General features: G+C 42.1%; 1 protein-coding gene across 1 annotated transcript; it reads right to left on the bottom strand.

Annotated features, from left to right (window-relative positions):
- Positions 1–44,545: 44,545 nt before the first annotated feature.
- Positions 44,546–67,950, bottom strand: LOC116887030 (histone deacetylase 2). The gene is made up of 14 exons (XM_032888522.1): positions 67,674–67,950; positions 60,109–60,221; positions 58,978–59,095; positions 57,047–57,121; positions 55,904–56,042; positions 53,348–53,489; positions 52,106–52,198; positions 51,923–52,031; positions 48,965–49,105; positions 48,602–48,710; positions 47,791–47,921; positions 47,393–47,548; positions 45,468–45,525; positions 44,546–44,911 (listed from the first exon to the last, which is right to left on the bottom strand). The coding sequence occupies exons 1-14, from the start codon at positions 67,723–67,725 to the stop codon at positions 44,881–44,883; spliced, it is 1,467 nt and encodes a 488-aa protein (XP_032744413.1). The 5' UTR covers positions 67,726–67,950; the 3' UTR covers positions 44,546–44,880.
- Positions 67,951–72,089: the final 4,139 nt, after the last annotated feature.

Below are 72,089 nucleotides of genomic sequence, written 5' to 3'. Positions count from 1 at the left end.
GACTTTAATTTTTTCAACCTTTTAATTTTTTAATTAAAGATTGTTTCATGAGGAAACAAAGTATTTTATGCAGACCTAGGGATTCGAACTCAGGTCCTCCTGCTTTCACAGTAAGCACTTTACCCTCTGAACCATAACAAAGTATTTTGTAAGAGACAAGAACAAACAGACCTCTGAAAATGATATAACATTGATAGTTTTTTCTAGAACATTATTAATATCTTCGGTTCTTTCAATAAAAAACATTTTTTATAGGTAAGGAAACTAAGGATTCAGGATTTCTTTAATAAACAGATGCATGACACCTTTGTAATTTCTTTGTATTACCATTGAACTTCACCATGGATTCTCCTACTTCTGAATAATACTCAAGGAATATAACTTGTTGCTTTCATTAAATATTTTTTAGATTATTTTATTTATATTTCAAGTGTTGTCTCCCTTCCTGGACATTCTCTGAAAACCCCTACCCTATCCCCTCTCCACTTTACCTCTAAGAGGGTGCATCCAAAGCCCCCACTCCCACCTCTCCCGTCTAACATCCCGCTTCACTGGGGAAACAATCCTCCACAGGAACAAATGCTTCCCCTCCTGTTGATGCCAGATAAGGCAGTCCTCATATGTAGTGGGAGACATGGTCCCCACCCCCATGTGTACTCTTTGGTTGGTGGTTTAATCCATGGGAGTTGGGGGGGGGTGATCTGGTTGGTTGATATTGTTGTTCTTCCTATGAGGTTGCAAACCCCTTCAGTTCCTTCAATCCTTTCCCTAACACTTCCATGGGGATCCCCATGCCTAATCTGAGGGTTGGCTGTGAGCATCTGGAAAGACTTTAAGATTTGAACCTCTGAAATTGCTGGAGAAAAACATAGGCAGATCACTTCCTGATATAGGAATAGGTAAGAATGTTCTGAAAAGGGTTATAATAGAAAGGAAAATGATCCTAAGGATGAACGAATGAGAATGCACAAAATTGAAACGCTTTGGACAAACAAACAAAAAACCCAGGAACAACCACCAGAGTGACAGCCTACAGAAGGAAAGAAAAATCTTGCTAACTATGTATTTAAAGATTAAACCTAAACACAGAAGTGTCATGTGACACCTGGCCATACACTGAGTAATACCACAGAGCTCCTCACTACGATTTCCTTATTTATGCAGCATTAACCACAAAACTCAAAATGTAAAACCTGTCTATCACATGATTGGACCAAGAAAGTGTGGAGACCCTGGCTTCTGTGGAGCCACAGAGTGCTTTTAAAGTGGGTCTCCATCCCAGCGGCTTCAGGCTGCATCTCATACACTCAGGGTGCCCTGACAGACTGGAGATTTGGGTCTAGTAGTATCTGGGGTCAAAATGGGTGTGAGGTGCTAAAACTCACTGAAGGACCCAGAGACTATTTTGCATACCAGATGTTCACATAGCCTGTGACTCTAACCACAGCCTTTCTTGATAGTAGACTGGCTTCATTGGGTCTGAAGTTTTGTGTCCTGCCTTGGTTAGAGAATCCAAGGCTGACCAAGATTTCAACTCCATCTGGTCAACACATCAGTGCAGTGTACATCCCTACTTGATCTTTGATGGATTGGTGCTGAGAAGAAAGAAATTAAGAAATATGGATATATTTCTAAAGTCAGGGTAGAAAAATAGAAAAATGAAAAAAATAATTTAAAAGACAAAAATGACAACCTCATGGACAAAGGCAAAACATCAGAACTTTTCATGAGTAAACTATGAAGGCAGGGAGAACATGGATGAATTATTTCAAGCTCTAAAAGTGAACACCTGTGAAGCACCAATGCTATAACCTGCAAAGCTATCTTCCAGCATTGATGGTAACACAAAGGTCTTTCAGGACAAACACAGATTGAGGCTTTGATGACAATCAAACCAGCAGTGCAGAAAGTTCTTAGCAGAATCCTTTAGAGGTAGTAAGATGATTGGCAACCTAACTACAGAAAAAATACTGTACTTGGTTTGCAGCTCGGTAATACTGATCATTACCTCTCTCTTTTGGTTACATGCAGAGCACCTTTAATATCATGAAATTTCTATGACATGGGGAATTCTGCTTTCTTTGGAGACTCGGTTGTGTCACGTGATATTTTACTGAAAACTGTCTTATGAGAGGATGTTTTTGGTGAAGCAAACACATGAGAGAATGCTTTGCTGAGAACAGAGCCATGGTGCTTTTCTGGAAGCTGCCTGGAAAAGGGACGTAGTTGTTTTGCCAGAGCAGACACTGAGAGGATATGTGATGTTTGAAAGGGTACAAGTGTAAACCTTAAATAGGCAGTGGACAATGCTGTGGCACTGCTTGCCTTTTGGTGAATTTTTGATGGCCTTCGTGGGCTTTGCTGACACCGTCGTTTTCTTCCATAATACTCAGCTGTGGCCTTTGGTGATTTATGAATGCTACCTGTTCCTGCAAGTAACCGATAGATGTGTCCAAACCTCACATCCAGCATGGCCCCAGGCTATGGTGAAAAGTGAGAAGAAGGGCTGGGGAGTGTGCTGCCTGGATGACATTGACAAAGGGACATGTGTGTGCGTTTATTCAGGAAGGTTACTGAGCAGAGCCACTCCCGAGAAAACTAATATTGGTGAAAATGAAAGTGAGCAACAGCACATTGTGAAGAATTCATTCTCTAAAAAGAGGAAAATAGAAGTTGTATGTTCAGATCGTCAAACACACTGTGAAAGCCTAAAACTGAGGGATGGCCTCCTAAGTTTAGCAGTGATCTCCAAGAGCCCGTCGTGGAAATGAACAATAGAAATATTTCAAGAACTCAGCATCATTCAGTCATTAGAAGACCTAAATCCAAGACAGATGTTTTTCATTACAATGAGAAAGACGTGGAATTTGTTTACTCAGATTCTGCCGCCCCAGAAGAGATGAATGGGTTTAAACCAGCTCAAAACCACCTGGACTCTAAAGCTAGGCGAGCTCACGAGGACTTCAGTTCAAGCCAAGTTGGATATTCTGAGGACAAGCAGCTGACTGAATCAGATGTGATAGATACAACTACACGTAGAGAAGACGCTTCCCCAGCATACGGGTGTAAGCACGCAGCCATATTGAATAGTGAGAACACTAAAAAAGTGCTTGAAGTCCCCGTAAAAATGTCCCAAGAGGAAGCGCCTGCAGGTCTTGTGTGGTGAGGAGCTGCCAAGTGAAAGGACAAAGATTCCATCTGCTTCCCTGGTGCAGCTCAATAAGGAGAGTCTGTTTCTATTGGATGCTTCAGAAGAAGGAAATGTGGGCCGTTTCCTTAGTCATAGTTGCTACCCAAATCTCTGGGTGCAGAATGTGTTTGTAGAAAACCCATGACAGGAATTTTCCCTTGGTGGCCTTCTGCACCAACAGGTATGTGAAAGCAAGAACAGAACTAACATGGGATTATGGTTATGGAGCTGGGACCATGCCTGAAAAGGAAATCCTCTGCCAATGTGGGTTTACTAAGTGTCGGAAAAAAATAATATAACTCTCATATCTGATAGTCATTCATGAAGTGAGCTGATCAGTGTGGAGCTACAGCAGTTGTCAATGAGATAATGGCTAATGCTTCTATTTCCCTTGTTCGGGGTATTGATGTTTGTGTCTACTTTAGTGTCTTAGGTGAGAAACAAAATGAGGACACTCGTATGCACCAAGTATCACATGTTATTACATTTATTTGACTTTACCCGAGTAGAATGTAAATAATATATTTTATGTACCTACCACTGTATAATTTATAACTTTTGTATTTTATATACTAATATAAAATTACAATAGAATTTGTACTTTTCTAAAAAAAAAAAATACTGTGGTCTTGGTTCACCTTGCCTTCTTTGTTGACTTCATAGAGAAAAACACACCAAAGATTTTCTCCTCACATTCCAGTGGCTTCTTCATGCTTCCACAAGGACTTGGGCTGATGGGCAGAGCCCCATGGTTTCTTCTGGAGCAAACTGCCCTTGCTGGTTGGTGAATGGTATTTGCGAGTGGATCGAGGCTGATTTGTGTGAACGGAACTGCTGATATCCTGAGAGCGAAGATTGGAGTCATCCCAAAGCACTATTTATAAACAGGTCCACATCTCCCTTTGCCTCATCACCTTTCTTTCCACTACCTCTGGTGGGTGATGGGAAAGGAGGTTAAAGCATTTAAGAACACCTATTCCAGTAGTAAAAACAACTCAAGCTTATCCCTGACTAGCTTATAAATAAGTGAGACTCAGATTATGGTTATTTTGTTTGGGTGTGACAATTACTGGGGTGACCCCAATCTACTCTTCTAACTGCAAGCCTGACTAACCCCCAGTGGTGTACCCCAGATACTTACAGTTTCTCCTGGCCATGTATTCACGGTTCCTCTTCCCTCTTGGCTGCTTCTTCCTCTTCCTCCTTTCCTCCCTGTCTCTCCTCCTCCAACTCCTAACCCACCTACCTCTAATCCCTCTAGTAATTGGCTGTCACCAATAGATTAAAATCAAGGAACAAGGTTTGCACAATAAAAGCTTGTAAACAGGAGGAGTTCCTTGTAGGCCTTGATCTTTGGGTATATAATTTAGCGTTGCGATACATAGCAATGACCAAACCTCAACAGAAGACTCTAGGTTTAATGAATATATTATACGCATATGTTATATAAGCATGAAAGGAGAAGAGGGGCTACTTCAAGGGAGGAAGAATATTGGCCAGAAGAGAGGGCCCAGGAAGGTACTACAGGTGAGTATGAACCACTTACACTGAGATATGTGAATGAAAATGCCAATGGTTTGGGGAAATATTTGAGTCACACATCTCTTAATACTGAATATTCAAAATGTACAAAGAATTAAATAGAAAAACAAACAGCTCAATTTTAAAATAAGCAGTGTATAGGAGACACATTTCTTCAAAGAAGGCATTAAAATTGGCCAATGGGGACAGTGAGTGGTTTGAATATTTGCTCAACATCGTTAATAAATAAGAAGAGGAAAATCAAAAACACCAGGCAAGGATGACCTTACATCTGCTGGGATAACTGTCCTCAAAAGGTCAAGACATAACAAGGCAGACATGGCGGTCTCACCACTGGAAAGGCTGAAAACACAGGATCATGGGTTGAGGTCAGCTCAGACTGCATTGTGAGTCTCGAATCAGAAGTATCCACGGCAGAAAGTACAACTGTTGGCCAGGATACATAGGAAGGATAAATGTTGGTAAAAATTTAGATCGGTGCAACCATGTTTAAGGAAATGAAACATACAATTACAATTCAATATTCTCTCTTCTGAGTATATAACCGAAGACAGGAAATGTCTGCTTCATAAAGATATCTGCACATTCATTTCGTTGTATCCTTGCTCACAAGAGTCGTGACCCAGAGTCACCTAAGAGTCCACATCAGTGGAGTTTTGAATGAAAACTGAGAGGAGGTAAAGATCTCGAAGAGGTAGTGGGAAGAGATGGAGAAGGAGGAGAGGGAGGGGGAGGGGAAATCGGGAGGGGGAGGGACTAGTGTGTAAGGATGTTATTTAGTCCTAAAAAAGAGACCTTGTAATTTGTTACAACAAAGACAAATTTAAAAGCCATTATGCTGGCTTTTAAATGGTCCAGCAGTCAAGAGTGCAAAGTGGGAGTTGATTTCGGCCCTTAGCAACCAAATCATGCAGCCTCCGTCTGTCTCTAACTCCAGCTCATCAGAAGGATCTGATGCCTCTAGGTCTTGTAAAAAAAAACACCTGCACTCCCCATTCACATAGCGACACACATGTGCATAATTAAAATTTAAAAAGACATTATGCAAGGAAGAAAGCCACATGAAGAAGGAAAAACCGTTGCAGGATTTCACTGTACAACCCTGACTCGTCTGCAGCTTACTGTGTAGTCCAAACCTGGCCTCCAACAGATGTCTTCTTGCTTCAAAGTCATGCATATGGGAATTACAGGGACGAGGACACTGCTCCGGGATATGACAGCTCTATGTGTCGTTGGCTGCTGCCTTGCTTTACTGAAAGAAAGATAGCCTTGCATTTTCTAGATGTCCTCTGCAACCAGTGGGCACTCCAGGCATGAGTAATGAGATGATGGTAAAGAAAGGGAGACTTAAGCCTAGAAGGAAAGTGTGAATGGAGGTATTTACGTAAAGGAATAAACAGCGATATTGGCTGTATCTTCCTCGGTTGCTTTTTCCTTCCTCATTTTTTCCCTTCTTCCTTTTCTTCCTTCTCTTTCTCCTCTCCTACCCCTTCCTCCCCTTTCTTCTTCATCGGATTCTTTTCTTACCTGCGGCAGGCACATCCCACAGAACATAAGGCCTGTGTTGTGTAATGTCTTCTCTATACTCGGGATATATTTGGTTCATGGGAGTTTGTGCAAAATGTTCCAAGCGATTAAAAAAAAAATAGGTCTCGCCATGAGATTAGGAGGCTGTAAGTCAGGAAATGTGGCAGTAGCTGTAATGAGTAATGTGTACACACACACACACACACACACACACACACACACACACACACACACACACACACACACACACACACACACACACACATACACACACACACATACACACACACACACACACACACACACACACACACACACACACACATACACACACACATACACACACATACACACACACACACACACACACACACACACACACACACACACACACACACACACACACACACACACACACACACACACACACACACACCAGGCAGACCTCAGTCTTGGCTCCCTATTACAATGCAACAATGATCTTCAAATAAAAAAGCATGTGACAGGGACAGCAAAGAAGGTCCAGTGACTGCACAAGCAAAAGAACCTGGATTCGGGTGTCAGCATCCAAATGAGAAGCTGACCATAGCTGGCTAGCTGTGTTTGTAAACCGAGTGCTATAGAATCATAGACAAGAGGACCCATGGGCTCCAGTCAGCACAGCTCCAACCTCAGGGCAAGACCTTACCTTAAAAATAAGGTGGAAGAGAGACATAGGAATGCACCCAAATTTCATTTCGGCAGGCAGATTTCTGTGTTCTGGGAAAGCGGGGCTACACAAAGAAACACTGTCTCAAACCCCAGCCCCAAGGAAGAACAGCTTGAAAGAGAAAGGACCATGAAGGGGTTGGAGATTTAGCAAGCGCAAGGCCCTGGGTTCGGTCCCCAGCTCTGAAAAAAAGAAAGAAAGAAAGAACCATGAAAGGCAAATGCCTGCTCACTAGTGTAGAGCAGAAATGAGTAGCCCAGGCTGGGACGAAAGTCTGAGATCTTTCAGTAATGTAGGCCATTTCCAAGCTTTCTGCCTCGAGTTCCTCACTTCGATAGATGAAATAATAGTGATTCGAGAATTGACATCATCTGTTTTGATTGTAGTGCAGAGGAAACAGACCATGAAGAATACGTATTTAGCTCAACGCCAGGCACAGCTTCCAATCGCCCTACTCATTATTGCGACGACTACAGTTGTTGCTATTATTCTTATCATAGTCCAGCCTCTTCTTCTACTTCCTTTATTTAGTGGGTTAAGGGGGAAAAAAATCCTTCAATATAAAAGCTGGTTCCCTATCCTGGGCCCAGATCTTTCCCATCTTGATTGAAAAATCTACGCATCTTGGTTCACAGCCTCTTTCTCCTACGTCTCAGACTTTGAATGTGTGTTGGAAGGTAAACACTCATCGTTCACATGATCCTGCGGCAAGTCTGCTCCTAGAAACCGAATTTTGGAAATGCGCTGCATTTGCTAACGGCTTGACACAGAAACGAGGACTCCACGGGGCTGCACGAGGCGGGGCTTTCTAAATCTGCTGACAGAAATGAAGAAAGTGGGTTGGAATGGAGATTGCATAATTTCTGGATCACACTGACTTGAATATATTGTGCGCTTGGATAAAACTGGTGTTTCCTCCCCGGAGGTTTTCAGTTTGGCAGGGAAAAAACATACCTCTGTTTGGTGTGTTAGTCGACACAGGAGCGGCCTTGCATTCTGGGGGAGAAATTATACAGAAATGTCACCACAGTTTCCAAAGGGAAAGAATCTCTGGTCCAAAGCCATACCTAAGCGGTTTTCCTCAACTGTAGGATCGTTAACAGGAGCTGTGAAGGCAGCCTCCGTGCCATTGGATGGTTAAAGCGGTGATACTTAGCGGCCGATTCAGTCTTGTGGAGTATAATGTTAACGGAAGAGTACCCTACCTGCTCGGCCTACACTCCCCAGGAACCACATCTTCGCTCCGTTCCTGTAGCAGAACAGCATCCTGTTTGTAGCAGGCGCCACAAGGCCTCAGCTCTGCTGTTAGCATCGTGCTTGTTTTAATTTGTTGAGCATCGCACCAAGGCCAAACACATCACCCTCTTCATGCTTGTTCAAGCCGTCTGTATGAGGCTGGCACGTGCATTGGACTAAAATAATAGTCTCCACAAGTGTTACTGTCCTCATTTTAGGTAAAAATATGATTTCAAACTTTTTCAATAGTAAAAAAAACAATTCATGAGAAATTAGAATTAGAACGTAGTCTATATCTACTCATTTAAATTTATTTACCCAAAACCTTATGTATACAGATCTAATACAGAACATTATCTTGAGAAATAATTATAGTAAAAGTTAAGGCAGTTTAAAACACATAGAATGCCTTCTTGTAAAAATGTGAGCATGTGTGTACAAATTTGTAAAGGTTTGTGTTTACAAATAAGAAAATAATTTAAATGTATTTAATACTACTGATTGTGGATCAGGTAGGGGTAGATTGTCTATCTTGATAATTGTAGAAAATATTATTTTATACTCAGGGAAAATCAGCTTGAATAATATTATGTGTGTACAGGTTTTTTTTTTTTTTTGAGACTGGGTCTCTGGTAGCCAAAGCTAGCATAACTAGTTGTGTAGGTAAGGATGACTTTAAACTTCTAGTTCTCCTGTTTCAACTTCCCAAATGCTTGAATTGCGCTGCAGGTACCTTCTAGTACCACCATAACCAGCTATAGCAATAACCTTTAAAAAAAATTAAAAGCACTACATGTCTCACTAACTAAACTATTCTCGCTCACATAACTAAAGAAGTTATCGAAACATCTTTAAAAATTTTCACTCGATATATTTTGATCATATTCTTTACTCTCCCCACTCCTCCCAGATACTTCCTCTCCCACATACTTAACCAATTTTATGTTTTTTATCTTTTTCTTAAAAAGGTACACAGAAAAGTGTGAAGGAATGCAGGGTGTACACATCTGTCTGCCAGTACCCGTGAAGACTCAAAAGAGACATTGGATCCCAGCAGCTGAGTTAGAGGTAGCTTTCAGTTCCTCGGTGTGGAAGCTGAGAACGGAACTCAGGTCCCTGTGAGACGTGTAAGCACTCAATCACTGAGTCCTCTCCCCAGTCCTCAGACACACGAGTCTGTGGAATACATAATGGTTGTCTGATCTGCACCAAGCTTGACTGATTTGTGCTAAATCGTGACACCTACCCCCAACCTTGAAATGTGACTATATTTGGAAATGAGATCTTCAAGTTAAATGAAGTTATCGTGGTGGTCCTAATACAGCAACAGTCCTGGTAAGAAACATTGAGCCACAGACTTGCATAAGGGGAGACTCCTGTGTGAGCAGAAAGAGCTATCCACAGCCAAGAGAACAGGTCTCAGAAGAATCCAAGTCTGCTTATAGTTTGATCGGAGACTTCTGGCCTCCAGAAACTCAGAGAAGGAATTCCTGTTGATTAACTCACCCTGTGTGCACTTAGTTGTGGCATCCTCATAAATCAGTACAGCTAGGCCCGGCTAGGCTCAAGCTAGTCACTGGATGGGATTTATTTAAGTGCTTTATCTCAAGGGGGAGAAAAAACTCCAATACCAGATTCCTCCTTCTAGTACCTGTGTCCTATCCCTGGTAGGTCCTTCTAATGGCTTATGGAGACGCCAGAAGGAAAGTGGAAATGTGCTACCTCTTCAAGCCAGAGCATAGGCACTTCTGTCTTATTCTATTGATCATAACAAATCACATTACTGAGCCCAAGGTAGGAAATAATGACCTAAGTACTGTTGGAGAACATTCCAAAGCAGTGTATGTCTACGGAGATTAAATAGTGGGGTAGGGGAATTGGGAACAACAATGTCCTCTACCTTAATACTTTAGATGGTTTTATACACACACATATCACACACACATATCACACACACACACACACATATCACACACACACACACATATCACACACACACACACACACACACACACACACACACACTTGCATTGTATCCCTGCCTCAAGCTATATACTCTATCTGTACATTCCCAGTGTAACACATAATGTTCTTTACATTTTAAACTAGGATTCATACATTTTTTATTGGTTGTATAACTTACAGATTATATTAATTGCCCTTATGAAGTAGGACTACAGAGGTATGCTCTCGATTATATTGAATAGTCTTGGTTTCTCGTCTACTGTGGTAAATCACCCTGACAAAAGCAACTTATGAAAGAAAAGGTTATTGGCTCATGGTTCCGGGTTTAACCCAGTATACTGAGGAGGTTATGGGGACAGGAGACTGAGAAGCTGCTAACATCGCATCTGTAAACAAGAAGAAGGCGAATGCTTACGCTCAGTCCCCTTTCTCCATTTTGTTCACAACAGGATCAAAGCCCAGAGAGTGGCGCCACCTACAGTGGGCAGGTCTTTCCACCTTCACCTAATGAAGATAACCTTCCAGGCATGCCCAGAGACCCATCTCCCACATGACTCTAGATCTCATCCAGTTGACAACTGGACCTCCCTATCGTAGATAGTGAGGAACAGAATAAAGAACATCGTATTGAAAATGTGATTCCAAATGTCAGTAAAATTAACATAAAAATTAGCCAATACAAAAGTTTAACTCAAGTGAAAACTTCATGGTGTTTTCTACATTGCAATTACTCAGTACACATTTGTTGGCTAAAATCTGTGAGAATTTGTTTTGAGTGTGAGAACTGTTGCTAAAGCAACATATTCAAGATGTGGGAAATCCCACTTGCTGAAACAGAATACAACAGCGACAATAAAAACAATACATACAAAATACTGCCGACAGTATTAGCTGTAAAATGTCACAGTTCAGGACCCACCGCCAGTGCTCTGGTTAAAAACATGTGGAAGCGTTTTTTGGAACTGATGAAAGTTCTTGATATGCATGGATAGAGTATTGGCTAAAATGTGGCCAATCTGATGCCTTATTTTTTCTAAACTATATAGCTCCAAGTTTTTCTTCAATCCATAATTATTGTGAAAAATTATCAGAGGACTTTTACTCTTCATTTCCCTAAGAGGAGTAAAGCATGAAAATCTCTAGGGAGGGTCTCTTTAAAGACGAAGGAAACATTGGCTCCAATGTCATTTTCCAAATCAGGAAACAGAATATTTTTCAGGAAAGCATTGAGGTAGTGAAGTAGATTTTTTTCACCCATTGGTTAATTAGTTGAAAAAACTCTGTACTAAAAACATTACCAGCCATCTATATGTAAGTTTCCTGTTTATGTGTCTTATGCGATCAGTAATTCAGTCACTTATAAAGCATGTGGAAACTTTGGGACTAAATACCAGCCATACTTCTTGTATTTGGTGCATGTGCATGCTCTAGGGGGAACCAAATGTGTGCACAATACCCCTTTGTCTGTTCTGAAAAAAACCTCCCCAATGCTCTGGTACGAATTATATTGTTTAAATGTGTCCTCACTCAGTTTCAGGAGAGTTATTCCCAAGCCAGTTTTGAACTGAACACATGTCACATCTGTTTTGTGTTTGTGAATTCTGAATGCTTGGCACTTTAATTGGGATAGTTTTCTTTGGGATGAAATCATTTCAAATATTCGCTGAATCAAAACATTAGGCCCCTTTTCCAGTTTCCATCATAGATTGTTGGTAGGCTTCCCAGACCTGCTTTCTTGTGCTTCAGGGAGGGGGTCCCTCCCTCTGGTGTGTAGAAGGAAACAGATGGTGAGGCAGGCAATGTCTATTTGCTTAGTCTTTCCCCATAACCTACTTTTTTAGAGATGTCACCTGACCTACAAGGTGATTTTATTTTATTTTATTTTATTCCATTTTATTTTATTTTTGTGCTTGCCAATTTTAAACCTTTCAGTTTCATCCTTTTTGACCATTCGAAACATCCTTTAACAAAAATAGTCTTTGCTTTGTTGAGATAGGATCTCCTGTAGTATAGACTGGCTTCAAACTCATTGTCCTGGTCTCATATCACTTGTCATAATAAAACAGAGCAGCTAATTTGGGACAGAAAAAAATCATAATAACTTTAGCTTACAGTTGCAGGTTCAGTTCATTCTTTCAGAGGGGTTGAGGCGGCAAGAACTTGAAGCCTCTGGTCACACCACACCCACAGCATGGAGCAAGAATGTGTGCATTCTTGGACGTTAACACACTTTCTCTACTTTTAAAGAACCCAAGGCCCCAACTCAGGCTATGATAGTGCCCCAGGTAGGTTAGGTCTTCTCCGCCCAATGAACCCTTAAGGAAAACATCACAGGCATGTGCTGGGGCCAGCCTAATCTGGGCGATCTATCATTAAGAGTCCCCCAGACGATTCTATGCCCATCACACTTGTTACAGAACCAAGAGGGACCTTGGACTCTGTATGCTGCCTTCACTTGTGGTGGGCCAGAATTGTAGGAGAGCGCTGCACACATGGTTCTATATAGTGCTGTGGATTATTGTTCTACGGGCTTCCGTGCATGCTGTGCAAGAACTCTCTTGACTGAGCATCAACCCCAACCATTTTTAAAAACCTGACTGAGAACAGAAAACACCTTCCCCAGCAGTGAAGGTCTATGAAGCCATTGGGAATCTACACCACCCTTCTCTGTCTGGTACAATTAAAAACGCTTGAAGGCCTAGATATTTGGGAGACAGGGCTAAGAGAAACTTAGAGACAGCAAAGAAACATCAAGCATGCTTCCTGGTGACAATCTGAGATTTTTGGTTAAAAAAATACAAATAAAAAAGAGGAGGATTCCCGACTTTGCTTCCCAGTGGGACCTTCAGTTTTTGCCTATTGAGAAGCTAGAAAATGTTAGTAATATTACTGTCAATGATATTTCTGTGAACATTAAATTAATCACATTTTTCAGTCCCTGTGTTGTTTCGACATTTTAAACTAAGTACTTAGGAGACTGAGGCAAGATTATCTAGGCAAACATGGACCACACAGAAAGACTCTGACTCAAGAACAACGACAAAAATAAAAGCTACTTATTAAGACGTGTATGCGCATCTGGAGAGATGCTTCGGCAGTTAGGAGCACTCATCGCTCTTCCAGAGCACCCAGATTTAGTTTTTGAATTAATAACCTGGTACATTCTGGCCTGCAAGGGTCCCAGGCATGAACTTAGTACACACATATACGTGTAGACAGACATAAAACATAAACATAAAAAGTCTAAAGAATATTTTGAAATATATTCTATTATGCATAGGTAGAAAATAAAAGTGCATATAAGAAATAGATCATATTGATGCCCTCTTACATAAGTGTCCTGTTTATCCCTATCCAAGTTGTATGTCTATTTATTTATTCCTCCGTATTTTCTCATGTGCGTTCTTAGAGTGTGACCAAAACTGTAATTGTCAGGTCTCCAGGAAACTCTCTTCCACCAAATTCTAAAAGGCAGAAGGGAAACTGGATATCTGTGGTGCCTATTGATATACTAAAGTCCATGCTGGTCTCCAGGCCCTCAGTATCACAAGGACCTGATACACATTTTATCAGAGTCCATGCCTACCTCTGACTCACAGGCTTTCTTCCCTGCTGCTACTCATTCTCTTTATAACCCTGCTATTTCTTAATCTCCCTCCCTCCTTCCCTCCCTCCCTCCCTCCTTCCCTCCCTCCTTTCTTCTCTTTTTTCCTCTTCCTCCTCCTCTCTCTCTCCCTCCCTTTCTCTCCCCCCCCTCTCTTTTCTCCTTTGCTCTGTCTTCCTCTCTCTGCCCCACCCCATGACCCCCGCATGGCCAGGTCGAGTCTGCTGACCATATTCAGTCTATTCCTTTCTTTCCACGTTTTATATTCTTTCAGATATCTCTGGCTGTATTCTCTTTTATATCTACAATAAAAGTCACCACTTTCCAAGGGTTCCAGTCTCTCCTACCTAAGTCAACCAAGCTACTGATTTGACTCTCCTAATGTATGGATCATTTGTTTCTTCTGGCTTCTGACACCCACCATACTCAACTCCAAGTCTAGAGTCTTCCCTCCACCTGCCATACTTCTCCATTGTGAATCGGGACATCTCTTAGTCTCTCTGGCCTCTCAGCACCCATAACATGGAAAGGCTCTGTCTATTGGTGTTCAGATACATGTCATCTTGGAGTTGCCTGCTTTGTCATTGTCAGCTGCTGTAACCTACTACTGCCTCATGGCTCAATTCCCTCTTGGAGCCTACTGTTGCTACAAAAGTCATACCAGCAACCAGATAACTTTTCTCACTCTACAGGGCACCTATACATAGAAAGAGATGCCTCTCTTTTGTGGTTTGGAACATTTGTCTCTGGCAAATAGTCCACTTGAAGATGCTCTAGATTGCATCACCAGGGCACTGACCCTTTTTGTCCTTGCTCTCTCACTCACATGTTCTTCCAATCAAAATACTCACCTGTGTTTTCTGATCTCTTCCTCCCTGGATTCAGAGATTCCATTATGTCCTGTGGCAAATGGTTTAGTCTCAGTACAGCACAATCACTGGCCAAAGATTGCACAGTAAAAGTTCAAATTCTTGAAGATTATAACAACTTCTATCTCCACATAGGCAAATGATCTCAAAAGTCTTTTATTTCTAAGCCTTTTTATTTTACTTTACATTCTTGAAAATCTATCTCTATGCTTTCTTTCCTCTTTGCTCTCAAAAGATCTTCTAAAACCATTGTTTAGACTCTCTTTATATCAGGATTTATAAATTTACCGGGTATGGTTAAAAAAAAAATCTATAAAATCTATAAGAAAAAGTTAGCTTAAAGCTGGAGCCAAAGGTTTTTAGCTTTAAAAAATCTATATATTGGTAATCTTAATTTGGTATAACATATTTGTATGTAACTTGAATTCAACTCTTGTTTAAGAAATAGATTTGCTGTAGCATATTGTATATGTAACTCTTGTTTAGAGAAATAGATGTCAAAAAGAAAAAGGGGAAAAAAAGAGAGTGTGGGCCTGATAGGCTCCTTGGAATAAAAAGTAACCATGTGGTTTGCTGGCATTTTGACTGATGACTAATCAGGATGGAAACCACCATGTGACTGGCAGCCATATTTATTAAGGGTAAAGAGAGTAATTACCATGTAACTTCACCACCATCTTTTTTTTTTTTTTTTAAAGATTTATTTATTATATGTAAGTACACTGTAGCTGTCTTCAGACACACCAGAAGAGGGCATCAGATCCCATTACAGATGGCTGTGAGCCACCATGTGGTTGCTGGGATTTGAACTCAGGACCTCTGGAAGAGCAGACAGCGCTCTTAACCACTGAGCCATCTCTCCAGCCCAGTTCACCACCATCTTGATTAGATGACCATGTGGAATAAACCAAGGAAGGTCATAAAATGTTTTATTCCTCTTGGGCCATCTGATTTTCATCATATCTCCATTTAGAGCAAGAAGTCAACAGCATTTTGCCAAGATATTTTGGATTAAGATGGATTTTTGTATGATGACTTTTGTCCTGATATTAAAATTTTTACACGAGGAACAATGTATGTTTGATTAATAAAGTTTACAAATTCCTAAGGTCTAGCAGAAACTGACTTGAAAAGATGTGTGTTTAGCCTTTTTGTCTTTGCTACCCTTGTTAAACTTTAACTATTTGGATAAACTGAGCCATACAAGAAACTATAATATTGGGGTTGGGGATTTAGCTCAGCAGTAGAGCGCTTGCCTAGGGAGCGCAAGGCCCTGGGTTCGGTCCCCAGCTCCGGGGGAAAAAAAAAAAGAAACTATAATATTCTGTAATGATATGAAAGAACTAGGAAAATAAGGGTCCCAGTCTATCTGTGGACTGTACTTATGGTTTAAAGTTTTATTTTTGAGACTATAGGATCTTCAATTAAATTGTAAACTGAAATTTTAAGACGCAAACTTAAGAGGGATAAACCTGTAAAGTCCTAATCTTATAAAGGCTACTAATGTGTTATAAACTGTTAAAAATAATTGAGATATGCACCTTGTAAATGATTAAATTCTTTAATGTGCTCAGAAATATGCATGTAGTCATGCTAAGTACAAATGTAATTAATTTACATGGACAAGCTTGGTTTAGCGCTCTGCAGATGCTGTCACGTCTTGAAGCTTGAAGCAATATCTAAAAACAAGTAAAAATTTGTTTTAAGTCAGGTATATTTAATAGATTAGATGTTAGCCTTCAAGCCCCTCAGAAAGTTGTGCTGAATATGGGATTTAAGGTGGTTAATAAAAAATCTTCCCATGATAGACAGAAATGCCAGAGTCCCTAAGAGTTCTTCCAAAGAAGATGATGGGGCACAAGCAGACTTTACAAGGAGTACCCTGACCCCCAGCCAGGACACTGCCCAAACTATGGACAAGCAGGACACTGGCCAAGGTAGATCATCATCCACAGGTAAGTGTCTCAGATCTTCTGGGCCTGGGAGTCTGTCTTAGTTAGGATTTTATTGCTATGAAAAGACACCGTGCCTGAAGCAACTCTTATAAAGGAAGACATTTACTGGAGCTGGCTTACAGTTTCAGAGGTTTAGTCCATTTTCATCATGGCAGGAGGCATGACAGTGTCCAGACAGACATGGTGCTGGAGAAGGAGGTGAGAGTTCTACATATCAATCGACAGGCAGCAAAAGGGGACCATGTGTCACCCTGGGCATAACTAGAACATATGATACCCACCCCAACAGTGACACACTTTCTCCAACAAGGCCACACCTTCTAATAATACCACTGCCTATGGGCCAAGCATCCAAACACATGGGGCCATACCTGTTTAAACCACCCCAGAGACAAAGACTGCTGTTTCTCTGAATCCTCTGTTTCCAGTGAAACAACTGAGATTGCTATGAAGGAGCCTAATGTAACCATCAATGTAGTGGGTAAGTCTCTGCCATTTTCACTGACACAGAGGCCATTTAGAGTGTACTCTCTGCTCAGATTTATCCTTCTTGTACCTCGGATAGTATTGCTAACACAATGGTATTCACTTTAGTAGTAGAAAGCAAACAACTGCTTCCGACAAGGCTACATTTGACATTTCATATGGATAGTCAGGCCTTGGGTTTTCTAGAGCTGCTAGGTCTCCTTCTGAGAAAGCTGACAGCCTTGACACTGAAGCCTGATAAACTCACAAAACGGGGTTCAATATGAAAAGCAAACCCAAGCTCTGCTGTTGCTATTGCTACTTTTTATTACTGCTTTATTTCAAAGAACTTGCTTTACAATGATTTCTCAGTAATCAGCCACCTATGTCTCATTGTAAACAATTTTATAGAAGTTTATTCAAATGGTGAGGGTGTAAGAAAGATGTAAGGTTTGTAAAACATGAGAAATGTTTCAGATTTCTTTCCCTCTTGCTATGCTATTATTATATTACACTTGTTAACTGCCTTTACTACAATGTGAATGTCATTGCAGATTGCGGGTAGTGGTCATGCCAACATCTGAACGTTTTAATGTGTTTTCATAAACTTCATGCAGCCTTCGGGGAGTTGTGACCTGTCAAGGTCAAATGGACTCCAGACACATACTGCTGTCATCCATAGCTTAAGCTTTCCTTGTCTACTGCCTGAGGCTCTTTCCTTGCTCTACCTCCCCAACACCAGGATTGGAAGCTTCAAGTGTTCACCCAAGATAAAGGTTTTTCCCTAAGCTCCTTAACTTTGCCTTATGTCCACAATCTATACCTGTCCCAGCAGATTTTGAGTCAGTTGACAGACACTATCCAGAAATCAACTGTGACAACTGAACCAAGACATCCATGCCAACCCCAGGTAGTCTTGTGGAATCAGGGAGCCCTGGACTTGACAATATCTGATGTAAACCAATTTAGCCAGTGTGATTGCTCCCTGTCTCTTTATGCTTGGTCAGAAAACCGGGTGTTCCCTAACATTACGTAGATCCTCTCCCCTCTCAGCCTTTGACCAGCATTGCACTCATTCTGAGCTCTGACAAGGATGCTCTAATTTCAGCTGAGAAGCAGATCCAGAACTGATTATATCACCCTTACCATCCACAAAAGGCTGGACTGTCAAGTCAAAGGAAAATCCATTTCCCAAATTCCAAAAGGCTGAAGGGACAACTGGCTGTCTGTGGTACCTATTAACATACCGTGCATGCTGTCCTCCGGGCTCTTTCAGTATCCCAAGTATCTGTTACTCATTTCATACATCATGCTAGGGTGTCCTGGCGTCCTCCCCTAAATGTCCTCCCTACAACTCATAGGCTCCCCCAATCCTTGCCTCACCTACTCAATCTTCTTATAACTCTGCTATTTGGCTGTTTCTTCTTTTGTTTCTTCCTTACTCCTCCCTCTCTGTCTCTGTCTCTCTCTCTCTCACTCTCTGTCTCTCTGTCTCTCTTTCTCTCTCTATCTGTCTCTCTCTGTCTGTCTGTCTGTCTCTGTCTTTCTATCCCTCTGCTCTTGCTTCTCTCATAGCCAGGTCTACTCTGCTGTCCCTATTCAATCTACTATTTTCAAAAGAGGTTTTGGACTGCTATAGATGCCTCTGGCTATTTTCTCTCTTTCTACAATAAAATCCATTCCCTTAACTATACCATGGAGTGGTCATGTTTATACATCTTAATGTAGTTTCTTCTGGACCAGACAATATATGTTATTTGTTATATAACCATGGTTTCTCTCTATATATTCTTGTGTCAAGAATAGAGACCTACATCATAATTATTTAGTATTTCATTGAATTAATAAAGTACATTTTCTTTAATTCTTATTGAGAGTGTATGTCTAGATTGTTATTGTTAAGTGGTCATCTTAAAGCTTATATTGTATGGATGATAATGTTTCAAAATCATGCATTAAAAGACATAAAACTGCCAATCCCATGAATCCAACTGTCCCTTTCTTTCCTTTCAAAGGGCACATAGCAATGGGAGTCATTGACCGGTTTCATACTTCTGACTGATGAGAGGAAAGAGAAGGTTTTCCTCAGCTGTGTGTTTTCTAGATGGGTCTTTAGCATTTAGCGGAATCACACACAGTAGTAGACTGTCACCATCACAATCTAGATATTTGAAGTCATTCAAATTCTCATCTGCCAACTTTTTTCCTTCCAGAAAAAGGTCTACTTGGGCCTTTTGGAGCCACAAGTATTTGAAGACAATATTGCTTTGACTATATTGAACCATTGGTTCAAGACTCAAAACTTAGACTAAACTAAAAATCATAAACTAACAGTAAATATCAGACTTTGCTCTCATTAACTGATAAACAGCAAGTTTTCAATATTGTCCTCAACTATCAGGAGCAGAAGTTCTCTAAAGTTATGACTGATTCTGGAACAGAAAAAAATTAAATTCTCTTGGAATATACACTGTGTAAGAAAGTGATTGAGGCTCCCACATTCATGAAAGAAATTTTACTAAAACCCAAGAACACATTACATTGCACCACACACAATAATAGTGGGAGACTTCAAACCACCAATCTCATCAATGGACAGATCATGGAAACAGAAACTAAAAGAGACACAGTGAAACTAACAAAAGTTATGAACCAAATGAGTTTAACAGATATCTATAGAACATTTCATCCTAAAACAAAAAATTATACCTTCTTCTCAAGATCTCATGGTACCTTCTCCAAAACTGACCATATAATTGGTCACAAAACAGGTGACAACAGATACAAGAACACTGAAATAACCCCATGCATCCTATCAGATCACCACAGGACTAAAGCTAGTCTTCAATAACATCAAAAACAGCAGAAAGCTCACATATACATGGAAGTTCAACTCAATGATAAATTGGTAAAGGAAGATATAAAAAAGTAAATTAAGGACTTTTTATAATTTAATGAAAATGAAGGTACAACATACCCAAATTTACGGGATACAATGAAAACAGTGCTAAGAGGAAAACTCATAGCTCTGAGTCCCTCCAAAATGAAACTGGTGAGAGCATAGAGTAACAGCTTGACAGCACACCTGAAAGCTCTAGAACAAAAAGAAGCAAATTCACCCAAGAGGTGTAGAGGGCAGGAAATAACCAAACTCAGTACTGAAATCAACCCAGTAGAAACAGAATTATACAAAGAATCAACAAAACCAGGACCTGGTTCTTTGAGAAAATCAAAAAGATAGACAAACCCTTAGCCCGACTAACCAGAGGGCACAGAAAGAGTATCCAAATTGACAAAATCAGAAATGAAAAGGGAGACACAACAAAAACTGAGGAAATTAAAAAATTACCAGATTCTACTAAAAAAGCCTATACTCAACAAAACTGTAAAATCTGGATGAAATGGGTAATTTTCTAGACAGATACGAGGTGCAAACGTTAAATTAGAATCAGATAAACCTTCTTAACAGTCCCATAATCCCTAAAGAAATAGAGGCAGTCATTAAAAGTTTCCCAACCAAAAGAAAGCCCAGGACTGGCTGGGTTTAGTGCAGAATTCTATCAGATATTCAAAGAACTAATACCAATACTCTTAAATATATTCCACAAAATAGTAACAAAAGGAACATTACCCAATTCATTCTATGAAGCCACAATTATGTTCATATCTAAACCACACCAAGACCCAACAAAGAAAGAGAACTTCAGACCATTTCCCTTAGGAATATCAATGCAAAAATACTCAATAGAATTCTCACAAACTGAATCCAAGAACACATCAAAAACTATCATCCATCATTATCAAGTAGGCTTTATCCCAGGGATGCAGGGATGGTTCAATATATGGAAATCCATCAACATAATCCATTATATAAACCAACTCAAAGGGAAAAAAAACCACATGATCATCTCATTAGATGCTGAGAAAGCATTTGACAAAATTCAACAACCATTCATATTAAATGTACTGGAAAGACCAGGAATTCAAGGCCCATACCTAAACATAGTAAATGCAATATACAGCAAGACATCAACAATATACAGCCAACATCAAGCTAAATGGAAAGAAACTTGAAGCAATCCCACTAAAATCAGGGACTAGACAAGGCTGCCCACCCTCTCCCTACCTATTCAATATATATAGTACTGGAAATCCTAGTCCAAGAAACTAGCAACAAAAAGAGGTCAAAATGATACGAATTGCAAAGGAAGAAGTCAAAATATCACTATTTATAGATGATATGATACTATAGTTAAGTGACCTCAAAAATTCTACCAGAGAACTCCTAAACCTGATAAACAACTTTAGCAAAGTGGCTGAATTTAAAATTCATTCAAATAAATCAGTAGCCTTCCTCTACTCAAAGGATAAACAAGCTGAGAAAGAAATTAGGAAAATGACATCCTTCACAATAATCACAAATAACATGAAATACCTTGGAGTGACTCTAACCAAGCAAGTGAAAGATCTGTATGACAAGAACTTCAAGTGTCTGAAAAATGAAATTGAAGATCTCAGAAAATGGAAAGATTTCCCATGTTCATGGATTCACAGGATTAATATAGTAAAAATGGCCATCTTGCCGAAAGCAATCTACAGATTCAGTGCAATCCTCTTCAAAATTCCAACTCAATTCTTCATAGTGTTAGAAAGAGCAATTTGCAAATTCATTTGGAATAACCAAAAGCCCAGGATGGCAAAAACTATACTCAACAATAAAAGGACTTCTGGGGGAATTACCATCCTTGACTTCAAGCTGTATTACAGAGCAACAGTGATACAAACTGTATGGTATTGATACAGAGACAGGCAGGTAGATCAATGGAATAGAATTGAAGACCAAGAAATGAACCACACACCTATGGTCACTTGATCTTTGACAAAGGAGCTAAAACCATCCAGTGGAAAAGACATTTTTGACAAATGGTGCTGGTTCAACTGGAGGTCAGCATGTAGAAGAATGAAAATTGATCCTTTCTTATCTCCTTGTACAAAGCTCAAGTCCAAGTGGATAAAGCACCTACACATAGAACCAGTTACACTGTAACTAATAGAAAAGAAAGTGGGGAAGAGCCTTGAACACATAGTCACAGGGGAAATTTTCCTGAACACCAATGGCTTGTGCTCTAAGAACAAGAATCTACAAATGGGGGACCTCATAACATTACAAAGCTTCTGTAAGTCAAAGGACACTGCCAATAGGGCAAACAGCAACAGATAGGGAAAAGATCTTTACCAATCCTACATCTGATAGAGGGCTAATATCCAATATATACAAAGAACTCAAGAAGTTAGACTCCAGAGAATCAAATAACCCTATTAAAATGGGGTATGGACCTAAACAAAGAATTCTCAACTGAGGAATATTGAATAACCAAGAAGCACCTAAAGAAATGTTCAATATCCTTACTCATCAGGGAAGTTCAAATCAAACAAACCTGAGATTTCACCTCACACCTGAGAGAATGGCTAAGAACAAAAACTCCGGTGACAGCAGATGCTGGGTAGGATGTGGAGAAAGAGGAACACTCCTCTATTGTTGGTGGGATTGCAAGTTGTTACAACCACTCTAGAAATCAGTCTGGTGGTTTCTCAGAAAACTGGACATATTGCTACCTGAGGACCCAGCTACACCACTCCTGATCATACACCCAAATGATGCTCCAACATATTGACACATGTTCCACTATGTCCATAGCAACCTTATTTATTGAAGGCAGAAGCTGGAAAAAACCCAGAAGTCCTTAAACAGAGGAATGGATACAGAAATTTTGGTACATTTACACAATGGAGTACTACTCAGTTATTGAAAACAATGACTACATAAAATTCTTAGGCAAATGGATGGAACTAGAAAGTATCATCCTGAGTAAGGTACCCCTGTCACAAAATAACACACATGGTATGCACTCAGTGATAAGTGGATATTAGCCCAAAAGCTTGGAATACCCAAGATTGAATTCACAGACCATATGAAGGACAAGAAGAAGGAAGATCAAAATGTGGATGCTTTGGTCCTTCTTAGAAGAGGGAACAAAATACTCATGGGAGGAAATACAGGGACAAAAAGTGGAGCAGAGACTGAAGAAAAGGCCATCCAGAGACTGCCCCACCTGGGGATCCATCCCATAGGCCACCACCAAACCCAATCTCTATTGCTGATATCAAGAAGTGCTTGTTGACAGGAGCCTGATATGGACGTCTCCTGAGAGGCTCTGCCAGATCCTTACTGATACAGATGAGGATGTTTGCAACTAACCATCAGACTGAGCATGAGGACCTCAAATGGAGGAGTTAGAGAAAGGACTGAAGGAGCTGAAGGGGTTTGCAACCCCATAGGGAGAACACCAATATCAACCAACCAGACCACCCAGAGCTCCCATGGACTAAACAACCAACCAGTGAGTAAACATAAAGGGACCCATAGCTTCAGCTGCATATGTAGCAGAGGATGGCTTTGTCTGGCATCAATAGGAGGAGATGCCCTTGGTCCTGTGAAGGCTCCATGTCCCAGTGTGGGGGAAATGCCAGAGTATTCAGGTGGCAGTGTGTGGGTGCGAGGGAGAAGCAGGGGGGATGGGGAATGGGAGAGGGGGTGACTGGGAAATGGGGCTAACATTCGAAATGCAAATATATAAAATATCCAATAAAAACCAACAACGTCCCTCTAGAAAAGAAAGTGCTCGAAGCATGATCAGTTATAACAAAGCATTACAGAAATTAATGAGTTCCCATCGACCAAATGTGGTATAGTTTAAACATTAGCATAATGGCAGTAGTAGATAAAATGGAAACTTATGAGTCCACACTAATGCAGAGTACAAAGGTTGATGAGGAACTGGGTATCTATGTAGTTTCAAAGTCATTCTCCTCAAAACAATGGAAGGGTATGAATGATGTATGAATAGGATGCATATTCTTCCTAACACATAGGAAGATGTGTTCTTCTGGTTGTGTCTTTAACTATGAAGAGACTTCAGATGCGTTCACACAGAATGATGCTCTGTGAGCGCAGAGTATCAGATAACCTCTGCCTTAGTCGCAGAAGTAACATAGAATCCGTTTGTTCAGATTTGCACATGGGGCTTGTTGTGCTCCAGAGGTAGTAACCGAGGGCACTCAGCTCTTCTAGATTCTGGAGTTTCGTCTTCAGTAAAGAGTGCGACAAAACCTTGTCCTTCTGGAACTCCCTCCAGGGTAACTACTCTGATATTCCTCCAGTAGAAAGAGAAGGTGATGTTTAAAGCTAAGCAATGTCATGAAGAAAATAAAGGCAGCACAAGAGTAGCCTTAGAAATCTGTTTTTCAGGGGTTGGGGATTTAGGTCAGTGGTAGAGTGCTTGCCTAGTGCACGGAGCCATATTGGATTTGGGCCTAGCCGCTTTTTGACTGCATGGTTCAAAGTGACTCTGGGCTGTTTGGCCACAGAGACTCACCCCTAAGATGACTGCCATAAGTCTTAAGATTGTTGGATAAAGCCTCTCCCATGAATTTACGGCACAGGAAGATAACATTCAAGGGATGCCTCAGCTCGAGCAGATACCAGTTATCTCCTCAGTCTACACCCAGTGTCTCCACCACCTGACCTCATCGCCTGACCTCTTTGCCTCCAGCTATTACTGCCTATACCCTCATCTCCCCCTCCTTCATATTTCACAAAGGTCACTCCCCCTACCTGAAAGCCTTAAAAGCTGTAACGTTCATCCCAATAAACGAGACCTTGACAACAGAATCTTGCTTGGTCTCCTTCTTCTCTTCACCCCCATTTTGGCCCACAGGTAGAAAGCCTCTTCAGGACAGCCTAGCAAGCGCAAGGCCCTGGGTTCGGTCCCCAGTTCCGGAAAAAAAAAAAAAAAACCAGCAATCTGTTTTCCATTACCCACACTCTACAGTGTCTTTAGAATACAGGCTCAGAATTCTGCCGCTCATTACTGTAAGAAATGGAATCTGCATGTCCACCCTTAAATTCTGGCAGATTTTTGTGACTCATTCTTCTGTCAGCACACAGGGGAATAAAAGTTGTGAGGCTTGAGATTGTATTGGCAAAGACTACAACCCAGCTTCCTCCTGGGTCTCTCTGCTGGGACAATTCCTCTTTGTACCCAGCCAGGCAATGATGTCAGGCAATGGGGAGAGCTCATGCACAGATGTTCTAGTCAGGAGCCTGATGCTGACTGGAGACCAGTTCCGATGCCCTGTTTCGGGGGAAGTTTCCAGTAGAACTCCAAACTCCAGCACTTAAGGGACCCAGAATCAGACCCAGTCAACATCCAGAGCTGTGAGAGACAATGATAAAATGATTGTGTTGCCTCCTATAGGCATAAAGTTTTGATATGATTTACTACAAGACAACATCATAATCTCCATTAATAGAATGCTCATTAAGAATGCAGATAACTGAAAAATGAGTGGAATAGAAACAGAAATACGTAAGATGATGGGGAATGAGACCTAGTGACCAGCCATAGTCCATAAACCACTGCACCTTTCAGGAGAGGGCCATCAGTACATGACTGAGAAATAAATATGTGGTACGTATACAAAATGGAATACGATTCTGCCCTGAAGTAAAAGTGCAGAAAACGGATGAACTTGGAAAGCATGATACTAAGCAAGGTGATCTGAAATCAGGAAAACAAAAGCCACACATTTTCCCTCCTGTGCAGAACGTAGCCTTCACTGCACACATGGATGCATGGGAACAGATGTAAATATGGACATTCTATTGCAATGTTTAGAAAGGAGACCCAGGGAAGGCGAGGCGAGGAGATGGGCAGGAGTGGAATTCAGTCACAAGGACAACCGAAGAGGATAGACAGCTCCATCATTCTGTCACTGTAGCTTCAACTCTGACCATGTTTTTATTTGTGTGTGTGGTGGACAAGTTTACTGAAATGTTGTTGCTAATGAAAGTCTAAAATCCCAAGTGAAGCTCCTGGCGTCAGCATGGCCATCTGACAGTGGAGATGAGAAGCCAGAGTGTGTGACTGGGCGAGCGTTTTTTATTTTGTTTTTGAGTGGCTACCTTAGTCTAGCTGTGTGACCTTTTTAATTAATTAGTTCATTAAAGTAAAGTGATTTTGTTTAATTATGTTTTTTAAAAACTGGGGGGCTGGAGAGATGGCCAATTATTATGGGCATCTGTTGAATGGCACAGGACCCACATTTGACTTCCAGAACCTACACATAATGGCTTACAACTTCCTGAACTCCAGTTTCAGGAGATCTGATGCCCTGACCTTCATGGCCACCAAACACACATGTGGTGCACATATATGCAGATAGGCAAAACACTCAGACCCAAAGTAATAAAGTGAATAATCTAAAAGAACCTTGCTATATCACACAGGTTGGTTATAGATTTTAGATTATAGATTATATAATTTCTAATTTCATCAGCCTCGCTCCCAAGTGCTAACATTATAGGTTACCATGCCTGTGTCTTGAAAGCATGAGCTTACAAGGTTGTTAATGAGCACAGGATGTAGGAAACCTATTTATCAGTGTTTAACCACTCAACTAAAATAATTTCAGTTTCTGACTCTCTCTCTCTCTCTCTCTCTCTCTCTCTCTCTCTCTCTCTCTCGCTCTCTCTCTCTCTCTCTCTCTCTCTCTCTCTTGCTCTCTTGCTCTCTCGCTCTCTCACTCTTGCTCTCGCAAGTCTGAATGTCTTTCCTGCTCTTAGGAGAACAGGATCTGTATATTCCAAGAATCTTAGATGATATAATAACATTGCAACTGCCAGGCATAAATCTCTCTATTGAACACCGTCTAACTGTTAGTTCTAAAACTGAATATTTGGAAAAGGATTTATTATGTCTAAATAGATTTTTATTTCTTAACTCTGAGCTTAATTGTTTTTAAAGTTCCTTTCTTGGTTAGCATCATAAATGCTAATAAACCATGTACAGGGTTTTTTTTTTTCTGAATGTTGCATTGAAATAAAATCAAAGCCAAATCAGGAAAAAAAAAAAAAGATGATTTGCCCTACATCCTAGACATTCTGTCTCAGGACTAATAAACAGGAAGGCTTGTCCGTGCCTTTTCACCAGCATCCTTTCGGCAGGAACTTGAAAAGCAAGTGTTAGGGGAAAAATTATCTGTTTTTCTATATATATAATGCATGTTCATTACTGAAGCTTAGAACAACACTTCTACCACATGAGACCTGGAGACCAAACAGATTTAAAGGTTTGTTGCCTTTACCCAATAAGCCATCTTGCCAGCCCAAATATGACATTTTTAAAGAGTGGATTTCAGGAATGCTAAATGCACTCCTACTGTGTAAGCATTGATTTGAGGCTGGCTACAAACACAGGAAATGGTGGGGTCATGGGAAGTTAAGGCAGCCTCTCACCCAGAGTCTGACTGAGCCTCCCACCGGCTGAGATTCAACAATGCTCACACGGTGAACAATGTTTGCTGTGAAAATTGCTATCATAAAATATTATCCGCCTGGGCTGGAGAGATGGCTCAGAGGTTAAGAAGACTCGTTGTTCTATCAGGTTTAATTCCCAGCACTCACACAGCAGCTCAACTGTCTGTAACTCCAGTTCCAGAGGATCTGACACCCTCACACAACCATACGTACAAGCGAAACATCAATGCATATAAAAATAAAAAAAAAGACAGTCACTGTGCTAAGAAAAAAAAAATCCAAGAAGGTTGAAAAATATTTTTAAAGACTTATTTATTTTATGTATGTGAGTACACTGTAGCTGTCTTCAGACACACCAGAAGAGGGCATCAGATCCCATTACAGATGGTTGTGAGCCACCATGTGGTTGCTGGGAATTGAACTCAGGACCTCTGGTCTTGCAGTCAGTGCTCTTAAACACTGAGCCATCTCTCAGGTCCCTGAAAAATATTGTTAATCATCAAAGCTGGATCTGCGTAGAGACGTACAACTTCAGTGCCCATATTAAAAGATATTATCCACTTGTATTACCCACTTATATTTCTAGGTGGGGATGGTGGCACACACTTTTAATTTCAGCATTGGGGGTGGGGGGCAGGCCCATCTCTGAGTTCCAGATCAGCTTGGGTTGCATAGTGAAATACTGTCTCAAAACCATAATTTGGAAAAACATAAGCAAAGATACATGACAAAATCTAAAATAGTCATAATCTCATTCAGTTGGACAGTTAAGTATGTGTTCCTCAGCCCTGGTAGTGTCTATATTGTGCATTATTCTCCCAACCGTAGGTCACGTATGACACTTATCACATCCTGGTTTTAACTTGCATTTCCCTAAATGATGTAGAACATCCCTCCATGCAGTTGATGGCTATCAGGACCCTGGAAGATCCTTGTGTTCTTTGGTGTGACACACCAAATGGATGCTAGGCCGTCATAAGACACACAGTCTACAACTTTCTCCCATTTTGTATGCCATCTTCTCATTTTTTGCTGATATCTTTTGATACATGAATTTTTAAACTGTGAATTTCACTTTATGTATCTTGTTTTCTGCTTGTACTTTTAGTTTCAACTGCAGAACCCACTGTCCAATCCAAACTCGTGATTTATCACTTTATTTTCAGAGGTTTATTATTTTTGCTCCTATGTTTTGGTAGCTGGTTAATATTTTTAAGTTAAAACTTATTCTATTTTATGGGTATGGGTGTTTTGCCTTTGTGAATGTCTGTATACCACTGTGTGTGTACCTGGTGACCCTGGAGGCCAGCAATGGGTGTCAAATTCCCTAGACATGGAATAGTAGATGGTTATAAGCACCACGTGACCACTGGTAATTGAACCTGAGTCCTCTGGAAAACCAGCCAGGGATCTTAGCTGCTGCCGCATCTTTCCAGCCCTGGTAGCTGATTCATTTTAAGCCAATGTGTATATATGAGATAAGAAAGGATACTTCATATTCATCAAAAGAAAAATCCACCAAGATGAATTCTCAATCCTGAATATCTATGCTCCAAATGCAAAGGTACCTACATTCATAAAAGAAACCTTACAAAAGCTCAAAGCACACATTACACCTCACACAATAATACTGGGAGACTTCAACACACCAGTCTCATCAATGGACAGATCATAGAAACAGAAACTAAACAGAGACACAGTGAAACTAACAGAAGTTATGAACTAAAAGGATTTAAAAGATATCTACAGAATTTCATCCTAAAACCAAAGAATAGACCTTCTTCTCAGCACCTCATGGTTCCTTCTCCAAAACTGACAATGTAATCGGTCACAAAACAGGCCTCATCACATAAAAGAAGATTGAAATAATCCCATGCATCCTATCAGATCACCGTGTACCAGTAGCTGGTTCTTTGAGAAATTCAACAAGATAGATAAACTCTTAGCCAAACTAACCAGAAGGCACAGAGAGATTATTCAAATTAACAAAATCAGAAATGAAAAGGGAGACATAGCAACAGAAACTGAGGAAATTTAAAAAAAAAAAAATCAGATCCGACTAGAAAAGCCTATGCTCAACAAAACTGTAAAATCTGGATGAAAATGATAATTTTCTAGACAGATACCAGTTACCAAAGTTAAATCTGGATCAGATAAACCATCTAAATGGTTCCATAACTCCTAAAGAAATAGAAGCAGTCATTAAAAGACTCCCAACTAAAAAGCGCCCAGGACCAGATGGGTTTAGTGCAGAATTCTATCAGACCTTAATAGAAGACCTCATACTAATACTATCCAAACTATTCTACAAAATAGAAATAGAAGGAACACTACCCAATTCATTCTATGAAGCCACAATTGCACTCATATCTAAACCACACAGAGAACCAACAAAGAAAGAGAACTTCAGATCAATTTCCCGTATGAATATTGATGCCAAAATACTCAATAAAATTCTCACAAACTGAATCCAAGAGCACATCAAAAAGATGGATTATCCATCATGATCAAGTAGGCTTCATAGGAAGGATGCAAGAATAGTTCAATATATGCAAATCCATCAGTTCAATATACAGAAATCCATCTATGCAATACATTATGTAAACAAACTCAAAGGAAAAAAAACCACATGAACATCACATTAGATGCTGAGAATTCATTTGACAAAATTCAACACTATTCATGTTAAAAGTCTTGGAAATATCAGGATTTCAAGGCCCATACCTAAATATAGTAAAAGCAATATACAGCAAACCAGTAGCCAACATCAAACTAAATGAGAGAAACTTGAAGCAATACCACTAAAATCAGGGATTAGACAAGGCTGCCCACTCTCTCCCTACTTGTTCAATATAGTACTCGAAGTCCTAGCCAGAGCAATCAGACAGTGAAAGGAGATCAAAGGGATACAAATCGGAAGGGAAGAAATCATAATATCACTATTTGCAGAGGATATGAATGTATACTTAAGCGACCCCAACAGTTCCACCAGAGAACTACTTAACCTGATAAACAACTTCAGCAAAATGTCGGGGTATAAAATTAACTCAAAGAAATCAGTAGCCTTCCTCTACTCAAAGAATAAATAGGCTGAGAAAGAAATTAAGGAAATGACACCCTTCACAATAGTCCCAAATAACATAAAGTACCTTAGTGTGACTTTAACCAGGCAAGTGAAAGATCTGTGTGACAAGAACTTCAAGTCTCTGAAGAAAGAAATTGAAGAAGATCTCAGAAGCTGGAAAGATCTCCCATGCTCATGGATTCACAGGATTAATATAGTAAAAATGGCCATCTTGCCAAAAGCAATCTGCAGATTCAATGCAATCTCCATCAAAATTCCAACTCAGTTTTTCATAGAGTCAGAAAAAGCAGTTTGCAAATTCATTTGGAATAACAAAAAACCAAGGATAGAAAAAAACTATCCTCAACAATAAAATAATTTCTGGGGGAATCATCATATCTGACCTCAAGCTGTATTACAGAGCAATAGTGATAAAAACTGTATGGTATTGATACAGAGACAGGCAGGTAGATCAATGGAATAGAATTGAAGACCCAAAAATGAATCCACACACCTATGGTCACTTGATCTTTGACAAAGGAGCAAAATCCATCCAGTGGAAAAAAGATAGCATTTTCAGCAAATGGTGCTGGTTCAACTGGAAGTCAGCATGTAGAAGAATGCAGATTGATCCATTCTTATCACCCTGTACAAAGCTCAAGTCCAAGGGGATCAAGGACCTCCACATCAAACCAGATACACTCAAACTAATAGAAGAAAAAGTGGAGAAGAGCCTTGAACACATGGGCACTGGGGAAATTTTCCTGAACAGAACACCAATGGTTTAATGCTCTAAGATCAAGAATAGACAAATGAGACTTAATACAATTGCAAAGCTTCTATAAGGCAAAGAACACTGTCATTAGGACAAAATGGCAACCAACAGATTGGGAAAAGATCTTTACTAATCCTACACCCAATAAAGGGCTAATAGACTCAAGAAGTTAGACTCCAGAGAATCAAATAATCCTATTAAAAATGGGGTTCAGAGCTAAACAAAGAATTCTCAACTGAGGAATATTGAATGCCCAGGAAACACCTAAAGAAATGTTCAATATCCTTACTCATCAGGGAAATGAAAATCAAAACAACCCTGAGATTCCACCTCACTCCAGTCAGAATGGCTAAGATAAAAACTCAGCTGACAGCCTATGCTGGGGAGGATGTGGAAAAAGAGGAACATTCCTCCATTTTTGGTGGAATTGGAAATTGGTACAACCACTCTGGAAATCAGTCTGGAGGTTCCTCAGAAAATTGGACATAGTACCACTTGAGGACACAGCTATACCACTCCTAGGCATATGCCCCAATATGCTCCAACATATAAAAATGACACATGCTCCACTATGTTCATAGCAGCCTTATTTATAATAACCAGAAGCTGGAAAGAACCCAGATGTCCTTCATCAGAGGAGTGGATATAGAAAATGTGGTACATCTACACAATAGTGTACTACTCAGCTATCAAAATCATTGACTTCATGAAGTTCATAGGCAAATGGATGGAACTGGAAAATATTATCCTCAGTTTGGTAACCCAATCACAAAGAACACACGTGGTATGCACTTACTGATAAGTGGATATTATCCCCAAAGCTTGGATAAAATCAGCAAACCACATGAAGCTCAAGAAGAAGGATGACCAAAGTGGAAATGCTTTAGTCCTTCTTAGAAGGGGAAACAAAAATATTCGTAGTTGGAAATACAGAGACAATGTTTGTAGCAGAAATTGAAGGAAAGGGCTGGAGAGATGGCTCAGTGGTTAAGAGCCCCGACTGCTCTTCCAGAGGTCCTGAGTTCAATTCCCAGCAACCACATAGTGGCTCACAACCATCTGTAAAGAGATCTGATGCCCTTTTCTGGTGTATCTGAAGATAGCTACAGTGTACTTATATATAATAAATGAATAAATATTTAAAAAAAAAAGAAATTGAAGGAAAGGCCATCCAGACACTGCCCCACCTGGAGATCCAGCCCATATCATACAGCTACCAAACCCAGACAATATTGCTGATGCCAAGAAGTGCATGCTGACAGGAGCCTGATATAGCTGTCTCCTGAAAGGCTTTGCCAGAGTGTGACAAATACAGAGGTGGACGGTTGCAGCAAACATTGAACTGAGAATAGAGTCCCCATTGGAGGAATTAGAGAAAGGATTACAGGAGCTGACGGTGTTTGCAACCCTATAAGAACAACAATACCAACCAACCAGAGCTCCCAGGGACGAAACCACCATACAAAGAGTACACATGGACAGACCCATGTCTCCAGCTGCATGTGTAGCAGAGGATGGCCTTGTTGCGCATCAATGGGAGGAGAAGCCCTTGGTCCTAGCAGCGTCTTTCATGTATTTTTTCTTTCAGAACTTTATGCATGTTTACAATGTATTTTGACCATATCCACTCTCTCTCTCAGCTCCTACTCCTCCTAGACTCCTCCCCTCACATCTCTGTCCCAACTTTGTGCTATCCCCCTTTTTATTTATTATTCTCTACTGAGTTCAGTTTATACTCTGTATCTACTTGAGATAGACGTTACATTATCAGGAGCCATATCGCTGAAGAAAACTATCTCCCAGCATCGGCTACCAGTGATTCCTCAGTTAAGGGCGGGGCTTTGTGGAGCTCTCCCCTTTCCAGTTGGGAAGTTGACTGACTTGATCTTGCATTGATCTCCTGTCAGCAACTACAGCTGATGTGAGCTCATCGTCCATCAGCCCGGTCATAACCAGAAGACACTATTTGCAGCAGCCTTCCCATCTTCTGGATCTTACAATCATTCTGTCCTCCCATCTGGGATGTTCCATGGGTCTTGAGGATAGGGTATGTGGTACAGAAGTCCCTGTTTAGGGCTGAGAACTCTACTTTCTTCTCATTTTGACCAGTTATGCCTCTGTATTATTCTATCTACTACACAAAAGATGTAGCTGATGGGGGAGAGTTTCACTAATCCATGGCTATTAGGATAAGTGTTTAGAAGACAGCTTGATACTACGTTCATTTAGTAGAACTACTACTGTGGGTTCTTCCCTGGAGCCTATGAATTCCTAACCATGGATTCTTGATCAGATTTATAGTAACAGACATGCATTTCCTCTTGTGGGATAGGTCTTAAATACCTATCCACGTGATTAGTAACTACCATGACATTCATGCCATTATTGAACCTAATGGGTAGATCTTTCTGAGCCAATGATTATTACAGCTAGCAGGGTTCATATCTGGGTAAGATCACTGTCTAGGAACCTGCATGGCAACTTCTAGGACTATGGGAGTTAGCAAACAAAGAAAGAGCTTCCAGATCAGTACTCGTTTGGTTTTTCTCTGTCCTGTGACCAAGGTATGCTATGTCCCAAGCAATAGGTCTTACTATCAAGTTCTGATGAGCAACCAAGACCTGTATTGGAGGGCTTTGAAACTTCCTAGTCGGATTCTTTGAACTTTTCCCTATAGGATCACTTCACGGGCCAACTATTTCACTTACCTCTTCCCAGTTTGATTGCCCTCTGTTTTCTTGCCTAATTGCATTGCTGGGACTTCCAATACAACTGTAAACGATGATACCAGAAGCAGATAATTCTGCATTTCCCTAGCTAGGAGGAAGGTGTTCTGTCCCATGCTAAGTCACTCTGGAGGCCCAGGGACAGATTCCCCCAAGCTTCTCCCTTACAGGTGGTTTCTGTTACCACTCATTAACTTCCCAGAATGCTCTCTTCCCCCTTTATTGTGAAGTTTATTTATTTACCTTTGAATCCTTCAAACAAAAATGATGGGATTTTTTTTTGGACTAGTGGAGTTTTGGGATGACCTGGAGATAAGTGCATCTCTTGTTTAATCTTGGTCTGTATGAAGTTGGTATTGTTTCTACTTTTGGACAAGTAAACTAGGCTTAAGAAATATGGCGAACGTCATCACAGAAACAGGAGATAATTGAGGCCAGGTTTAGTGGTCCACAGGCTGCTAAAAGTGTTCTGAAACAAGTCTTTTATTCTATCACATTTTGTTTGTCTTTTTTTTTAATGCATATAGGGGGCACATGTCATAGCGCATATGTGGATGTCAGAGCACAATCTGTTGGAATCAGTTCTCTCCTTCCACCAGGAGGGTCCTGGGAACCGAACCCAGGTCATCAGGATAGGCAGCAGGTACCTTTGGGCACTGAGTCCTCTGCCCAGCCCTGACACAAGCCTGATTTTAGGGTTCCCTCAGTTATATGGTAAAAGTCAGCAAGCTCATCTTCCTAGTAATTATACCTCAGGAGCACACGACTTCACGTTTTTAATGAACTGCAATCCTCCAAAAGTCAAGCTTTGAAAACCTCATTCCCAGTGTGCTAGGGGCTACAGGGAGGGCGTGGCTTAGACCATAAGAACTCTACCCTGTACACTGTAACTACATTGTACAAAGAACCTTTTGGAAGACAAAACATTCCAATGTCTAATTACTGCTTTCTACTGGAAATACCTTCATGGCCCCTGCTGCAACGTTAAGACTTGACCCCTTTAAATGTTCCCACTTTTCCAGTTGTCACAATGTAAAGCTTCATCAATAGAAGATCAAACTGAAGAATGGAGAGCTTTTCTCTTGGGGGCTTTGTTGTGTATTCTCAAGAGATCTCTGCAGCATCCGGGGCCCTCCAGCCAGAGCTCAGCATCACCAACTGTCAAGTGCCAGGGCCCTGCGGTGTGCAGAGGTCAGCAGCATGGTGGCTAAAGGCTTCTTCCTCTTCCGCTCTGAGCAGCTCAGCCAGCCTCTGTTAGTTTCTCCCAGGGGATGTCTTTTCTGAGTAACTTTCCTTGGAACTCCAGAGGACAGTACATTTCCAGCAAGTTCCTCTGTAGTGATCTAATGAGTCCTCTGCATTCTGCAGAGGTGCAGTGTGCCCTCCAGAGTCTAGATCTCCGTCCTGGTGGAGGAGGTGGGCTGTCCCATGGTACTGTCGCACCTGGGGATGCGAACTTCTTCCTAAATAGATGGTTCCTTCAGGGTTTTGTTTGGTTTTGTTTGAGCTCTCTCTCTCTCTCTCTCTCTCTCTCTCTCTCTCTCTCTCTCTCTCTCTCTCTCTCTCTCTCTCTCTCTCTCAGCTCTACTTCATTCTCATCCAAAAGGCCATCTGCAGCCAAGTGAAATGAACTGGGTCAGTTGGCCCTTCTCTTCTCTCGAACCTTCTCCCTGTTCCTCTCTTCCTAGCCAGCATTCTGTTACATCTGCAGTTGGCCTCAGCACTCTGAAGCCTGAGCCCAATCCTCTGTGATTTTAGCCTCGTAGGAAATAGGCTTGGTTTACCCACAGCCATGGTTTCAGCTCAGAAAGCTGCTTCCTTGGGCAGACAGAATCCTCACTCATCTGTGCTATGTCCCTTTGAGGAGTTGAAAGTTTCCATATTTCTTGCAAAAAGTGCAAGACATTTTAAGAATTCGTTCCCCATGTTAATTTGTAGGAGCTCTGCCAGTACAAGAAGCAAATTCTCTCTCTCTCTCTCTCTCTCTCTCTCTCTCTCTCTCTCTCTCTCTCTCTCTCTCTCCCCCCTCCCTCCCTTCCTCCCTCTCTTCCCCTCCCTTTCACCCTTTCAATCCACAATTACCTCAGTCCTCTTACAAACTTCCTTCTTTTGCCTGGACCCTGAATGCAGGTACATTTTGCTTTCTTATCTTTATATTTTCTCAATAGCAACACTCAGTATAGTACATCAATCACAACTTTTAAAAAGATAAATTTCTATTGAGTAATAGAAATGAGTTTAGATATGAGGTAAAGTATGCAATACCTAACATCCAATAAACAACGGACATAGTGGTGCATTCCTGAAATCACAAAATTCAGGAGGTTGAGGCAGGGGATCACACATTCAAGGGTAATGTGGCAAGACCTTCCCTGTTAGTGGGGGCTGGGGTACGGCTGGGGAGTAGGAGGAAAAGATTTAAAGGCATACTATTAATTTAGGCCATAACGATCTTACAGCATAGGAAAGGCAAATACATTTCATCTTTAAATCCAACTCTGACAAACCAGATTGGCTCTCTGGATTGATGAGGACTTAAAAGTCCAGAAAGGAATCTAGTTTGTCAGGCCCGGTATAAGGCAGGGAGTTTGGGAACACATTGGTAGTTATCAGCCAAAGGTCATGACTTGGAAACTTCATCCCCAGTGCAACTACGGTAGGCAGTGGGAGCTAGAATAGGAGGAGAGGAAGACAGATGTAAGAACTTTGTCCCCTTAAGTGGGTTTAGAGATTGATTTTTGATTATAGATACCATTGTGGGTCTTGAGTGGGTGTGTGCACATGTGAGCCCGGGGCATCCAGAGTCCAAGAGAGCATCGAATCCCAGAGCTGGAGTTACAGGTGGTTATAAGCCACCTGAAATCCAGCATATGTTAATTATATTATATTATGGGGTTGGGGATTTAGCTCAGTGGTAGAGCGCTTGCCTAGGAAGCGCAAGGCCCTGGGTTCGGTCCCCAGCTCCGAAAAAAAAAAGAATTTTTAAAAAAAATAAAAAAAAATAAAAAATAAAAATTATATTATATTATATTATACATATTATGTTATATTTGTTTATTTTGAGATAGGGTCTCTATACATCTCTGTCTGAACTGGAACTAGTTCTGTAAAGCTGACTGGCTTTGAACTCGTAGAGATCCCCCAGTGTGTGAGGCACCACATGCAGCTTGGTTTTGGTGACATTCACGGCCTCTCTGCGCCTGCCTGTACAGTGAACAGCCAGGGTTTGAGCTCGGCGTTTTGAGTGCCACGTGGCTGGTAAGTGACCTGTAAAATAACTGATTTCTGAAGAGAGAAAAAGATGATGCGATAGATAATACACAACTGAGGCTAGAAGCCTCTCAATAAACTCAAACATGTTTATCACAACTTTCAAAATATAGCCTTAGGTTTCAGTCCTAGTTTTGTTCGTCTCATTCCTAAACACCAAGCACTGGACACGAGGCAGAACTAGCCAAGGCATTCTACTAATTCATAACTTCGTTTTTTGTTCTTGTTTTTTTTTTTTTTTAAGAAAATGTAACATCATATACCCATTTTCAATATTTAGAATAAAATACTCTTAAATCATTACGAACAAATAGAATATCACCCGGGAGTGCACTCTCATTTATTCAGTCAAGACTTTTTGGAGCTGGGGAGCGGACACCAGTTCTTGTGCTTGGCTGGCGGGTAAGCACCTCTCACTCATTACTCTATTCAAAGACTCCGTAACAGCATCGTGGGACAGCGTTCCGATTCCACTGAGTCTCAGTTTCACCGGAAGTCCCGGGAAGAGCTCCCCATTCTCCATTATGTAGATTAGATGTTCTACGTCCTGCCAAAATAAAAGTATCTTCGCTCTGATATTCGGTTCTATTCTACTTCCAGCTAGAAAATTCACAAATAACCGTTTGCTATCGGATACAGAGCCTTATGGATATAAACTTGGAAATTTCACGTAATAATTGTTTGATTTATGGAAAACTCTCAATCAGTAACCCCAAATTAAACTGTACATTCAAAAGAACCGTAGGCTGGGGATTCAGTTGAGTGGTAGGGCATTTGCCTGGCAAGCTGGGGGTTGCGTCCTCAGATCCAGAAAAGAAAGCTGTGGGTTGCTAAGGTGCCTCTGTTTAGACAGAACTGACTGACTACTGGGAAACAAAATGTAACTTTTTTTTAATGGGGAGACACTGCCATCTGGTGGTAGCATAGCAGAACAGCAATGGAGCACCCTGGAAAGCTGTGGACTTCTTTAGTGAATTTCCTACTCCAACATTTACATTACCACAGCCACGAACAGTAATAATAGTCATATTTTCCTTGACTCACTTGACCATCATTTTCATGAGATTATAACTATCCAGTTACTAGGAGATTAATATTTCCATACAGTTGCTAAAATTGAGTCATTTCCTCCTGGAAACGAAGCCTTAGAAGATGGCTTCTATATGCACTATTATCTGTTGATTTGAAATCAGAGGGCATCAAATTGCAACAAAAGCTCGAAACCAGCCCATCTGGTATTGACAAAAACACCCGAAAGCAAACAACTTCTTTCTCACACTACTCCATTTTGTGGTTTGCCCTGACGTTGTCTGTATTTTGATGCTAATTCCACTGCCCCAAGGACAGCTGCCTAGTCACTACTCAGAACTCAGGTGACTTCACCAGAACCTTTTCCCCATTGAATTTGTAAAATACAGGTGAGGGGCAGGTACAGGATAGAAGGAGGCCTGCCATTGGAGGAAAAGGAAGGATGGGTGGGAGAGAAGTTTGAAGGATGAGGAGGAGACTGGAACGAAAAGGGAGACAGGAGGGAGAGAGAGAAGCAGTTGCAGGACAATGGAGGCTGACGTAAAGATCTCGCTCTGTGTATTTACAGGTTGTTATCAATGTTCTTAAGGGATGGATGGTACCGGGCTTTGTATGTTTAAGTGGGCAATTATATCCACAACCTTGTTACTGTGTTTGCAGCATTGCCTAGACATTTAGTTGAATCTCAGAGTGAACCCAACAGGAAACATTATCTTGTTCTCATTTTAAATAACAACCAGGACGACGTTTTCTAGTTCCATTCACTTGCCTGCAAATTTCACGATGTCTTTGTTTTTAATAGCTGAGTAGTATTCCATTCTGTGAACGCACCACATTTTCTGTATCCATCCTTTGATTGAGGGACACGTAAGTTGTTTCCAGTTTCTGGTTATTCCGAACAAAGCTGCTATGAGTGTAGTTGAGCAAAGGTCCTTGCGGTAGGGTGGAGTGTCTTTCCAGTTTAGGGACACAGAAGATAATTTGCATGAGGTGACAGTGAAGGGATCCAGGGCTAATGAGATGATGGCTCAGTGGGTAACCAGGATCAGAGCTTAGATCCTCAACAGCCATGTATGAGACAGATACGGTCGTTTACCTGTAGTTCCACCGCTTGGGAAGAAGAGACGTGGGATACCTAGGAAACCTAGCTACAACCAAGTGTGTGAGCTCTGGGTTAGAGTAAGAGTGAGCCTTCTTATCTAAGGTGGAGAGCGATCAAGGGAGATAAGAAACTCAGTCAACTTCTGGCCTCCATGTGCACCTGCATGCATGTGGATGTACACCTGTGCAGGTGTGTACCCACACATGCAAATGAATATTTGAATAGATTAGCCGCTGGCAGACTTCTGGTACCTTTCTAGAAGGCTGGGTTATCTTATAAAGCATCAATGCTGGTTTATGGCAGTATGCCCTGGAGAAAGGAGAAACTCTAGAGGCAAAGCAGCAATGTCTGCATAAATGATTGGATTTCTAAGATGAAGTCTTTGTCTTTACGAGTCATTTTTAAGGAAGCAAGAAGGATGTAGCTGATTGTAACTTTGTCTTTCCACACGACCCTTCCAGATGACCCTTGCCCTCCACAGTGGGGCTCTTACTCATATAAAAGGAAGAAAACTTGTCCACTACTATTTTAGCACTCCTGGACTATAGGAGTGGGCAGGTTCTAAAGAACAGGGGCATAGAGCGTTATTATCTTGGAGTTATCTGTTTGTAGTTATCAGAAACTTTTACCCACAATGCTCAGTGTTCATATCCTCTTGAAGAGAGCTATTGGTCTGATGTACTGAGTTTCATGAACCTCTTCCTGAGAATGGAAGTTTAATAACTGAACATTGTTCTTATAGAAAAGCATAAGTCACATGATTCACATCTTCCTTTTGTTGCTGATTTTGAGACAGGGTCTCTCTATGTAGTTCTGGCTGTCCTGGAGGTTGCTATGTGGGTCAGGCTGGCCTGAGACCCACAGAAATCTGTGTCTGCCTCCTATGTGCTAGGATTAAAGGTATGGGATACAACTTCTTTATTTTCAGTTTCTGACATAAACTTGACAATATTCCACGACCTTCTGTGTTAAGGCCTCATTCACAGCATTCATTTACAAGTGTCATTTAAATTGTTTTAACATTACATGATAAAATCTTCTGAATCATATGTATATAAAATTTCCCATTTTCCTCCAATGAAGTGCTGAATCTTATTAGTAATCTTAATGGTGTAAAATTAGACACAAGAGATTATTTCTTATCTATCTGTGGTGGTGTGTGTAGGTTATGGCCCCATAGACACATGTGCTTGAATGCCTGGCACATGGGGACTGAGTGGTGCTATTAGATCTGGCCTTGATGGAGTAGGTGTAGCCTTATTGAAGGAAGTGTGTCACTGTGAGGCAGGCTTTGGGGTCTTCTAAACTCAAGCTCTGCCCAGTATGAAACACAGTCTCATTCTTCTGCCTGTGGACCAAGATGTAGAGCTCTCAGCTCCTCCAGCACCATGTCTGCCTTCCCACATGGTGATAATGGACTGAGCTCACTCTGACACTGTAAGCCAGCCCCAATGAAATGTTTTCCTTTGTAAGAGTTGCTTTGGTCATGGTGTCTCTTCACAGCAATGATACCTTAACTAAGACAGAAGTTGGTACCAGGGACTAGGGTATTGCCGTGATAGGACTGACCATGCTTTGTTTGGGGGAATGTGGATTTTGGGACTTTGTGTTAGGAAAGCAGGAGAATGTTTTAAGCATTGCTTAATGGGCCATACTAATAAGAGCCTGGTGCTGAGGATGCTTGGAACTATGGGAGCCTGGCTCAAGATTGCGGTTTCAGAGAATTTTAGTACGTTGCCTAGAGATTGTACTTGTGATATTTTGGTGACGAGTGTGGGTGCCTTTTGCCCTCTGTCCAAAGAGTCGGCCTGAGGCTGAGATGGAAAGATTTAGATTACATTCCCTGCATTGGCAAAGGAATATCAGAAAAGCCTGATGTCAATTTAGCCTCGTGGTTCACTCTTATGAGGAGAGCTTTCAACAAGCATAGCAAGCTTAGAAAGGAAAAAAATACAAAATGCATGGTTCAAGGATTAAAGGGGCACCAGGAAGTGGAACGGAGCTAAATCCTGTGTTCATGGAGATAAGCAGATTAATAATATTAAGTGGAATTAAGGGAGTGGTGGTATTGGAGCAAGATCCCTGCTGTGTGGCTTTTGCTTCTTTGCCTAAGGGGTCACACTATCAGTATGGCGAGCTCTCCCATCGTCTCTCCTGCACCTCCCACTTGCCTGTAGAGACCTGGGAGTCCTGCTTATTCCTTCCACCCAGCAATTAGCTCATGGCCTTTAACTGATAGATCAAGAACCAATTGGGGAACAGGACCTTAGCATGAGCACCACCTCTACAAATCCTACCCAGCTAAGTTTCCGTCTTGTGAAAAGGAATTAAAGGTCCAAGCATGTGGTACACACCTTTAATCCCGGCACTCAGGAGACAGAGGTATGTGATCTCTAAGTTCAAGGCCAGCCTGATCTATAGAGCAAATTCCATGTCAGCCAACCATAGTGACAAACAGAAAGCTGATGAACATGTAATTGAATACGGGGGACATATTCCAGCCCAAGCGAGCAGCAGAACTTGGCAGGTTTGATCATTTGGTTCTGGCATTAGAATCAAGGATTGAAGAAAGGGATTATGGGCTTTTTCTCTACAATTAAGGAAAGTGGCTGAGTCTGAGTACGTCAGGGGTGTCTCTGCATGGAGGCCCAGAGAGGCCATTGAAGGTAAAGCCTGGAATGCCTTGAAGACACCAAGAAGTTAGAGATGTCTGAGCCATGGGGTACTTGTCGAGAAAAGCTAACAGGGAATGAAACCAGCCCAGGAGAAAGTGTCTTGCAGTTAATTAAGCTGAAAGGAGTTGGAGATCAGAAGAGCACTTTGAGATCAGACATGGAGGGTTTGGAGTTTGTCTTGCTGTTTTTCAGTCTTTCTTTGGCCCAGTATTTCTGCACCGTGTTCCCTTCCCTGTTCTATAATGGGAATGTACTTCCTGTGCCATCATATGTTTGGAGTATGTGATTTGGTTTTGATTTTACTGGAAATTACAGTTAAGAGATTGCATGAATCTCAGAACTTAAGACTTTTAAGCATCTCTGAGACTGACAGACCATGTGGACTTTTGAAGTGAGACGAAATGCATTTTGCATTATGCTATGGGTACAAGACTATGGGTGCCAAGGTTTGAATAGGTATGAGCCCCCCCCCCCAGACACATGTCCCATAGGTAGTGGTACTATTAGGTGCGGTCTTGTAGTAGGTGTGACTTTGTTGGGAGGAAGTATGCCACTTTGGGTGCAGGCTTTGAGGTCTCAAAGCTCTGCTTAGTGTGGGAACAATCTCCTGCTGCCTGCTGATTAAGACCATGTCCGTCTGCAAGCTATGCTTCCCACCATGATAATGGACTGAATCTATGGAACGGGAAGCTGCCTCAAGGCAATGTTTTCCTTTATAAGAGTTACCTTGGTCATGGTGTCTTTTCATAACAAGACATGGGTTTCATCAAACTAAATTTTTAAGGATACCACGTGTGTACCTGGTAATCAAAGAAAGGCGTGTCAGGTCTTCCGATGGCTGTGAGCAGCTATGTGGGTGCTCGGAATCAAACCTGGATCCTCTGTAAGAGCAGCAAATACTCCTAACCACTGAATTTTCTCTCTACCCCCTTGTCCCAAACAAACAAAAACTCTTCATCTTTTAAATAAAGCTGCTTGAAGTGGAACAAATCAGTTATGGTTCCTACACCTTATTTTATCTGCTGTTGCTGGTCTAGAGAACTTCTGTTAAGTATGTAACTTATGTGGCCTTTGGTGTCAAGCTTTGGCATAAAGGGTATGGATTCCTGGCAAATATACGGCAAAATCATAAACATGAAGCCTTCGAACCTCAGGACAGTGTAAGAACATTCTCCATGGTACTGCCTTCTACTGCAAATCTATTCTCCTACTCTCAAACTCTGCAACCTGGTTCTAGCAAGTAGGATCTCACCATCGTTGACAAATTCGTAAAAACGTTTTTCTCTTCTACACAATGGGAGTAGAAATGCTCCATTTGTGAGTTTTCTACCTTAACAACGTAAATTTAGGTGAAAGCACTTAAAATTCTATTCAGCTGCAGTGATTATCAAAATCTTCAAAGTGAGTACACACTCAATGAACAGCTGCTGAATGCCAAAGCATGGTGTGCTACTTCTGGAGTAGAAACCCTGGTTGTGATCTAATTACAGGATAAGAACAAGCTTTTGCTAGCTGGTTCATTTTACACTGACATGTTTCTATAGCAGTATTTCGTGTACAAGTGAATGGTGAGTGTGTGTGTGTGTGTGTGTGTGTGTGTGTGTGTGTGTGTGTGTGTGTGTGTGTCGGGTGTATGGGGAGAGACATAGACAGTTGCCCTGCCCAATCACAGGCTTCTCTTTAACTCACTTTATACCCCACTCACTCACTGCTCCCTTCTGGTTCCCTCTTCCCCTCTCCTCTCTGAGCCTGTGGGTCCCCGCTGTGTACCCCCACTCACATCAAGTCTTTGCTAGGCACATCCTTTTGCACTGAGGCCAGACAAGGCAGCCCAGCTGGGCTATATCCACAGACAGGCAACTGCTTTTGGGTTAACCCACTCTACAACATGAAGACCGAGCTGCACATCTGCTACACAGATGTGGGGAGGCCTAGGTCCAGCCCATGTATGCTCTTTAGTTGGTGGCTCTGTCTCTGACAGCCACAAGGGTCCAGGGTAGTTGACTGTTAGTCCTCCTGTGGGGTTTCTACCCCCTTTGGAGCCGGAAGCCTTCTTCCTATTCCATGAGTCCCCAGGCTCCATCCACTGTTTGCCCGTGGGTGTCTGCACATATAACAGAGTATCATGAAGAGTGCCAGGGTTAGTGCTTGCCCATGAGCTGGGTCTCAAGCTGGGCCAGTTATCGGCTGAATAGGCTTCTCTTTCAGTTTCCAATTCCTGCGTATCTCAACTGCAGTTTAGGAATTTTGGAATTAATTGATGAAATCTCAGTCTTCCTGACACTGGCTGAACTACACAAGGTGGCATGGTGTTATTTTTATTGAAATAGGAAATACCTGTTACAGCCAGTAAGCACGCACAGACTCAGTGAGAGGGTCTCTGCCACGGAAATCACCATGGGTATGCTCCAGTCTCACAGCCGGGCTTGGAAACAAGCCTTCAGAATAAACAGACAGAAGACCATCCAAGTACAATTTTTTAATAAAGATAATTACAAAAGATGGAAAAATCAGCTCAGAAAGGCCAATTGTTTCTTTAATAGATCCGTTTTTTTTTTTGACATAATAACACATCAATTTAAATACAATCACATAAAGCATGGTGGAAAAAAATTTGCTTCATAATTAGAAAAACTCACAATAAAACTTGCCAAGGAAAACCAAAAACAAGCCATTTTGAAAATAAATACAGTCCATGCCAAAACAGTATAAAATGAAGCCAAACTTCCTCAAACAGCGAAGGTTTCTTATCCCAGAATCGTCTCACTTTTCGAGGTTCCTAAGGTTGGGGAGTCAAATTCAAGGGTTGTTGAGTTGCTCTGATTTGGCTCTGTTAAGGAGGATCATGAAATATTAAAAATAACAGTCTTGGTTAAAGAGCACAGCTACTCATCCATTCTTATAGATTCATACCAAGTAACTCAGTGTTTTCTCTGAGCAGGAAACAGCTTAATTTTTCCTATTGTTTTCCAACTGAGCATTCCAAGTTAACTGTAAAAATTAGCACACGTGCTTCCTTCTAACACGGAATCTCACTCGAGCCCAGAGTGAAGACTTAACATTCACTACACAGCTTAGTGTAGATTTAAATTCACAGCAATCCTCTGGCCTCATCCTCCTCAGTGTACTGAGATTAGACCGCAGCCTCTAGTCACTCATGCACTCTGACAATAAAACCCTCAAACAGGCTTTCTCTTAACCCAATGTTTCTTCCGAGCACAGGACGTGAGCATCCTGAAAAGCACCATCTACCATTACGGGAAGTAGCCTTGGGCACACTACCCACACTCAGTTCTCAGGCTGAGCCAGCATTTCCAAAGTATGCACGCCCTTCCCCCAATCCCCGAGACACGCATGACCTGTACAGAGGCAGAAGCATCACTCACCCTTTGGTGTCTGTTTTCTCACCACTATTGTCCTTGGATTTGTCTTCTTCCTTAACATCTAAAGACAAGAAAAAGATTAATACTATTTGAAAATGTAAGACATATATATCTTACATATATTGTATATATCTACGCTATACAATCTCACTCTTCATGAACTGTGTCCGGTTCTGAGGTGAGTGGTGCAGGACTCACCCTTTCTAGCTTTGGTTCAGAAGGATCACAGCACCACAGGTACTGTGAAGAACTTCAGAACACAGAGGAATGACACAGGTCAGGAGAGCTGTGGGCAGGGAAGAACACTGGAATGCGGGTCCTAAAGAAGGAACAAACTCTGAGGGAAGAGCTATCTTCCAGAGAAATGTGAAAGGACTGAGGCATGGACAGTGGCAAGAAGACAGAACAAGCTGAAGAGAACTGCATCTATGCTGTAAGAAGGATGTGATCCTAACGTCAAGAGGTTAAATTACGTTGTTTTTATTTTTACTTATTTATTTATTGTGTGCGCGCACGTGCACGTGTTTGGGCATGCATGTCATGACATCCACAGGGATGTAAGAAGGCAGCGTGGAGGAGTTGGCCGTCTTCCTCTAACAGGCAGAGGCCGGCGTGCCAGGCTTGGCAGCACCTTCGGCTGCAGAGACACCTTGCTGGCCCACAGTAGATAAGTCCCATTATCACTAAATTGAACTTCCTAAGCTAAATATAGTAATAGAAGTAGCTGCCGCAGATATCCCGTGTTTTCTCTGTGTAAATTGTTGTGAAGCAATGGCCTTATGTCAGGTGCAGTGACAGCAGCAGCTTGGGTAATGCACTTGCTAGTGCCTTCCACACAAACCTACGTGCACACAAACCTACGTGCACACAAACCTGAGTGCACACAAACCTGAGTGCACACAAACCTGAGTGCCGACAACCGAGGCTTTACATTTTAGTGTCTTGGCTAACTAAACTTTTACTCATAGTGCCAAAGGGGGGATGGTGGTGGTTCTTATTTTAGGTTTTGACCCATAGATCTTTTTTTTTAATCTGAAAGAGCACTAATTTTGTCTAAAATAGTAAGAGTCAATTTTACCCCATCACTTTCCTGTTTGGGAAAAAAAGAAAGAAAATGTAGAAGATTCTTTAAAATGAAAAGAAACCGAGCTGGATGTGGTGGCACATTTCTCAAGTCCCAGCACCCAGGTTCGAGAAGATGGACAATGGCCTGAGTCCAAGGTCAAGTAAGTGGCCAGAGCAGCCCGGTCTACAGTGAGGCCTAGTGAAGCCAGGTAAGCCCATGAGTAGTTCAGTTCACAGCAACAAAACATGGAAGATCTCTAATGAGGGGCTGAAATGTCACGCGAAATACAACGCTCTGAAACATAGTAAGATGTCAGAAGCTCTCCTCCACAGCCCAGCTCCTTAGCCCCTTCCTTCCTATCTTTCCTCAGCTGCATTCTCTTCAGTTCCTGAAGAATATTCATGTTTAAAGCAATTTTTCAAAGGACTATGGAGCTTAACTTTTGTTTCACGAACCGACTTGAACCAGTTATAAATTATTTTAGAATTGGCCAGGTCTACTGGCATGCCTCCAATCCACGTGTATTAAGAGGCGAGGCAGAGCCCACCTAGGCTACGGTAGACGTCCTGAGGCCGATCATCTGCAGCCACTGTCCTCCCCTAGCCATTCTATGGCATGCAGCGCCTACTATTTCTGTCTGTTATTAGGACGAGAGATCTCTACACCTCAAAGAAAATGTGAGCATTCGCAGAGCTTTAAGTCAGTTCTGAAGCAGTAAACAATAAGGGTAAGAGGTAAACATCACTTCCAGGAGGACAAGTTAGTTACCTGCTGAACGCACCCATCTGACCCTTGTGGGTCTCTAAAGATACAGTGCAACCCGTAAGTAGTGAAAAGGAGCGGTCACCAAACACAGACGGACCTGTCTTCTTGTCCTCTGTCTCCTTCTTGTCTTCTTCAATCCTGGCTTTTTTGGCTCCCTTCTTATGATCAGCAACATTCCTACGACCTCCTTCACCTTCATCCTCAGAATCTGAGAACTCTTCATCACAAGCTATCCGCTTGTCTGATGCTCGGACTGAGACACAAACATTTTTATTAATTTGGTAATAGCCAGAGGTTCTACAATCATTACATAAGGTAGATAGATATTGATAGATATCAAGTGCCTACTTTCTGGACGCAGCCATGTTTGTGTAGTCACAAAAAACGAAGGGTGATTGATATTAATTCAGGCTTTGAGACATCAGGAAGCTAAATCTCACGTTATTAAATGGAGAAAAGGAGAATCACAACATGTGCTGTGAAGGGTTTTCTTACTAGAAATTCTCTTGTCAGGGTCTTCTCCATCCTCATCACCACTGTCTTCATGAACAGCATCTTCTGGAATAGCTTGCATTTGAACACCAGGCGCATGTGGTAACATTCGTAGATTTTCAAATAAACGCTGTCTAAACGACACAATTTATTAGACAAAATCCACTCTATGCAAAGTTCCTGTTAGACACAGGAGGAACTAAACAAAAACAAGTTTCCATTCAGCTAACCACGGAATGGGACACTAGTGGAGCATCGATCACGGCACACACACAGCTGACCCCACAGCACACAGCTATGCTTCACTTCACCCCATCTGACGGATGAGGCAACAAGTGCACTTGTCCATGTCCTACAACTGTCTACGGGCGAGAGGACACAGCCCATTCCGCTCACCATTTCTACATTCTGTAGACAGAAAGCACTTGATCTAATAAAAATGTTTCTATTGGGCTGGAGAGATGGCTCAGTGGTTAAGAGCACTGACTGCTCTTCCAGAGGTTATGAGTTCAATTCCCAGCAACCATGTGGTGGCTCACAACCATCTGTAAAGAGATCTGATGTCCTCTTCTGGTGTGTCTGAAGACAGCTACAGTGTACTTATATATAATAAATAAATAAATCTTAAAAAAAAAAGTTTCTATTTACAAAGGTTACATATTTGTGTTATTATTTTAGATTAAAACCACGAATATCCTTAAGGTTTCAAATCTTATTAAAACAAAGAGAGTATCTCATGTATCTAAAAGTTTCCTTTATTTGACCTTCTATAGCCTCCTGAAATTTCATTAAGGCGAAATGATTTCTTACTTACTTTATCTTTTCCATATATTCTGGAGTGTTCTGATTTGTCATGTTTGAAGGACTAATATGCAGTTTGAAGTCTGGTCCAAAATACTCGAAGTAATCATTATATGGCAACTCTATTAAAAACAATGAAAAGCAAGTTACACATTGAAAGCTTAGTTTCCATATAAACTCAGAATCATAATCCAGAAAAAAGAACTATTCCCAAAGGAAGCTTGCGAGTGAGCATGGAATGTTCTCACAGACTCGCGATCTAACCGTTCATCCATCAGAGGAGATCACACATTCCAGGGGTGTGGCTGCAGACCCTCCCATTCACCCATTTCCACACACTGCATGTTCTTCTAGATACTGCAACCTGAACACCTACCATTGGGAATTTCACAATCAAGGGCAACTGCAGTCTCATACGTCCAACATCGAGCAACATTCCGGATTGTGTAGCCACCTCCGCCAAGCATCAGCAACGGCAAGTTAAAAGTTTTCACTACTTCTACACATTTAGCGTGACCTACGACGAAGAAGATTTGGGTAACATTGAAATATATTCTTTAGCAATTTAAAATAGGACCTTAAAAAGGATAATTACAAACAATTTTACTCAACCAAATAAAGGTCTGTAGACAGCCAGGCAGAGTGGCCCATCCCAACAGTCCCAGCTCTTGGGAAGCTAAGGTAAGTGGCTCAGAATCTGGAGGCCAGGCTAGACCATACAGCATGACTACAGGGCAGGCCACCTCACCCCAATGTGGGGGATGGGGGAGACAATGACAGGGGTGATGACAGGGACTGTATCCAACAAATAACTCGTGTTAAGTATTAAAATACACACACATGTATTTTACTAACACAGGATGCTCATGAGAGATCACATAAGGGAGAGAAAACACTACACAGATGCTAAATTTTGTTTCTCCCATATGACATGTGTAGCTTAACTATGGAAGGCAATACCAAAAAGTTTGACCACTGACTATCTTTAGGTGCTGGTATTATGGATAATTTTAATTTACTTAATTACAAACCTTACATAGGAACAAGTTACGAGTTACCAGTAACTTCTGGTGGCATTATCATTCAGGCACACAATTCCATCATTACAGTCCCTCAGGGGCTGGAGAGATGGCTCAGTGGTTAAGAGCACCGACTGCTCTTCCAGAGGTCCTGAGTTCAATTCCCAGCAACCGCATGGTGGCTCACAACCATCTGTAATGGGATCTGATGCCCTCTTCTGGTGTGTCTCAAGACAGCTACAGTGTACTCATATATATAAAATAAATAATTCTTAAAAAAAAGAAAGTAAAAACAAAGTCCCTCAATGCTGACAGCAGAAATTCATCCATTTTTCCCCCCACATTCTCTTCATGGATTTTAGCCTTAATTAAAATAAAAAAGTCCCTTTGCAGCAGGCTTTCACTCGGTATTGAGATGCTGGCTGCCACAAGCATAGAAGCCATTGAATCTTTGGGTCCAGTTAATTTCAGTGTGAGGTTCTGTTGTTTGTTTTGTTTTTCTAACATTTTTATAACAAAGCTTAAAATATTTGGAAAAAATTAAAATTGCACAAGAGAAAAAAAAAAACCCATTACCTAATGAGAGTTTATAGTGTCTAATTATCTGTTTTCTTCATGTTATCAACCAGACATCATCTACTAAAACAGTGTTACTGGACAAAGCCATCTGGATATTTTTAAGGACAGAAGTTAACTTACAGACTACAAGGAAAGAGAGCAGACAAGACCAGCGTTCAACCACCCAACAGCAGGCAAAAAAGGGGGGATTTATGAAATGAAGGCTAGAGGGCCTGTAAGAGGAAGCATGGAAATAAAGAAATAATAACAGCATAAGAAGAAATAATTGAGGAGGCGAGGTGGACAGCAGCTGACCGCCTCGCTTCACGAGGCCTGAGAGAATGCGGCTGAAGTCAGTCACAGAGGTACATTCTAAGTCTGAAAATGGAACTGTAAATCCACACGAATGGGACACAATGCGGATGTACTGTAAGGAGTCAAATGATGAAAGCTACTACTTTAAATGCAACATTAGAAACTGTCGGTTATGACCTGACAGTACACACTGGGCACAGCTCACTGGCAGAGCACGGTCTTCGGCTGTGAAGGGAGGAACTGGCGGCTGATGACTTCCGGAGTCTTATCTGCTCTGAAACACTAGACGGCTGAACACTTTACGTCAGTGTGAAAGCACTCGTAAGTGAATGCTGACTCACAGCCAAGTGGGCAACTAATTTTGTGGCCCAATTCGATGCGAAGGAGAGCAGCACAGCGCTGCAGAGCCGTGAGCAGTTCTTAAGATCTGCATTTAGCTATTTTAAAAGTTCTGCAAGGGCAGAGCGAGACGTCAACTTACTACCTCAAAAGTCCGCACAGAATAAGACAGTCTATAGTAAGACATGCTAAGTCATTTCTAACCCAAAAGTTAACTTTACTAAAATGATGTATTTTATTTATCTTTTTCTTTATGAAACAAGGTTTTATTATAAAGCCGTAGCTGGCCTGGTGCTCGCTATGCAGACCTGGCCGGACTCCATCAATCTGCCTCTTCTGTCCCAAGGCTAGGTCTAAAAGCTGCCATGCCCAACTCTGCTTCACTGCTACACCCTAACACCCCCACATTTAAGACTTATTCAGCACACGGACTTCAGCCCGTTTTAAGGACTTAACAGTTACGACTGAGAAAGACAGAGTGCACACTGACTGGAAGGCGTAATAACACAGAAGCAGAGAGGACACTAAGTCCAAACAGGAGGAGATCAGGTCAGTGACAGCACCTGAGAGAGCGGAGAAGAGTATATTAGAAACTCACACAGTTTAGTAATAAGCAAAGAAAAAACCAAGCAAACAAGTAATTCAGAAAAAAAGAAGTGAGTCTTGGCAGCAGAGAGGACGGCTAAGCTGAAGCACCGCTGAGCCCTGAGTACGGCAGCCACGCTCTGACGGCCTGCGCATGGGAAGGGAGTAACCACGTCAGAACGGAGTGCGACAAGCTAAATCTTCACTCTCTGGACTGTACAAGTAGAGTCTGGCATCAAGTTGGCAAGCAAAAGAACAATGAGAAATTAAAAATATTTTATACATATATGATGTGCACCACACGCATGCAAATCCTTGTGCGAATCACAAGAGGGTGCTGGATGGCCTGGAACTGGAGTTACAGACGGTTGGGAGCCACCAAGGGGGAATGGCTCAAACCCAGGTCTTCTGCAAAAGGAGCATGTGTTCTTCACCAGCTCTCCAGCCCTCAACAGTGACAGCTTCTATGGCAAGTTCTCAGGGAGGAGGAGAACACGGCAGGGGCACGAGCTGCTCACCTTTGACAGTCAGGTTGAAGCAGCCCAGCCTGTCCCCAGAGAGGGAGTCTGCACCACACTGCAGCACCACCGCGCTCGGCTGGTACATCTCCATCACTTTTGAGATTATCTGCCACAGAGTAAGAATAAGACACATGAGGACTCAGCCAGCTTACAACTCACTCTACTGAGAGCGGTACTTACAGGCTTAAAGATCTGTCCATATGACTCGTCATCTATACCGTCCCTCATGGGAAAATTGACAGCGTAGTACTTTCCTTTTCCAGCACCAATATCCTAAAACACAACACCAGATCTTAAGAGAATATTTCACAACAAAAAGCCCGATACATTTTAAAATGATTAAAAGACTAAGTAACGCACAACAATTTTGAAAAAATAAATAAAAAATACGCAATTGCTTGTTCCATTATTCGTAGTTACGAAGTATGTTTTAAGAAACTTAACAGAGACACACCGCTAACACAAATAACACATGAGTATTACATACAGTTGGGCTGGTGAGATGCCTGGGCAGATAAAGCCCAGCAGGTTAAACCCCCAGGTTTGACCCCCCAGGATCCACCCACATGGCAGGACTGCACTGACTCCTGTATGTTTATGTTATCCTTTAACGTGGCACAGGTACGCCCTGGCCCAGGATCCACCCGCATGGCAAGAAGACCCCTGCATATTTAACATGGCATACTTACGCAGCTCCTCCCTTCACAAGATAAACTAAAAAGTTCTTACAAACCTCAGTTTGATTAGACAGGAAACAATTTTACAAGCTGTAAAAGCAGAGCCCACTTATCCCATCATTGTCAAATGGAGGGGAGTCCTATCACCCAGGCCCACAGGTAGTGATCCTCAGAGCTTCTACTCCATTGCACCACTCAGGAACAACTCGAAGTCCTGTGACCACAACCTCAGGTAGAGACCCCAAAGTCAGTCTTCCACCCACCTACCAAGACACCCTGGACGGATCATAGATAAAGTCCCTTGACCTCTCCCTGCACACAGGACAGTGTGATGATACCCTGCAGCCCATACCTATACAGAGAACACTGCCCACTCCCACTGTACTAGCAGCCCTGCTGCCCAAGGACGATCTGTATAACCTAGGGAGGCCACCAAACTGTCTGATCGGCACCTATGCCCAGCTGAGTAGATCAAAAATGAACAAGCAGCATTCAGCTGGTCCACAGCCTGACAAATCTTAACAGTGAACAATGATCCAAGAACTGCTCAACTAAGGTGACACCACGTCTCCACAAAAGCAAGCAAACAACAAACAAAAACCAACAAAACAAAACAAAAAACCAATACCAGATGCCTAGGTCCCACCACAAACACAAACAAAATGAACAGGACGACATGGCTCCTCCAGAAACTAGCAACCTTCTATGCTCATCTTATATTTATTCTGACAGAATTTGGTCTTACCCTCAAGTCTCCTGTTCCAGGAAAGTATTCTCCGTATTTATGGAATGAGACGGTCATCACGCGATCTGTTGTATAAAAAGCTTCCTCAACACCATCACCATGGTGGATGTCTATGTCAATATATAAGACTCTCTGATGATATCTGAAAGGAAAGCACAAGCAAGCCGGAGTTTGGAAACGGGTTCTTCATCGTACAATGCTCAGCCTTCCTACCCAACACCAGTCTAAGAGCATCCAGACCCGAGAACATCACGCCTCCTTTGGCTAACCAAGACCTTTTCTTTACACTTTAAAAACAGTCATCTATATATTCACAACTAAAGATTACGCCAATTGCTACGTTAGAGAATTTCAGAATCGCTGAGCTGGGTTGGTGGTGCACCTCTAAGCCCTGCCATTGGGAGGGAGGCAGGGTGATCTGAGGTCAGCCTTCTACAGAGCAAACTCTAGGAGACCCAGGGGCTACACAGAGAAACCCTGTCTCAAACAAAAGAAAACAAAACAAAAGAAAACAAAACATTAAACATGACAAAACCAAAAAGGGAGGAAGGGAAGGCCTGGAGATGGGTCAGTAGTTAGGAGTATTGGCTGTCCTTCCAGAGGCCCCAGGTTCAGTTCCCAGCACCCACATAGCAGGCTCACAACTATCTGTAACTCCAGTTCTAAGGTATCCAACACCTTACACAGATATACATGTAAGCAAAATACCAATGCACATAAAATGAAAAGTATTAAAAAAATTTCAGCATTATAAAACAATACACGGGTAACTGTGACCTACGCAGTGGAGTTTTTATTCTTTGAAGTGAGCAGATCATTTCCTATTCCTGTGGTGGTTCTGATAGTTGTGCTCTCACCCAGGCTCATCTCAAACCTACCTGCCTCTGGAACACAGGAGTGTGCCACCCCGCTCCCCAGGGGTGTTGTCACCCCCACTCCAAGGTGTATGCTACCCCCACTGCCCAAGTGTGTTCCACCCCTACTCCCCAATTTCCGATGATTCAAGAATAAAATCAAACTAAGACTATTTTATAATATGACAGGTCTGTGACAGTCAAATTTCCATATCCATAAACACCTTTTACAGCTGGATGAGCACATTTGCCTATTTGCACATCATCTATAGTATCCTTTGCCCTATACTTAAGACCTTATGACTGTGACAGATCACAAGTGGCCTCATCATTCCCTAATGATCTGTACACCACCAATCACAGCAACAACCCACATCACGCCACCATAGGATGACATGACATTAGTCCCCTACCTATGTCAAAGTGCCAACAGAAAAAAGCTATGCATTAAAAACCAGAGCCACTGGTGTTAGAAAGCTGGCCTTAAGTTAAGAGCACTGATTCTCCTAGAGAATCCAGGTTAAATTCCCAGCACCCACATGGTGACTCACAACCGTCCCATCGCACCAGCGCCTGGGGATCTCTCGGTCTCCTCTGGCCTGCATGGGCACAGCACACATGTGGTGCATTGACACACATGCTGGGAAAACAGCAACACATATAAAATTTGAATTTACTGTTTAAGGTGTCACTGCAGCTGACTTAAAACGTTTTATTTATTATCAAAAGATGCCGTGGCTGTGCTCATACAGTGTAAGCTGGTATTATCAACCCAGGCATTTATGCTCTCAAGGCACAGAAAAGCAACACCAAGAAAACTAAAAAACTGCAAAAAGTGGGCTTTATCATAGCAGAATCTCTTCATAAAGTTAAAAATCAAATATGATCAAAGTGGCCAATGTGTTTGGATGAGCAAAGAAAGCTATTTAACAAACCAATTTAATTATGTTCAATTTTACCAGGTAAAGAAACATACAGAATTAAGCTTGCTCAGGACTAAGCTTTAAAAAAAAAAAAAAAAAAGGCAGTGAATTGCTCAGAGTTAAGCCAGTGGAATAAGCTTCAAGTGAATGATGGTGACTTCAGGGATCTGTTGGTTGTTGGTTTGGGTGTTTGTTTAAGGTCACTAAGGTCACTGCTGGAATGCACGTGTGGAGCAAGAGCGTCATTGTCAAAGCCTACAGAACACAAAACGCAGCCAAAGCTATAAACTACAACTCAGTCCTACGACAGCGACCAGGGAAGTAATCTCGCTCTGAGTGTCCACACTCCGAAGGACCTTCCCTTTTCTGACTCAGCAGTGAAGTAACTTCCAACACCCCTTCAGCAATGGGCATCACTGTGTCCATGTATTCACGTGTATCTGTGTCTGATAGCGGACGGAGCCATACTGGACGAGGGATCTGGGGTCAGCCAGGCTACTAAATGGCTGGACAAACTTCTGTAACACAGGTTTCAAAGTTCTGTCTTCAAGCTACTTTGGCATTCACATTTCTGGAGTCCTGGCAGCCATCTTTATTAGCTCAGACTACTGCAAGCCTAAATCCACGGAGGCCATTTAGGGGAACTCTCAGGTGATCTCTCATACTTCTGCAGTGGCTCCCAACGGGCCCTGTAAGACTCCATTAATCCATTAACATTTATTTCATGTTCTCTAAAGATCTGATGACAGTTTTGGGAAATTGAGCTTGAATTAACGTACTTTAGTAATTCGAGGATAGCAAGCACAATATCATTAACATAGCAGAATCCTGACGCTTCTGACTTCTTGGCGTGGTGCAGTCCTCCAGCCCAGTTGACAGCCATGTCAGTCTGTTGACGGTTTAGCTTCACAGCCCCAGCTAAGGAAGAGATACGTGTTATGGTATTTACAACATATTTAAATTTTACCTCTAAGCGAAGCCCTATTAAATATGCCATCTGAAGCAGAAAAGCTTTGACATTCAAAAGCAAAGGATTATAATTTAGGAGCTTAAACTTTCCTCAGATAACTATTTTCCTACAGCTTACCCAACTAAATTGCAGTACACATAGAAAATCGTGGTTAAAAATGGCAGAAGAAAAAAAGAAGGAAAAAAGTCTCTGGAGGAAAAAAAAGTACAACTTAAAAACTGTTTGAGTATTGACTGTTAAACATTTGACATTTTAAAGATGATTATACTTGCTACTTTGAACCTGAAATGCCTAAGAACCCCACGGAACAAGTCACCAGTGAGCCATCAGAGAGTGATGGACTAAGGGCTGAGGCCGGACTTTAGTTCACTGGAGGACTGATCTTGCTTAGAAGAGATTCTGGAATGCTCTTTTCTCTACTCAACAGCCATGGGGTACCCCCCCCCCCCATGCACATACCATAATGTGCTATCACGGTCCCAAAGGACAGGGCCAGTTAAGCCCCCAAACCAAAATAAACCACTCTTTTAAAAGTTGTCTCAGGCTTTGCTACGTTAACAGAAGAGTGAATAGCAGTATCATAACCATCCATGCCTCTAATCTCAATCAGTGAGGCTAAGGAAGAGGACTTCCACAGTCCCAAGGCCAGCCTGGGCTCACAGTAAGCTGCAAGCCAGCCTGGGCTCCTGGTGAGACTGTTTCAAACACAGAACAAGGCGAAACAACAAACTCATCCCCACTAAGGTGCAGTGACAGCTCATGTCCGTAAGCAAGCGCTGGGGAGGTGGCCAGAGGATGGGGCGTCTGAGGCCACCTGGGTGACAGCCTAGTGACAGCAGAATCAAGCAAGCAAACCTCACTACCATTACGACCGCTGCTTTAGACAGAAACTACAGACACTGCAACCCTTCAGATCCTCGTCAAGTCACTGACTCTGACTCGGGATACTCACCAACTGAGCCACCGGTGGAGAGCTGACAAAACTCAAAGAGTCCGTCGAACACTGGACAGTCTTCTCCGACATTAACTGTGGAAGGTGAAGTCCATTAAGGCCAACCTATTATCAAGCCATTGAAGGCTTTTTCTTATAAACTATTAAAAATAGTCATTTCAGGCAATTATAGGCAGTAATATAATATTTCATGACAGTAATATAAAACTTGTAATTTTAAAACATTACCTATGAATTTTAAAATTCACAGGGAGTAATACCAAAAAACTAATAATTTTACAAAATGTTTACTTTATTCAAGATAATTGAATTGTTATCTATGTAATACCATTACCTAATCTTACGTGAATATTTGTGAATTAACTGTACCCAACCACCACCACCACTAACAAAAGTCCATATTAAAGTAAAAATCGGCACAGATCTGGTTTTCTTCTTACGCATCAGTGAATTAGTTAAACACTAAAGATGAAGAGGCTGCAACTCCTTTCTAACTCACTCACAGCCCCTCCCAGACTCTGAAGTGCATTTCAGTATCAAAACATTAACAGTTACTTTGTTTTTTTTCTGTGGCTGAAACTAACTTTAGAAGAGGCTATGAGGGGCTGGAGAGATGGCTCAGAGGTTAAGAGCACTGTCTGCTCTTCCAGAGGTCCTGAGTTCAATTCCCAGCAACCACATGGTGGCTCACAAACATCTATAATCAGGTCTGGTGCCCTCTTCTGGCCTGCAGGCATACATGCAGGCAGAAAGCTGTATGGCATATACATAATAAATAAATAAATGTTAAAAAAAAATCAAAAAAAAAAAAAAAAAAAAAGGAGGCTATGAATTAATCAGTTTCATGGAACAAAGATACAAAGGAAGGGCGCATAAGACAGATGACCCGTCACACGTCATGGCATGGTTGACTTCCTGTGCTGAGAGGCATGGACACAGTGGAAGGAAGGTGTGTATGACCTAGTCATTCCTCACACCCCAAATCACCCTTTAGGAAGAGGGCAGGTGTTTTACAGATCTACAAATTACAGGTACTGCAGAAAAATCAGTTTTCGTTTGTTTGCTCAAATATGATTTCATGTAAGCCAGCACTACAATGGTTTAAAGAAATCCTGTCATTTACCCAAGGGCAACCCATAACTATGTAAATTCCAAATTAAGAAAATAAAAAGATAAGACTAGTATCCACCCTAGGATGGCCTTGAAGCAACCAAATAGGGTAACTATGGCAGAGAAATACAAAGCTCAAAGGACTTGAGAAATCCTTATCAGCACTGAAATGAATCCACCTCTCACTGAAGAAATGGACTCCAGTATTAAGCTTCAAAAGACAGCATTCCACATGTTTCAGGATATTCGGCAATATTTCTTCAATACAATTTACTACCGGTCTCTAATAACAATATACTTTCACCTATAAATGAAAACATGTAGAAGAAATAAAAAGAAATACTAACATGCCAACAAAAAGCAACATCTTTACATTACAGAACAGTGTGCCTGGAGAACTGTGACTATGAGAGGGTAGCATGTGGGTCTCTGAGTCTGAGGCCAGCCCAGTCTGCAAGCGCTGGGACAGCCAGTTACAAAGTCAGACTTCATCTCAAGCCACTTAAGAAAAAAGAAAAGAAAGGAGGAAGGGGAGGAGAAAGAGGAAGAGGAAGGAAATAAGATGAAGAGGAGGGAGGAAGGAGGAGGAAAGATATTCTTCTGTAAAACTCTGTGATCTCCTGACCAATCCCAAAGTTATCATGGGTGTAAAAGAACTTAAATGTTTGTTTTCTAAAGTAACATTAATAGTGGTCCAATAACCTGAGTAAATTGTATATTAATATTTTAAACTACTAGGAAAAAAATAGCTATTCAGGCAACTCTGAACAGAAATCTTAAAAAGACTCATTCACTAGTAAAAAGAATTACTTATAACGTACATCTCTGCATCTGCTTACTATACTCTGACATGTTATCTGGCCTTATTGATCGTAGAAACTTGATATACTCATCACTGTGGTATTTTGTCATTTCTTCAGCAGTGGCCTTATGAGGCCTCTGGAAAAAAAAAAAAAAAAAACACCAGGATGTTGGAAGTATCAGTTGTTAAATCAGAATTATCAAATGATAAGTATAAGTTTCCACAATCTGTCTCTCCAAATCAAACATATCCACCTGAGTACGAAGTTAATCCCAATTCCTACATGTGTCTCCCAGGAATCAGGAAGCCCTTCTCCAAGCTAATGCTACTCCGGTTGAATAGAAATAAGCCACATGTTCAGACTCCTATCACACCCACCCACCAATTTCATCAAAGGTTTCTAAGGACATCATCCTAAGATCTACTGTGCCTTCGTTTGTTCTAAGTTTTGTTCTGAAGAGCTCGATTTCATTTACAACAGGCTTCTTAAACAAGGCTTCCGACTCCTCTAAAATAGCTCTACCTTACAGAATTGCTTCCCATTGCACTGTCTGGCAAGCACTCTTTAACTGTTTCAAGCCCTCTTCTCCTACATTACCCTGCTTGCATTTTTATATACACCCCTGCCAGGCATTATGCAGACTCTTGGGGTGGCTATGTATCTTTAGCTACTTTTTAATTAACTGACTGTCATTAACAGTATTTCATGTGTATGTTAACCAAATAAATATTTATGATTAATTTTTTACCAAACTCTTGCCATAGTCCAGGTCAAATTTTTTCCTTCTTTTTAAAATTACATTGCATTTACTTATTATTGGAGGTGTGTCCTTATGTCCATGTGGAATTAGGGGACAACTTCTGGGACATGAACAGAGACCATGAAGTTGGAGGCAAGGACCTCTACCTCTCAACTCCAGGGCAACTGTTTCTAGCAGCACAAGCAGTTTAACAGTATTGCTAAGACTGGGAGTCGTTTGACATGATTAGAGGGAAGAGACCATTACTCCAATTCCTTAACCTTTCTCTGAGGAACAAAAACAAAAGACCCGTGTCCCTTTAGATCTTTTCATCCACTGCGTGCATCTCCCACGGCAGCACAAGAGCTTTCAAATACCAGTTTAAAAGAACACTGCCAATGAGTACTTACATATATTTCCATTTTTCGGTATAAACCATAATTTAGAAGCAAGTTATGAGTCATCCGGATCCTATGGGGCTTCATGGGATGACCCTGGCCGTAATAATAATTCCCGATATCACCTGAAAGAGAAAAGATGCCCATTCAACAACACCACTGACCTGTGCCTAACATTAAAAAATTACTAAAGAGTCGTTTAAAACTTAGATTATCTTTTGTAACATTCAAATGACATTAGAATATACTAATATACATCCAACATACTATGCAGATCTTATACATGCCTAGGATTCATGGTCTTTGTGGAGAGGGAGTTTTTCTGACTTTTAGTTCTCCAATTTCCCTGCATTCTTGCTGTTCATTTTGTAAATTTAGATACATAAGATGTATGGAGTAAGATCTAATTTGTCAGCTTCTTATCGGCATCCTGTAGAAATCTCACAGTTGGGCTGGTATTAAGGAAGGGCTTAAATGCTCGGTGTCAACAAGAGGAAAACGCAGGGCATTTTTCAGGGTACCAAGGACACCCTTGTCCTCGTCTGTCAGAACTACACGGTTGTGGCCTGTGCATTACATCATCTTAGATGCTGGGATGGTCTGCATACGCTTGGCTCCCGGGACCTGGCACTGTTAGGAGGTGCGGCCTGTGGAGGAAGGGTTTGAGTCTGTAGACCTCTCAGCTCCTCCAGCAGTCGGCCTGGATGCATGCTTCCCACCATGATGCCAATGGGCTGAACCTCTGACACTATAAGAGTTGCCTTGTTCATGGTGTCTGTTCATGGCATAAAACCCAAACTAAGACAGATGCCAATGTCTTAAAACAACACACAAGATAATGCCAAAGTTTGATTTCCACCCACAAAATACTTATAAAACGCAGACAATGAGAACGCGTGTCAACAGGCTTAGAAAAGCTACGTACTGCTCTTTCTAAGGAGAAGGACACTACTTTTACATGCTTGCACGCTTGCCTATAGGTACACAAGCAGACCGCATGGTGGCCTGGTGCCTGTGGTGATCAGAATGTGTCAGATCCCCTGGAAATGGGATCACAGACAGCTGAGTGCTAGGAACAGAATTCTTAACTGTGGAGCAATTTCTCCAGCCCTAAAGAATACTCTTACAATGGCCTTATCAGGCGAGAAAGGAGAAAGTACTATTAATACTTCAGTTTAAAATAAAATATTCAAAGTTTGTTAGGCAGCAGATCTGACTTTAAGAGCCTGCAGACCTTAGTGTTTCACACGGTTATACAATCAGACAGGCCCCAAAGCCCTTATCTGCCCTTACAAGGACAAATCTTAAGTTGAGTATGACGGTACACACCTTTACTCTAGCATTGGGAAAACAGAAGCAGGGGGGTCTCTGAGTTCAAAGCAAGCCTTACCTACCTGCACACAGGAATCTAGGCTGGCCAGAGGACACAGTAGGACCCTCTCTCAAAAGCAAACACCCCCTTTACAAACTCTTCTCACAATTCCTTTTCACTTGTACAGTGGCAATCAAAAATGCAGAAAGTTTCATACTATCTACTTGACAATTATCCAGGAAACATTTGTTCTTCTTTGTCCCTTGAGACAAAATTCTAGTTATGTAGCCCAGGCAGGAATTGAATTCATGATCTACTGAGAGACCACTGGCTTTTGCCACCAGACTCGGCTGAACATTCAGGTTAATAAAACCTGTCTTCTAACTCTGAATTTGTTGGTATAGTACCTCTGATTTATTTGGTTTCATTTTCAACACAAATGATTTTACAAATTCAGGAACATGCAGAATGCTAACTAGCTTTTCAAAGGTAAAAACTTCAGAACCAGAAAACAATACATCTCGTTGGACTTTGTAGAAATTTTATTGTTTATCATTTAACTTTAGATTTAACTATATTTTGATCCTATTTTTCCCCTCCCCAGAGTCCTTCCAGATGCAGCCAGCTTAAGATGTGGTGATTGAAAAGAGAAGTGACAGCAAGAAGATTTAGCTAGTACTCAGTATGGGCTTTTATTTCTCAACTCTAGGACTGCCACAATTTCCTAACTGTGGAGAAGCATATTAAATAACGTAGCCAAAATTATACAACTAGCAGATAGGCGCTACATTCATTCAGATTCAGGAGGAACGGACCACAGGCAGTAAATATCCTTTTGTCACTGGCAGAGCAATGGCAGGGTCACAAGAAAGTAACAGCAGGACAAAGGCTAATGAGCAAAGAATACAGTTTCAATGCTTTTCGTCAGAGCATTGTCATTGTTAATTAAAGAATACGAACAAAATGAATGGCTTACCTAATTTATGAACTTGTAGCTATGAGGGCCTTAATTTTATATTACTATATACAGCTTTCAAAAACCTTGTCATAATTTTGAGGCCTTCTAAGAATATTCACTCAGCTTAAAAATAAAGGACACATTCACTAGGGCAGCTGAGCCACACACGATGACTTTTCAGACTCCGTGCAAATGCTTGGGGTGTAGATCAGTGGTGGAACATTTCTCTAGCACGTACAGGCCTTTGGGTTTCATTCCTCCACACCAAAGGAAAGGTGAGAAGGGGAGGAAATGCAGAGGGGAAGAAGGAAGGAGAGGAAATATAAGGAGAATGGAAGTGGAGCTTCTAACTAGGGAGGGGGAAGGAGACAAGTACAGGACAAGGAAGGAGGCTAAACTAACAGGAAGGATGTCAAGGATCAAACGCGACCATGCCATTGGCCTACTATACTTAATAATACACGTAAGTCAGTGTATAAATACATACGTACTCCCTCCAGGAGACATTATCCAAGAAAAGTACCAAGCATGAGAAGCCATCTTTGGAGTTGCTGGTCAGGATTATCCAAGGTACTCCCAAAACCTTATAGGCTGTTGCCCTTGGTTGCCCATGTACTTCAGATGCAGGGCCCAGAGAGGCCCGTGTGCTGGACAGAACTGAAAGCCTAATTCTCTTGGAGGACTAGCCTTCTTTTTAAAGGAGTCATGCCAGGTTCCAGAAGACCAGCTTACTTGGGTATATGTAGACTCCAGGTCTTGGGGGCCTTGCAAACATTTAATTTTGCTAAGAAAAAACAATTACTAATACGTTTTTAGGGACAGAAGAACAAAGCTCTACAAAAGAAAAAACCCTTGGTATTCTAGGTGCTACTCTTTCCTCAGACATTAAAACAGAAACCCACGTGGGAAAAGGAAAAGTGTTTGCGTCTTTAAGTGGCAGAACCCTCCCCACCCTCCCTGCCTGTGACTTAAGACTTACCGGGAGTGTACAGGCTGGAGCGTAGGTTAAGAGTACTTATGGCTCGTCCAGAAAACCCAAATTTGCCTTCCAGCATCGACATGGTAGCTCATAACCACTCCTAACTCAGTTCCAGGAGACCCAACATTTTCTTCTAAACTTCAAGGGCACAAGGCACACACAAGATGTACGTACACCATGCAGGCAAAACACTCATGCATATAACATTTTTAAATAATGTGTATGAATTTTTATGTGTATGAACTCTACCTACAATATTCATCATGATTCACTAGTCATTTCTTCATCAATAATTCAAAGCCCACCTTTAGAAACTATCCTCATGTAACTGTTATTCTAGTGGGAAAAGAAAAAGACATAGAAGTGGCAGGCAGAAAAACAAAACTGGTCACTGAGAAGCAATGACCAGCCTCACTGATAGGGTGAAATGTAAGGCTCAGGGTGTTCTGTGGGAATTATCATCTATGAAATTTATCCGTCGGACTCTCCAGGGCCCCAGTGTTTGACCCCTGCTGAGCCTTGCAGATGCATGGGGAAGCCTTTTGTTCCTAACAAAGGAACGCCCAGACCTTTCCATTCGCCCGGGGCAGTACCACACTCGGGTGGGACACCTGGGCGGGACACCTGGGCGGGACACCTGGTCTGGAACACTGTTAGGTCGGTTCCAGTTTTTTGTTCTCTTTTTTTTTTTTCTTTTTGTTCCTGAGGGCGTACACCTGTTTTTCCACTGTGCTTCCTGGACTTCACCAGGTGAACTTGGGGTATATATTGTGACCCTCAGTAAAAGCTTTGGCATTCTGGTAACAAGAACGACCCGAGTATGTGTTTTTTCTTAAAGCTCGCAGGCCTAAGCCCAGTTCTCAGTACCAGGGCAATTATCTATTCTGAGTAGTAAAGCAGTTAATAAAAACTCAAAGAACTATACTAAAAAAAGTGACCCAGCAGCCAGGCACTGATGGTGAGTGCCTTTAGTCCCAGCCCTCAGGAGACAGAGGCAGGTGGATCTCTGTGAGTTCAAGGCCAGCCTGGTCTACAGGGTAAGTTCCAGCACAGCCAAGACTACAGTGAAACCCTGTCTCCAAAAAAAAAAAAAAAAAAACTAAACCAAAACAAAGCAAGATAACTACAAAGCTATCAAGCAAAAGACTCTGACTCTACCATTTTAAATAAAAGTAAATTAAATCTGAAAACAGATGGCCATTCTGTAGAACTCTTGCATTGTTAAGTAAGTTAGGAGTACAGAGGGAATCACGATCTTGCTGTTATAGTCTGTATTTGTGTTGCCAAGTGCTTTCCTCTGGACTAGGCCTCCAAACATTTTGATTATGATTAGCTCTATCTAAGAAAATCTGAGTAACAAAGCATAAAACAATTTGTGTTTAATTATATAATTATGCATACATTTAATTCTGTTATACAATATACATTAGATGGCATTGCATGATTGGTCCCAAGCTTCACTCCAAACAAGGCATAGTTCACATTTCTAGATGAAGTATTAAAACCATGAGCATTGCAATTAGAACCAAATGTGGCTCCATCTGCTAAATTACACTTAAATAGAGAAAAAAACAAACAAAAAACCCCAAAAAAGCAAAAAAAAAAAAAACACCTCGGTTTAAGGTCAGGAAGTATACTAGTGTGTACATAATTAGCTTCAGATCATTTGATGAAGCATTGCTCTTTAATAAGAGATTAGCCAAAATTCAGAAATGTGTTTCTGGGAATTAGGATGAGCAGTCAATCAATAGTCGAGTCTACTAAGAACTCTGATTTCTCTTCTGAGGATTAGGGATAGCTCACAGGCCCCTATCCAAAAGTTCACAGAGCAGTGCACAGAGATCTAACAGGTCCAGTCCTGCAGACTACAGCACACATGGAGAAAACCATATTCATCTTCACAAGTATTCATTCTTCATTAAGCACACAGAGCCAGCAGTAAAACACTCACTCTGAGTTGTCAAAAGGCTCTCTCTGTGCCTACTACCCTGTAAACCTATTCCTTTTCTGTTTTCTTCCTCTGCCAACCAGCTAACAGACCAGTATACTATTCAACCCCCAATACTACTGGCGTGTCCTCCACCAGCCCAACTCTTTGTGCATCTGAAAGTCGTGTACTTTCTTGGTATAAGTTACTTCACTTGCACTTTTTGTTCAGAATTTAATAAGGACAATTAAATATCACTGCTACTTTTTATAACGTAATAAGAAGAGGGTTTTGGTAATGAAGACAGACATGTAGAGAATTATTTCTGTAGTCTAGCATGCTATCACATGTCACATGTTAATTAGCTTAACGACACCAATTTAAGTGTTCTTTCCGATTTTTTGTTAACTTCCTTCAATGCAAATATTTGGAATGAAAATACGTCCATCCTAAAAACAAGCAAAAACCAGACAGATTTTCACAGATAACCCAGCAGATTTCCACCGTTAGTTGTACAGTTGGTTACTTACATCTAGGTAAAGCTGTTGCATGGGCGTAAGTTAAAAATCACATGACTGAGAAATACCTCCATCCACCCGTCTATCCCATCCCTCAGTAAAGGCTCATCCCCACACAGGAACCCGGGAAGAAGGCGCTGCTCAAGACACACTAGAGTACTGTCTGGTTCTCCATCAGACCCGGTTGAGGTTACATGGGACTTAAGAGTTCATAGCTGAGGAAAGAAGCTGACAGCAGAAGAGACTGAGCTGTTCCCCAACAGTTCATTATTTCCCTGACTCTACCCTCTAGCAGAGCAAACCTTTACTTTGGAAAGGCTGTAATTGTAATTTTTCAAGTTAATTCACACAGTTGCATCCTTTCCAATGGATCAAAGAATGCAGGTCAGGGGTCTGCCATGAATCCCACTTCATGATGTTAAGTCATGTCTAAGTTGTCATGCTCTCCGTGATAGTGTAACTTTTCAATGTAGTCCTCTCAAACTGCCAATTAAGCCAGTGGCACTCGCCTTTAATCCCAGGATTTGGGAGGCGGGGGCAGGTTGATGTCGGAGTTAAGAGTCAGCCTAGTCTACATAGTGAGTTTCAGGACAGCCAGGTCAACTTATCGAGAGCCTATCTCAGAAAACAAAACAGCCATTTAAAAAGCTGTTTCGATTTTGACCTAGCTTTCTGTCAGGTTTTTGATTTTCCAGCCAATGACAGGTGACTATTTCATTTAAAGCCTGTATTAAAAAAAGATTCGACCAAACCAAGAAAACAAACGGTTATTTTCAGCTAAAGTCGGTTTCATTCGGCCTGCTTTTCTACACTGTAATCTACCTCTCCAGGACTTCAATGCACCAACTACAGAAGACGCTCCCAATTTCGTATTGCTTTGTAGAGATGAAGCGTTTCGAGTCCGTGAGGCTAGCTAGTTCTGTCCAATTTCCTTATTACTTCTCTCAATAGTTATCAATTAAAGTGCTGGGTGAAATCTGTAAGGCAGGGCACTACTCCATTTAGTGTAATTGGACCCAGAGACTATGACTGCTTATATTCCAAATTAGGGAACACGTACAGTCACCTTGTACCGTCCACTGCACTCTGAGCTCAGCCCTACCTGTTTGGAATATGTAGTCTACTTCTCAAAGTTTGCTGCAGCAGGGTCCCCACCACACTTAGACAAGACTTCCTAACCAAGATGCCCATGCTCCTTCCTAAGCCCCAGAGCAGAGTATAACTGCGGATCGAACAAAGACCAACAAAGAAGTGGGTGGTAATAACCTCCCATAGAGACATGCCAGGACCCATCAAACAAGAGCAACTCCACGCTCCCCTCTCTCCCATCACTTCCCCACAGGCCTACCTACTTCCAATTCAAAACCCTTTCATTGTCACCGAGGAAGTGCAGCCCTTCCATCCGAACCCTGAGAAAGTGGAGCTTGAAGAAACAAAGGCGAGGGATGGAGTCCACGCAAGACACCAGCGAGACAGCGCCGCTCTGCGAACTTGGCCCCCGGCCAGCAGTAACTCCTCCGCAGCTCCACCCGGGCGCCCGGGGTCCCGGGTGAGGCTGGAAGCGCAGCGCCGACAGATCGGGGGCGAGAAGGGGGGACCGGGCGAGCGGGGGAGGGGACAGGGACGCGGGGCGGAGCTCCAGGCGGCCGGCTTTGTGCAGTCAGGCCCGGGGAGCCGACAGGGGTTCCTCGGAGACCGGTCCGAGGCAGTGCACCCCAAACATACGCGTGCCCGAGCGGAGGACTGGAGAGGAGCGAAGGCGGGCGTCCCCGAGTAGGCGGGCGAGCGCTGGGTAGGCCCTGTCGGTGTCCCCGCGGGCTGCCACCCTCCATACCCCGCCGCGCCCGACCCGCAGCCCGGCTGCAGGCTCCCCGGCCACTTACCGTCATAATAGTAGCACACTTTCTTCTTGCCGCCTCCTTGACTGTACGCCATGGGCTCCGGCCGCCGCCTCCCGGCTGCGGCTCCTCCTCCGGCTGCTCTCGCCCGCCGCGGCCCGGCGGCCAGACAAGAGGGCTGAGGGAGACGGCGGGCGCGGCGGCCCTCGCAGCAAGGACAGCCCGGAGCGGGACGGCGAGCGGGTGCCGGGAGGGCCCGAGATCGCACAGCGGGGTTGGCAGCGGCGCCGACGCGCGACACTCGGCAGGGGTAGGCCTCCGGGCGGCGGGGCTGCGAGTTGGGAGCAACCACTGCGGCCGCGCGGAGGGGGAAACACAGCTACCGGCCGGAGGAGAAACCGGGGCCGGAGTGGATGCCACCGGTCGAGGCTGCAGCAGCGCTCCGTATGTCTTATCACACACACAGTCCGGAGGTGCGCCCAAGCCGACCTTGGCCCTGTGCTCAGAGTCTGGAACGCGCTGCCACCATGTTCCCCCCTCGGTCTGGCACGCACTGGTTGCACCGGGGCCGAGCCTGCGCACTCCGCGCCTGCTCAAACGGATCCCGGGCAGTCTAGACCCCTCCGCCAGGGCTCACGCCTCTCCCCTCCCCCACCGCCGCGACGCGCCTGCCCGAGCCCGCCACGTGCCGCGGGGACTCCGAGGGGAACCCGCTGGAGAGCTCCCCAGGGCTGCCCCCGGGCTGCCTGGTGGTCGGATATTCCCACGCGTTCTAATTCTCCTGTTCTCTCCTCCTGATAACTACTCTTGAGTTACAGAGAGGTTAATGGCTGAAGGTATCTCCTGGGTTTAATAAGCATTTCTTGGACTCAAGCGTAAGCGCGGTTCCCAGCACCCAAACCTGTTTATAGTAAACGCCATTTAAAGGTGTCAAAGGTGCCGGGATGCACGCGCCGTGCGCATCTCCTTATGGGTGCAGGTAAATGAAGGAGCCCTCAAGTGTGAGTCACCTGAGGACAGAACGGGTGTCGAACTTTCCCAGACTCCACGTGCTTTGTCTGCTGTATCAGACTGCCAGACAATCCAAAAGGATGGATTTAAACATTGGAGTCCCTGTGTTTTAATAGCTTGACGTTTATTGTGCATCAGTCTAAACCAACCTTCTTAAACGTTACGCAAAGAAAGGATGGGAGCTGGCTGTCAAATCCAACACTCACATATCTTAACCATTATTATTTACAATTCCGGGCTACATGCGCACACCGCTTCCTTCCGTAAGAGGAGGGGTTGAAGTGAGAACCATACTGAGTCATTAACAAAAATAATTGTTTTTCTACTTTGTGACCCCCAGGACTCTCCATACTTAAAACACCAATCTTCTAGACATTACTCCAAGAGACTTAAAAATCACTCCAAGGTACCCCTCACCACATCCACTTGTACTTCTCTCCCAAGCCTGTATTTTTAATAAGACCCTGGGAGATTAACACGGTAAGTTCAGGGACTACAGTGTTCCCCCATGTCTGTTTTCTGTGCTTTTTAATACCAAGTGTCCTTTTAGCTCAGCATTTAACATGTTAACTGTTGCCCGTAACTCCTCAACTGGTCTCAGTAGGACACTTTCACAAGAAGACAAGCCGATTTTTCCCTGAACATAATCTAGTCTAGTGCCTGTGACTTCCAGCAAGCCATTTGAATTTTTTGTTGTTGTTTAAGTGCTTTTCACCAATAAAATGAGAGGCTTTCTTATATGACTATTAAAACCTTCTTAAGAAAATCCACATAGAATAGTATTTAAACCAAATGAGCAGATGCTATTGTGAGCTGTAATATCCATTTTGATAAAAGTGGTTATAGTCACTACTATTCCTTGGATCACCAGAACCCGACTTAAAAATATCAGGGAAGAGACTGGACGGTTTGTTGCGGGACAACTTGTGCTATGATATAACCATTATAAATGACCAGAACAAAGGATTTTATTCTTAGAAACCAGCATTAATGGAGGCTGATCAGTGCTTTCTGTCACCTATGTCTTTAAGCTCTTTAATGAACTTGACCTAGAAGAGAATTAGTTATTATGTGCCTATGGACACAACGTTTACCATATACAAGCCCCTTTCTATCAAGCCTTTTGAAAGACCAAGTTTCAGACAATATACAAAAGAAGGAAACAAACTAGAGCACAGATTTAATAGAATATGTAGTTAAAGATTGTCCTTCGTCTTCAAGTTTTTTTCACTGCTCCCTGTTCTGCCTATGGAAACCTCATTGTATTTTTTTTTTTTTCTTTTCTTTTTTTCGGGCTGGGTACCGAACCCAGGACCTTGTGCTTCCTAGGCAAGCACTCTACCACTGAGCCAAATCCCCAACCCCCTCATTGTATTTCTAACCCTGAAGATGTTTAGTACTCTAAAATTACGTAATAAGAAGATACATTAAATGGATCAGGCTTAGAAACCCGTTGTCTAGAAACGAAGCCCTCCAGCTTATGTTAAAAATTAGATCCTGTTGAGAAGTACAACAGTTAAAAAAAATTAATTGGTAAAAAGGGTTATAACGTTGTTTCTAGCCTTGGGAAGTTTAAACTTATTTATTAAATGTTGTGAAGCGATTCCGTAAGGAAATACAGAAAGTCAGGAGAAGCAGTGACACTTGTGTCCTCCAGTGATGTATGAGGTGTTGTGGCAGCCTGCAAGACTCCAGCTGAGTTCTGATTGCTTCGTAAGCATGCTCCTCTTTTTGCAAAGTCCTGTACGCACTTAACTCATAAATTGGAACAGTGATATCATACACTGGAAACGCCCATTTCAACCCTGAATGTATGTACCTATTTCAAACAAGGTGACACAGAGAAACTGGTCTCAAAAAAAAAAAAAAAAAAAAAAACCGGGGTTGGGGATTTAGCTCAGTGGTAGAGCACTTGCCTAGCGCGCAAGGCCCTGGGTTCAGTCCCCAGCTCGAAAAAAAAAAAAAAAAAAAAAAAAGAAAAAAAAAAAAAAACCCAAAAACAAAACTAGAGCAAAACAAAAAACAAAAAGAAAGAAGGACACAGGAAAGAGAGGAAAAGAAAAAGGGAAATGTCTTCATAAGATTGAGCTGTAAGCCTTTGGGGCATTTTCATCATTCATGACTGAGGAGGGAAGGCCCAGCCCATTGTGGGTGAGACCACCCCTTGGACTGGTGGTCCTGGGTTCTGTAAGAAAGCAGGTTAATGGGGTTGGAGAGATGGCTCAGTGGTTAAGAGCACTGGCTGCTCTTCCAGAGGTCCTGAGTTCAATTCCCAGCAACCACATGGCGGCTCACAACCATCTGTAGTGAAATCTGGTGACCTCTTTAGCAGGTCAGTAAGCAGCACCCCTCCATCTGCACCAGCTCCTGCCTCCTGCCTCATGGAGTTTCATCACCACAGTAGAAATCCAAACTAAGACAAGAGTTATCTGGGAAATGTGGGAAATGCAAGGTTGGATACAAAGAGCTTCTGCGGTTTGAAATGTTTTAAGAGATAAGGTGAAATCAAGGCTAGAACCATTTCCTCCATGAAGATCCCGATATCCATTTCCACGTGCCTTATTCTCTAGATCACACCCTTCCTTACAACCTCCAGGCAGGGGCTCCATAAGGAATCATTGCCCCTCCCACATCGCTAACCTGAAAACCAAGGAACTTTCATTCATGCCCCTGGCAGGGACAATAACACTGTTTACCTCGGGAGTCCCTGCCCCTAAACTGCTTGGCAAAATTTTATCACCTGTCCTCACCATATTTTCCCCTGGCTGTTTCTCAGAGATGCTAGCAGTCCCTGCCTAGTGTCTTTTTTCTTTTCTTTCTTTCTTTTTTTTTTTTTTTTTTTTTTCGGGGCTGGGGTCCGAACCCCGGGCCTTTCGCTTCCTAGGCAAACGCTCTACCACTGAGCTAAATCCCTAACCCCTCTAGTGTCTTTTTTCATCTTCTCCACTTAACTTCTTGTTCCTGAGGAAGTAGGAAGCATTTGAGCATGATATATGGTTTAAAAATGCCCCCATTATTATAATTTTCTCTAGGTGGTGGTGGTGGTGGTGGTGGTGGTGGTGGTAGCAATATCAACCTACATTTTCAGACTTATGTTTGTAGAAATAGGGATTCTCTACAATTTTAACGTTTTCTTCCTTAAAGATAGCTCACTTGCTTCTTTGTTTGTGTGGAAACAAAGCTGTTTCTCTGCCCTCAAGATCACAGTAATTTGTATCCTGGCAGTGGTCATAAGTGACTTTTAACTATTTAAGGAACTTGAAATTGATTATATCAGGCCACACATGACCATAGAGTTCTTCCTGAAACAGCCCCCTCCCCCCGGTTACATGGAGGAGTTAGTTAGAATATATAGTAATGGAATTGTCCTGAATGTAATTTAACTGATTATTATTACCTGAATTTTGAAAGTCATTCATATCTGCCTCAATCCAGCCAGATTGTTGCCTA

Source organism: Rattus rattus, chromosome 18 (genome assembly GCF_011064425.1).
Source record: "Rattus rattus isolate New Zealand chromosome 18, Rrattus_CSIRO_v1, whole genome shotgun sequence".
Classification (NCBI taxonomy): domain Eukaryota; kingdom Metazoa; phylum Chordata; class Mammalia; order Rodentia; family Muridae; genus Rattus; species Rattus rattus.
The sequence above is the reverse complement of the archived record's forward strand: the minus strand, read 5'-3'. Positions and strand labels throughout refer to the sequence as shown.

Bases quoted from the DNA above. Each gene is read 5' to 3' on its own strand.
- LOC116887030 (XM_032888522.1), bottom strand. From the start codon at position 67,725: ATGGCGTACAGTCAAGGAGGCGGCAAGAAGAAAGTGTGCTACTATTAT. The intron at 52,199-53,347 runs GTAAGACCAAAT...GTTGTGTTTTAG, and splicing joins CTGGAACAGGAGACTTGAGG to GATATTGGTGCTGGAAAAGG. The intron at 48,711-48,964 runs GTAGGTGTTCAG...TGTTTTTAATAG, and splicing joins TGATTGTGAAATTCCCAATG to AGTTGCCATATAATGATTAC.